Genomic DNA, 72,089 nt, shown 5'->3' with positions numbered 1-72,089 from the left:
TCCTCATTGAACTTTCTTGATACCTGCATCAGAAATCAATTGACAAGAAATGTGAGCTTTTATTTCTGTACTCTCAACTCCATTTCATTGAATTATGTCTGTCTTATGCCAGCATTATACCAGATGAGTTACTGAAGCTGTGTAGTACATTTTGAAATTGTTAAGTGTGAATCCTCCAACTTTGCTGCCTTTTCAAGATGGTTTTTGCTATTCTGGGTGTCTTAAAATTCCATATGTATTTTGAGACCCGCTTGTCAATGTACGTAAAGAAACAAACTTGAATTTTGATAGGGATTTCATACACCTAAGAATCAATTTGGGAAATATAGCCATATTAACCATACTGTCTTAAAATCCCTAAACATAATATATCTTTTCATTTATTTATGATTTTGTTAATTTCTTTGAGCAGTGTTTTTGTGTACAATGTTCTCAGTGTGCAAGTTTTGTACATCCTTGACTAAATTTATTTCCAAGTATTTTAATGTTTTTTGGTGCTATTGTAAATGGAATTTTTTCTTAATTTCAGATTTGGGTTGTCCTTTGCTAATGTATAGAAATACAGTAGATTTTTTATATGTTGGTCTTGTTTTATGCAACTTTGCTGAAGTCATTTATTAGTTTTAATAATTTAAAAAATAGATTTCTTGGCATCTTTTATACAAGAAATCAGATCATATGCAATAACATGGATGGACTTGGAGAGTTATGCTAATTGAAATAAGTCAGACAGAGTAAGACAAATACTAAATGATATTACTTATATGTAGAATTCAAAAAAACAACAAGCTAGTGAATATAATAAAAAAAGAAACAGACTCACAGATACAGAGAACAGACTAGTGGTTCCCAGCGGGGAGAGGGAAGGGGAAAGGGAAATATAGGGTTAGGGGATTAAAAGGTACAAGCTATTATATATGAAATAAGCTGCAAGAATATATTGTACAACATGGGAAATATAGTCAATATTTTATAACAACTATAAATGGAATATAAGCTTTAAAAGTTGTGAATCACTATATTGTACGCCTGTAACTTATATGATTGTACATCAACTATACTTCAATTAAAAGTAAATAAATACAATTTTAAAATTAAAAATGTAAATTTCCACCAAACTGCACCCCCACCAACCCCACCCAACCTACTTTATTTGATTTCGAGTCACAGATAGAAGAGATGATATTGACTAAACACTAGGTCTTACAAGTCATAACTAAGGAGTAGCTTTTATTGCAGAGTTGTTAGACCCCAAATCCCTTGGGAAAGAGGACTTTTTTAACGGCCCTATGGATCTGCTTGGTTTTCACACTATAGATAATGGGATTCATCACTGGCAGAATAAACAAATACACATTGGCCATAAGAGTGTGTACATAAGGAGGTGCCTTTTCCCCCAAACCTATGGACAGAGCACAAGCTAATGAGAGAGATATATAGAAGACGGCAACAGCACCTATGTGGGAGATACAAGTGCTAAAGGCCTTGTGCCACTCCTCTGGGGAAGCGATGCTTAGGATGGTCTTAATAATCAGGGTATAGGAGAGAAGAATAAAGATGGAGGCCACTCCTGCAGTAGCTGTGAGGGCAGTAAGTCCTGAAACACTGTTGATGCTATTGTCAGAACATCAGAGCTGGATTATATCAGGATGGAAACAGTAAGAATGATGGAGCACGTGGCTTTTGCAGAAGGATAGACGTTTAAGAAGTAGGGCCAGAGGTGTTAGGATCACTGTTCCTCGGACAAGGGTGGCAAACCACACTTTGATGATTCTGGAATCAGTCAAAATGGTAGCATATCTCAGTGGGTTACAAATAGCAACGAAGCAGTCAAAGGCCATCGCCAGGAGCACTGAAGACTCCGTGACAGTAAAAAGTTGAATGAGGGATGTCTGGGCAACACAGGCATTGAAACTGATGTGTCTTGCATTGAACCAGAATATGCCCAGTATAGTGACTCGTGTTGAAATACACCATCCCAGGTCAGGGGTTGAGAGCACAGAGAGGAAACAGCACATAGGTTCATGGAGACGTGACTCAGTGCTGATGACAAATGAGATCATACCATTCCCAGAGAGGGCACTTACGTAGAGACAGCAGAAGGGATGGAGATCCAGGCAGGGGCAGCTTCTAGTCCTGGAACTCCCATCAGGAAAAAGATCAGAGAAGAGGAAGTGATGTTAGGAAAAGGTGACATGATTGCTATGGAAGAATAATTGTGTTGAAATAAGATGTCCTAGAATGAGAAACGAAAACACCATTCATTAACTTTACTGTGATTTTTATTAACTGCAGTCAGATAATTCAAATTGGAGATTATTCTTAGGACTTTATCCTCTTTTTTGCTCCCTAGTCTTTATTTTCTTTTTGCTAGGTTGAACTTCTCCATAATTCTTGTTTCCTGATTCATAGTAGAGAATAGGGCATTTAAGAAAAAATCTCAAGGGTACTTTTTGTCATCTTCCACGTTGGCCCTCAGCATTGTCTTTCCCCCTTTCTTTGTACTACCCCCACAGAGGGAGATTTGGATCACAATAATCTGAAAATACCAAGAATTTAATGGGGACCTCAAAGTAATATTAAGTTTTAAAAGTAAGACTTATTCTTTAATAAAAATATATCATGTGCTAGAATATTTGTGTTAATATTAGTGCATTATCATGGAAATTTATCATACATTTAAAAAATATACAGTCTTTTCAGGAAGTAATTTTATTTAAGGAAATAACTTTATACATGTTGAAATATCCGGTTCATTATTTCTTGGTCAATGGATCTTAGCCCTGACTTGCTGGAGTTGTTTCTAAACTAGGGTTACATTTCTGATCTTGATTTTTTTTTTCCTTTCTTATCTGTTGTCACTGTGGTTGTGTTGATACATAACTGTTAAAGAAGATTCTCTGTAACATTGCCTTCAGCAATTAGTCCTTTCAAAGGCAACTGTATTAAATTTCAGGGCTAAGAGTGAATTGGGTATGCAGAGACCTGCTATTAGATGCTTCCCTCCCCAGCCTAGTGCTGTTGTAATCATCGCCACCCTTTACTTGCCTACAACCTCAGAATAATACGCTTACATAACCTGTCTTCCTCAAAGTAAATACCACATTTGAGCTTCCAGTTCCAACAGTAGGTAGCATGTGAAGTGAGATTTATGGTTATGTAGGAGAGGTCCTGGATGTTTTCTTCTCTTTCCTTTCTCCTTTCCCATATTGACTTAGCTCTTTGATCTAGTCCCCTTGTGTACTGCAAAGTCTTGCTAAGATCCTCACTAAGCCAATCTGGTGGTACTCTATGTATTCTTAATTTGCTTCTCTTTGGCTTCTTGAAGACTGGATGAATTTCTCATAATCCCAGTCACTGATTGGAATCCCATTGGTCACTCATGAATATTGGAACCATGATGCTCCAACCACCTGATCTGGAGAATATACTTCCACAGCTGTGTTATACCTACATGATTTCCCTTCCTTAATTAGTGAAACGTTCTGGCTCCAAATGTTAGTCTGGGATACCTAATGTGACCACCTGTTGTGTTGTTGAACACTTTTATTTTTAATCCTCAGCTATTATTGTTGTCCAGTCTCACATTTTATTGCTGTTCTTACAGACTGCCAACATCCCAAAATATCTTCCATCTGAGGCTGCTCAGTTTTGGTTCAGAATAGCCACGTCTTTGCTCTTGTCATTTAATGTTAATATTGAGGTAATTGAATTAGTAATTTCCAATATTGTTTTCTTATTCTATGTGGTTACAATTTAAAAAGACATCACAGAGACATGCTTATGGACATTGCTTAATATCTTAAATACATGAGAGATTATGGAAGAGGCCCCCATGCGGAAAATTTCAAGTGTGTGTTTTAGTAATTATGGAATAGTTATCCTGCTGCTTATAAAGTGATTTGTGTTCTATTGACTTTATAATTATTTGACTAAACAATATATTAAGTGAAATTAAATCATGTTTTTACTCAATTTTCTGGCATCATTCAAAAATTAATATGTAAAAATTTTTGGAATCAGAGGACAGAATACTTTTTATAACATTTTCTCATTGGTAAATTTGAGATGATAATATATATAGTTACTTTGAAAGGAAGTTAAGACCTATCATTTACAGAATCCTACAATGTGTCAGGCATGACTAGACTATGTGCTTTAAGTGAATTGTATCATTTAATTTGAAAATAATATTGCTTATAGGATTCAGATTTTTCATCCAGGAAAGTAAAAATTAAAGAGATAAACTTTTAAACATTTCATACAGTGGAAAAGCTTAGCTTTGTATTCCATTTTTGTAAATTCAAAATTTGTTGAAGTTCCACCTTGGTACATATCAATGCTTCTCAATGCTGGTAAAATTGGTGGGTAACCTTAAAAAAATAAACTCTCATGTTACACACATGTGAGAATTTTAAAATATCAAGTATTCGTGTGATTCTTTTTCTTCAACAGCCATACACTATCATCTTTCCTTGTCTCTAAATACATATATAAATGCATAGGCATTAGCATTTCAAACACTTGGTGTTTTGGTAGATTTGTTTTTTGCATTCTGATTTTTGTCACTCTATTTAAAATTATTTCCTTGCCAACATTCAAGGAATATGGAAAATCATTATTTCCTTACATGCTAAATTATTAAGATGACTGGTAAGATTAATAGCATAGTAAAAGAATGAAATTAGAACACTTCCTAACACCATACACAAAAATGAACTCAAAATGCATTAAAGACCTAAATGTGAAATCAGACACTATAAAACTCTTAGAGGAAAACATAGGCAGAACACTCTATGACATACATCAAAGCAAGATCCTTTTTGACCCATCTCCTAGAATAATGGAAATAAAATAAAAAATAAACAAATGGGACCTAATGAAACCTAAAAGCTTTTGCACAGCGAAAGAAACCATAAACAAGACAAGAAGACAACCCTCAGAATGGGAGAAAATATTTGCCAGCAAAGCAACGGACAAAGGATTAATCTCCAAAATATATGAGCAGCTCATGCAGCTCAATGTCAAAAAAGCAAACAACCCAATCCAAAAATGGGCAAAAGACCTAAATAGACATTTCTCCAAAGAAGACATGCAGATAGCTAACAAACACATAAAAAGATGCTCAACATCATGAATCATTAGAGATATGCAAGTCAAAGCCACAATGAGGTATCACCTGACATCCATCAGAAAGGCCATCATCAAAAAATCTAAAAGCAATAAATGCTGGAGAGGGTGTGGAGAAAAGGGAACTCTCATGCACTGTTGGTGGGAATGTAAATTGGTACAGCCACTATGGAAAACAGTTTGGAGGTTCCTTAAAAAACTAAAAATAGAACTATCATATGACCCAGCAATCCCACCCCTGGGCATATACCCTGAGAAAACCATAATCCAAAAAGAAACATGTACCATAATGTTCATTGCAGCACTATTTACAATAGCCAGGACATGGAAGCAACCTAAATGCCCATCAACAGATGAATGGATAAAGAAGATGTGGCACACATATACAATGGAATATTACTCAGCCATAAAAAGGAATGAAATTGAGTTATTCGTAGAGAGGTGGATGGACCTAGAGTCTGTCATTCAGAGAGAAGTAAGCCAGAAAGAGAAAAACAAATACTGTATGCTAACCCATAAATATGAAATCTAAAAAAATGGTACTGATAAACCTAGTGACAGGGCAAGAATAAAGATGCAGATCTAGAGAATGGACTTGAGGACATGGTGCAGGGGGCTAAGGGGAAACTGAGACGAAGTGAGAGAGTAGCATAGACATATATACACTACTAAATGTAAAATAGTGGGAAGATGCTGCATAGCACAGGGAGATCAACTCAATGATGGGTGATGACTTAGAGGGCTGGAATGGGAGGGTGGGAAGGAGTTGAGGGAGGGAGGGTATATGGGGATATATGTATAAATACAGCTGATTTACTATGTTGTACAGCAGAAACTGGTACAACAGTGTAAAGCAATTATACTCCAATAAAGAGCTTAAAAAATAGTGTATATTGCATAATGAGACCTGATGAAATCATAGATTTGAGCTATGAATACTTCCATTAGCTCTGTTCAGTTTTATAGCCATTGCTGACATATTTAAACTAAATTAATTAACTCCAAATGCATCTCTTTGTTATCAGGCTGGTTTGAGTGTCTTGACCTCTTTAAGAGTATTACATTCTGCTATTGTGAATGGAGCAACATCATCGCCACTATAAGAAAAATAATGAAATTCTCATGCCCGACTATTAGTATTAGTTTTGAACAAATTATTTATATCTTTGAAGCGCAAAACTAGCATATGAGCATATGACCCCAGATATCCCATATATGTGTTTTAACTTAAAGAAATCAGTTCTTGATTTTGTAGCAGAATTATACACTGATGACTAAAATTCAGTTTGGGGGCTATCTGAACTCTTCATATCTAGTGTCATGAGTAATAAATTTTAGATATTACATCTAAGGACTCCTAATCAGATTTCAAATTGATCACTTGACCTGAATTTTTTTAATTTTCAGATTTTCACTGTTGATGAATTTTTTCAGAATGGAGATTCAGGACAATGGAAAGAATATTCATTATTTCTAAGCTGAACTGAAAACAATAAAATGCTAGGACCTTTCCTGTTGTAAATTCTTAAATCAAAGGCAATTCCACAACATCTTGTGTTTGCATGGCTGTTATAATTTCCTCTTAGAAATACCTCCTCTGATGAAGCCAAATCTCTTTCTGCAAAATGAGCCCACATAAACCTTCCAATATTAATACATATTAATTGCTTCTCTGATGCCCTTGTACTTACATCAAGTGAAGAGGGTGAGGAAGAGACAGGGCTATGAGGTCCCCTTCAGCTCCCAGAATGGAAGTTGTCTATAAGAATGCCCTCTTGGGAGAATCATTTACCCATCAGAAAAGCCTATACCTAAGGGATCTTTCTGGCCAGTTGTATTTCCTTGTTTCGCCTTTGTGCTTCACGCTGCATGCCTAAATCTGCTTGCTCTCCCATGTGGTTTAGTGTACTGCAATTGCTGATGCTGTTTTCCTTTCAATTGATGTTGAAATTATCTGCCAGCAAAATATAAACATTGAACAAACATGAAAAGTGTATGAATAAACAGCTGCTTTGGGAAAGAAAAAAATCACCCTCCTATACTAAGATTTTAGACACATTTATTCCATAGAGAGAAAGACTTAATGATGCATTTTCCCCCCATAGACAGAGATCAAAACAAATAAATTTAGATTGGAGATAATGAACAAACAACAGAGATGGTACAACACCTGTTGTACCTTGTTATATCTCAGTGGCTTCCCAAATTGGCTGAGTATTAGATATACCTAAGGATCTTATTATAAATACAGATTCTTAAGCCAGAACTAGTAAAATAAAATATTCTGGAGTGGGATTGAAGGAGGGTGAATTTTATAGATTTTGTTTTTTGAGCAATTTTTAGTTTCATATCAAAATTAAGTGGAAATTACACAGTTCCTCTATACCCCCAACTCCAGCACATGCACAGCCTACTCCCACCACCAACATCCCCCACCAAATTGACATATTTGTTACAATCAGTAAACCAACACTGACATATTATCACTCAGTGTTCACAGTTTTATATTAGGGTTCTCTCTGGGTGTAGTGCATTCTAATTCCAGGGATTTTTAAATTAATTAATTAATTAATTGGCTGCTTTGGGTCTTCGTTGCTGTGCCCGGGCTTTTCTCTAGTTGTGACAAGCAGGGGCTACTCTTCGTTGTGGCGTGCGGGCTTCTCATTGCAGTGGCCTCTCTTGTTGCGGAGCACAGGCTCTAGGCGCGTGGGCTTCAATAGTTGCAGCACGTGGGCTCAGTAGTTGTGGCTCATGGGCTTAGTTGCTCCATGGCATGTGGGATCTTCCCAGGCCAGGGATTGAACCCATGTCCTCAGCATTGGCAGGTGGCTTCTTAACCACCGCGCCACCAGGGGAGTCCAATTCTATGGATTTTGACAAATGTATAATTACATGTATTCACCATTATGGTATCATACAAAATAGTCTGACTGCCCTAAAAATCCCCTGTGCTCCACCTATTCACCCTTCCCTCCTCTCAAACTCTTGTCTCCATGGTTTTACCTTTTCCAAAATGTCAAAGTTAGAATCATACAATATATAGCCATTTCAGATTGACTACTTTCACTTAATAATATTCATTTAAGATTCCTCAATGTCTTTTTGTGGCTTGATAGCTCATTTTAGCATCCACTGTGTGAATGTACCAGGGATCTCTACTTTTAACAAGATGCCCATCGATTATTATGTATTTGGCCTTGTACCATAATTGTATATGATTGGCCTTTGAGGAATACATTACAGACAAGAGATACTGTCTTTAAAATTTGAATGTCAATTAAAATTGTATGTAATAGATACCACTTTCCCATTGACTTGCATTATTAATTCAAATAATATACCACATTATTACTTCTCATTTCTAACTTGCTCATATCATTTTAGTTTTGCTTCTCCCTATCTACCTTTATGTCAGGTGGTTAGTGATTTCATACCATAGTCGTGTGAGGTAGAATTACTATTTAAAGTTATTTGTAATTTGAATTATTCAATGTTTATGTCCTTTAATAAGTTTTCTTAAAAGTGGATACATCTATGATAAACATTTTAATGGAATTACATCTTTGCAAATTATATTTCTTACTAAGCAATAAGCTCGCTTAAATGAAGAAGCTAATCTTGTTCACGTTTGTAGCCTCAATATCAGTCCTAATACCTGTTTCATTGCAGATACTAGATAGGTGTTACTGTTGGGAGATAAGAATATAATTTGAGGTGGTGGTGTCCTTGGTTTTATTTGTTCTACTTTTATGGCCACAAAACTGAGCTGGTGATGCCTCAGATGGTGCAGTGTGCCACTGTCTTTTCATCTTCTGTGAAGAAATGAGTGTGTAAAGTAGGGTGGGGCATATCAGACTACCAAATCCAGGGCATTGGGCTTGGCAATGAGCTACAATGGTAGAGTATTGAATGACTGTGATTGGTGTGAGTTGAGCCTAGGGAAATAAATCTTAGCATTTCAAAGCATTTCTATGTCTATACAAAGTAGCAGTCCAGTGCTAGCTTACAAAATAGATACTACAGAGGTATGGAGAAATAGACAATGAGGTTTGAAACCACAGGGGGCTAAGACCTAGAAAGGTGTTGAACAGGGAGATATGGAGGAAGAGTAAGATAGGTAGGAATTTGGAGCAATGAGCAAGTTTCTCTACTTGGTTTTATGTAGTTCTTGAAATAAGAGGCAAAGCATCCCTAGGTTGCTTTGAAATACAAACTATCTGAACTACAAATTATAAAATTGGCTTTAAATTTTATTTTCTCTATGTCTATGACTATAAATGCATAAAAAAGGAAGGATAAAAATCAAGCTCATACAGTGGTTACCTGTTTTCATCTGTAAGGTAGAAACACTGGACTTCAGGTGCTATATCAAGGAGGACTTTGGCCTTTTCTATAAAACTTTTTATTAGTGAGAACATATTTATTATTTCTTTTATAACTAAAATTTAATTCAAAAGTCTTTTAAAAAGTTGTTTTCTGATTATTTGACAGAAAACAGAAGGAGAGAAAGGGACAACATTGGACACTTAGAAACTTATAAGGAAACCATGATTTAGTTTAAGGATTTTAGTGCTGTAGTTGGAGATGAAGAGATATTTTGGTGTTAGAATACACAAAAAATATAGATTCATTGCATGCAGGAGTAAAATGTGAGTGAGCATTTGAGGATGGTTTATAAGTTTTTGTCTTTGGCATCTAAATGTTTTTTTTTAAAAGCTTACATAATAGCAACAGTTATGGGAAAACTTCTTTCTAGTCAAGAAAAAAAAAATGGCTTAAATTACTCTTAGTCAGATTGGGCCTTATGAAAACTGGGATAAATTCCTGAGACTGCAATCTCAGGTTCCAAAGTAGCCCTTCCTCTATATGATTTGGAAAGTCAGAACTATGATCAATAACATTAAACAGAAACTGGGATCAGTTATAAGACAAATTTATGTTATACATGTCATACATTGAATTGAATAACTTGTCACTGAAGCTGCTCACAAGGACAATTTGATAGTCTTTTATGTTCAGTTCAACTCAACGACTATTATCGAGTGTCTGCTATGTATAGATATTCTGCTAGGTTTTGTAGAAGTTTCAAAGAAAATCAAGGCATTTTTTAATTTAGGGAATTTACAGCCTTGTGGAAGCTATAATAGTTATATATATAAATGTATAGTCAAATACACGTGAAGGCAAAAAAGATACAGACAAGGCACTATAAATGGCAAATTATGGGAAGGAGAGGTCAGATGTTATTGGATTAACCATAAAAAATTTAATGAAGAAGAACCTTGATACATAAGCTGAGTTTCAAGGTGGAGAAGTGGGTGTTGGGGTTGAAGTAAAGTCAACAGTAAAGCAAGCCATTAGGAAAGCTGCGTAAACATGACGGAGCAGTTAGCAGACTGATTTTCTTAGAATTGCAGAATGTGTGAAGAAAGAAAGAGGTGGATTAAACCTTTAAAGGAAAGTTGAACCCGAATTGTGGAGGGCTTCATCACGGACAGGAGTTTTTGATTCATTTAGTTAATATATGAGGAATAACCATGAAAGAGATGCCTATTGGTTTGTTTTAAAATTGTATTTGAGCTGGCTATTTGGAAAATTAATTCAAAATGAATGATTGGTGGTGCCGGGCAGAAAAAGCATAGAGACGGGAATTTGGTTAGTCATCTATAGGAATAGGGTAACTGAGAGGTATTGACACTGTGAATCAGTGTTTCAGTGGTAGAAAAGATAAGACTGACTTAGGTGGGATTAACTATATTGTGGAGATGTTTGAACTGGATAATCTAATTTCACCCAACTGTAAGATTGCAAAAGTTTATAATTCCACTTTGTGATAAATTTTCACTGACTTCGAAATAGATTTTTATGGTAGTGGCATTGTTAAATATGAGTTCCCCTGGAACATACAAGTTTGAACATAGCTTTTTTAATCTGCTTTGTTTTTACGCCATAGATGATGGGATTCATCACAGGGGGAATGATACGTTAGCAATGAGTGTGGGCACATAGGGTAGAGCATGTTTTCCAAACCTGTGAATGAAAGACAGGCTGATCAAAGGGATGTAGAAGATGGCCACAGCAGTGATATGAGAAACGCAGGTGCTGAAGGCCTTTTTCCTCTCCTCTGGGGATACAGTGTTGAGAACTGAGCGGATAATCAAGACATAGGAAAGCAGGATAAAGACAGAGTCCACTCCAGCAGTAGAGATAATTGCAGTTAGTCCAAATGCACTATTGATCTTTGTATCTGAACACGAGAGCTTCACCACGTCAGGGTGGAAGCAGTAAGAGTGATGGAGCACATGACTGAGGCAGAATGACAGTCGCTTAAGAAGCAGGACTAGTGGTGTCAGAATGACTGTCCCTCTGGTAACGACTGCCAAACCAATCTGTGCAATCCTCGCGTGCGTTAGAATGGTAGCGTATCTCAAGGGATTAGAAATGGCCACAAAACGATCAAATGCCATAGCCAGGAGCACCGAAGATTTCATGAAAGTGAAGAGGTGAATGAAGAACATCTGTGATAAGCAAGCATTGAAGCTGATTTCGCGGGCATCGACCCAGAATATTCCCAGTACCGTCACCAGTGTTGAGATGCATAAGCCAATGTCGGTGGTGGACAACATGGAGAGGAAGTGGTACATGGGCTCACGGAGGCTTGGCTCAGTGAGGGCTGTGAACAGGATCAAAGCATTTCCAGAAAGGGCGGTTAAATATAGGCAGCAGAAGGGGATGGAGATCCAGGCATGGGCCCACTCAAGTCCAGGGACCCCAGTCAGGAGGAAGGTAGGGAAAGTGGAGTTGTGGAAAATTGGCATTATGGTCTGCAGGGGCAGAATTCTCTTGTAAGATCTTGATTTCTAAATTTAGAATTTTAAAGTTATTTTTAGTTCACGTTTAATAGATACTTAGTAAAGTGCACAGAACTTGAGAGTACAGCTCAAGTAAGTTTGGCATCTATATATACCAATGTAATCACTTCCAAGATCAACTTACTACCAACCCAGAAGGCTTCCTAACGCCTCGCCCTCATCAGTGTCCTCTCCTGTAGTAACCATTGTTCTGACTTCTATTACCATAATTACTTTCGTCTGTCCTTGATCTTGATACAAATAGAATCACACAGTGTATACTATTTGCAACGTGCTTCTTTCACTCAATATTACGTCTGTGAAATTCACCACTGAAATACGGTATTTAATTGAGTTGAATTTAATTTCAATTTAATTAGCTAAATCTGTTTGGTGTTTATCACTTATTATCTTGTACTCTTACCAATATTTTTTATTACATTTTTTATTCTTCAACTTGATTATAAACTTCTACTTAATATGGACTCATGAGAATAAGGGGTTAATTTTAGCTAATCTTTGCTTCATAGCATTCTTTGCTTATATTACTTATTCAATACATTTTTGCTAATTGATTTATATTTTATTTGCCCTTCCTGAAATATTCTATTTAACCATGAGTAGGACTTGGCCTAAGAAAATAATTGACATTTTTTTTCCTTGGAATTTTAGGATTATTAAATTCAGATTCTAAATTAAAATTCATTTTAAATTAGCCAGGGAACACCTCTTATTCAGGGACTACATATACCTAAGAATCTACCCCAGATAATGTCAGTTTATCTTGTCTCATTACATTTATTTACTAAAGGGAACTAGAGGGAAGATGCTTCAGGTCCTGTGAACCTGAAGCCTGATATTGTTCTTCATATGAAACTGCCTTGTTTACCATTATGGAGCCTACCTCTGTTGTGGTAAAAATCAATGAGGAAAAAAGTCTTTTGTAAACTGTATTCCCTGGTCCTTAATCTGGCCTTTGATCTCTTATAGGTTACTCAGATATATAATATTATGTGAATGATAAGACCACGTTCTATACAATGTTCTAAGTATTTTACCTAGATTATTTCATTTGAACCTATGACAAACCTAAGAGAGAGGTATTTTTATTACAGATAAAAATAAAGAGGAATTTAGAAGTTAGGATAAATTGCCAAAGATCATAAAATATGAAAGAGATGACATTGGGAATCAGAAAATATGATTTTAGAGCCTAAAATCTATTAGGCTCTAAAGGCTGTTAAAAACTACACTATACTTTTTAATGAAAATAATAATTATAATAATAATGATCTACTTTACTTTAACAATAATATAATTGTCTATTAATAAACAAAGCAAATGTGTTAGAGATATCTATGTTTGCAAATCTCATTTAACATTTCTATTGTTCAGAGTTCAAACAATTTTATTTCTGGATTGCATATGTTTTGTATAATATGTAGATAAATTAATGAAACAATTTTAGCACATAGAAAATTTTTAAGCATAATATGGCATGCTATAATTCAAATTAATCTGTAGTGGACATAACATCTATGGTAAAAATAAAGCTATTGCTCAAAATATATTTTTAACTTCTTTAAGATTTCTATTGCTCCTTTAGAAGCCATCCAAGATCATTTCCATTAAGCGTGCCCATTTAATACATTTTTACCATCTAATTAACTTCATAACTTACTTATGGATATAGTTAAAGGTAAGTTTGACTATTTCCTCAAACATGTTATCTATTTCTACATACTTTCAATTTCATAGGCATCCCTGGACAATGTTTTTCATTCATTTATTTTCCAACTTTAAAATATTTATTTCATCCAAGGCTAATGTCCTAAATAGATCCATATATCTAACTCTTGGACTTCCCCACTAAAATATGTCAAAGTCAACTTAAGCACAAAATGACTGCATCTGAATTAGTCTCCACAGGTCTCACAAGTTGTATATTCTATTTTTTTCCCATCATGATTAATAACTCTATAGGTCTATCATAGATTTATAGATCTATGGTAACAATACATCAGGTTGCCTAATTCAGAAATCTGAATGTACGCTCACCTCCCATCTGTTGATCATCAGCATCTGTCTATGTTGCAACTCTTTCTAATTTGAACAGCAAAGGTAATGGTATGAGAGGTGGCGTTAGTAGAGACGCAATGAATTTTGAAATATTTGGTCAAGTATCAATACATCTTTTCAGTGGAAGAGGAAACAGAAGAAAATTTGGCAATAGCACAATTTAGGAATTTAGGTTTTAATTTCCTCTAGTATTTCAAAGTGGCAAAGAACCACAGTGTTGGTAACATGGGTGCTACCCTAGTGGAACTGCAGGCTTCTAGAAACTGGAACTTGGATCAGAAACTGCAGTCCACATAATCATACTTGTTGAGACAGCAACCATGCGCAAGCCACATGAATAGTTTATTGGAAAAAAAGGTGTGAAAAGACCTTGTTTTGCACTAGGGAGTATATAAAGGAAAACAATGCTGGCAGATAATCTTAAAAATATTGCTTAAAAATAAAAAGGGAGCAGCATCTGGAAAATCAAAATATAAGTGTATACGAATATGTAATAATGTCTGTAAACCACATAGCACATTCCCTACTACATCATACTCAGTCAACATCAACAAAGATGTTAAAACCCCTGCAGAATCAAGAAGAAAATATCCTAAGGTAATTCAGGTAAATAGCACCATAAAGCATTATGAAAGAAAAAAAAAATTGGAAAATAAAGGCCAAAATAATGAGGTACTAGAAACATAATGAATTAAAGCAATGATTAAATATAATTAAAAGCAGGATTAAAGTACCGTAATTTAAAGCAGTTCAATTTGGAGAATACACTTAAAAAATCCTCCCATAATGCATCGGAAAAATAATAAAAAGAAAACAATGAGAAAATTATATTTGAGAAGTGCAAAAAGTAAAAAGCCAATATACAGATAAGCAGTGTCCCTGGAAAAACAAACCAAAACAAGTGGAAGAAAAACGACTGTTCCAAAAAAGACTGCAGTGTTTGGAGACTGAAAGAGCTCATTGTATTCCAAGTTAGATGAAAACATATCCAAATATTTGACTTACACAATTAAAAAGAAAAAAAAAAAACTACAAGTTTTCTGAATTTCAGAATAGTGCCTGTGGAACGGTACAAAGTAAACTACCTACATGGAGGTGAGGCAGTGACTATCCTACAAATAAGCTGGTGGGAGGCACTACAGTCTCAGTGTCTGGGACCTGAAATAGGAAGTAGGTGAAAGGTTGGAAGATAGATGAGATGACGGCTTTAATACTCTTAGAATGAAAATTAATATTTGGCCAGATTCATTGCTAGATACCTCTACACGTTGTTACTTTAATGGCACCATGAAAAGACTGTGACTAACATTCCTAGTTTTCAGCTGAGCTGACTTAGGTTCAGAGTAAAGAACCTATTGAAGGTTCCCATCAACAGATATAAAGGAGCCAGTGTGTGAATCCAGGTCTGTCTGCTTCTAAAGGTGTGGTCATTTCACTGTGCCACACTGACTCTGATGTTCAAAATGAAAACAAGATAAACCAGTTTAACTCAGACATAAGAGACCAAATGCAATAAATGTGCTGCAATGTGTAAATAAACCCATTAGAAAGGTAAGTTAAACAATAGTGAGGATATGCCAATAATCATATTTTGAGGTCTGGTTATTATATGTGTCAGGAAATATATACATAAAAGAAACACAGCTTTTGCCATGATTAACTAAACAGATGAAAACAAAACATCTGTATGAGATCTGGGATTTCTGAATCGGCATCAGAGCCATAGATGTCAGCAAAACAGTGGGAAGTAAGGATAACCAGGAGCTCTGAGGGCTTGGAGGTCAGGTTCCAGGCTTAAGTGGGGAAAGTCTTACCTTTCCCAGTGTGGCAAATTAGAAGGCATACAAACAGAGATGTTGAAGGAGCAATGTGAGAGAAGACTGGGTGAGTTGACTTCGCTTCTGACAAGTCTTCCTTTTCTTTAAGCTAAGTTACTCACGATGCAGCTTAAAGTCATCAGACATATTTTATTATAGACACAACCAAGTACTGTTTCTGATCTGAAAACAGCTGCTTGACTTGGCCTTTAGATAACAGCAAAGACTTTTCTTACTTTCAGTAAAGGGTGAGTATATGAAGGTCACCCACTTACCTCTATGAATGGAGAATTTTTATAAGGAAACTTGGTGGTGTAGTCATTTACCGAACTGGAATAAATAGACCCTAGGGGAATTTCTGTGCCATTCTGTTGTGCCTTGCCTCCCTGCCTCTAGGTTAGTTAGCTGGCACCAGGAAATGTGGATGCTAAGATAGGCGCAAAAGAACCAAACAAAGAAAAATAAACGTATTGATACAGTAACTCTGTATTTACATGCTTTAATTAAAAATGAAATTGAATCATTACTTTGAACATGGATATAGCATTTAAGATGAAGCTCCAGTATTTCTTCTTGATTTTATTCAGTGGTTCTTGTACAGAATCTCACATATATTTTTGTGTACAACTAAGTGAAATAACAGATGTTTTGAAAGTATCTCCAGGTAATAGCATAGTACCAGGGACACAGTACATATGCATTAAATGTTTGTTAAAATGAGAAAATATAATATATTCCTGAGATTCGGAAGCAAGCAGTAAAACAGAATTACAAAGTCAAGTGGCTCCATGCGTGTAGCCCTTCCATACAAGCAGAAACATTTGGCAACACAACAAGTGGAAACAACTTTCAGAAAAAAAAAATAGGTTGGCTCTCAAGGATTATACTAATTAACATCTGTATAGTTATTAATGTTTTCCAAGTAGTTTCAGGTATATTATCTTATTTAGTGTTAGTTATTCAGGCTCAAACATACATTTTTTATTTACCTGATGTACTGATAAACACAGTGCTTGACACAAAATCAGTGGTCAATAGTGTTTATCAAATTAATTTATCCCTCACTCTTGAAGTCCTATTGCACAGACTAGAAAAGAGAAACAAGCAAAATTATTATAGGAGTCATTTTATTCAACTCTATTTGGTTGATGGTTAGCATAATTAGCTAATAAAGGTGGTTAAATATAGGAGTGATAAAAATAATTTTAACCTGACTTGAACATTTTCTTTCAACCTAAAAGTTATTTATGTGATGTATTTATCATCATTTGATATAGAGTTAGGGCCTTCTAATGTAGTTCTGAAAATTGGAATTTTATATTATTTTCCTCTCATAAATCATACATTGAATACAGTGTATACAATTTTCATTATAATAATTATGACTTCACTTACTGGGGACAATGAGAACTTGCCACTGGAAAATGAGCTCTGAGTGTTCAACTGGCTGCCAGCATCAGTCAGTATATTCTATAGAAGCAATAAAATTGCTGGTTAATTTAGCAAGTTTATTCAGTAGAACTTGCATAGAATTTTTTTTTGAATCACTTTATAGGAGGTATGATTGACATATAAAAAGCTGTATATATTTAATGTATAGAATTTGATGAATTTGGGGATCAGTATACAAATGTGGAACCATCATCACTATCAAGGCCATAAAAATATCCATCACCTCCCAAAGCTTCCTCCCACCCCCATTATTATTATTTCATTATTATTATCATTATTATTATGTGTAGGGTAAGAAAACAATGTAACATCTACCCTCTTGGCAAATTTTAAGTATATAATACATTGTTGTTAACTATAGGTCAACAAGTACATGAGATTTCTCTAATCATAGGGGAAATGGAAATCAAAGTCACAATAAGACACAACCTCATACTTTGTAGGACGCCTATTATCAGAAAAAAAAAAATGGTGGTAAGGATATAGAGAAAAGGAATTCTTGCACACTGTTGGTAGTAATTTAAATTGGTCTAGCCATTATAAAAAATAGTATGGAGGTTCCTCAAAAAATAAAAAATAAAAAATAGAATTACCATATGATCCAGCAATAGATTGTATTTATCCAAAGGAATTGAAATCAGGATCTCAAAGAGCTATCTACACTCCCATGTTCATTGCATAGAAATAGTTGTACTTATAATTTTGTTATACATTTTTAGAAAAGTGGAAAAACAGGGAATAGAAAGAGGCTCATCAGGATGGCAAGCAAATAATTGGGGCATCTCCATCGCTGAGAGAAGCAGCATAGCTGAGTTCCAAGAATCCTACAGTATACAATCCAAAAACTGCTTTGCTAATAACTAGGTGGCTCAATGAAAAGACACCCTTGCTAAGGGCATTAGTTTCTTCATCTGCAGAATAGAATCGTGAACTAGATAATCTATAAACATTTCAAACAAAAGCACACAGGATTAGAATTTAGTTGTTGGGTTTTTTTGTGTTTTGTTTTTGTTTTTTGGCTGATACAGTTTGATTATGATTTGAAGAGCAAGAGAAACTACTGAAGGTTATTTTAAGCAATGTGGTGATTCTATTATGAGATTAAAATTATATTTTCATAGAGGACAAATTAGAATGATGAGAGATTTAAAACAGAACCACTTGATAGAACCTGCCTATGATAAAGAGAGATTCCGAAGCCACAGACAGTAGAGTGAGAAATGAGAGACTATGTTAAATGCAGCTTCCAAAGAAGTTACATTGATGTCCTGTGGTAACAGTTTCAAGGTTGAAAATAGAGGGAAATGCCAAAGGTGAGGTCAATAAATCAGGCCTGGTTGGCTTAAAGAAGGGTGGTATCACAAAGGGAGATTAAAAAAAGTTTTGGTTTTCTATCAAATAGAAATTTAAACTTATAGACGTGTTGTTGTGGTCACAGGATCAATTGGTCAAGTTTTTTCAAGGAAGGAAAACTTGCATCCTTCATTACAGAAATAATTTTACTCGTCAACAGGAGGATTTGTTTCTGAAAGAAAGCACATACATTTGACTGTCCAACGGCTCCTGAGCAGCTGCTCTGGTTTCTCTTTGTCTCAAGGCTCTGTGGTTTGGCTCCTCCTTGTACTGCCTTACATAGTTCCTTCTTAATTTGATAGATGTGCTGGATATTAAAATGTGACTTTTACATTTGAGATTATAGAGAACAACAGTCCTAGATGCTGGGTTCTTAAACCCATCATCATGGTCCACAGAGGCCACATTTCTCACAGGCTGCTTCTAGCCAATGACTGAGTGTGGTGGGGAAACTAAGGCAGGTCCAGTCCTAGAACGTACAGAACTCCTCTGACAGGTGACTTTGACTTGAGGATACCCCGTGGCCACAGCTAACTCTGTTTAGAACTGCACTATAGTCTAAGATGTCTCTTTCTACCAAATCTTTCTTCCTTCCTTCTCTCCTTAACTCAAGGTCAAGTTTGCATCAAAGTATGACAGTACTTCTAGCCTCCTCCTCACCCATTCTTGTCTTCTTTTTGTTATAAATGTTACCTAGCTAGCCCCGTGTTGCCTGCTTGTCTATTTTGCCCCAGGGATGCCATGCTCAATTAACCATCTCCATAACTGTTGCAAGTTAAGCTCTCTTGTCTGCCTTTTGGACTTTGTTAGTTCTTATAATTGTAGACCCCTGATTTTTGGTGATTAACCACTGCTATGTGGCCTCTATTATGTCAAGGCCTCGGCGTATGCATGGATATTTATGAGCCTGGCCCTGTTACTGCATCCCATATGGTCATCCCGTTTCATCAGAAGAGAACCGCTTCTCAACTTCTTAGTGATGCTGGTATCTTTCATTCCTAATAGCCTTTGAAAGGCATGTCTTCTGGGCTCCCTCCAAGGACACACACTCAAGGGTGAGTCTTCTGGTGTCATATAATCTATCCATCCCAGCTTCCTCACTTTCTTCAGCCACTTTATTATATTGATTAAAGGATGGTTCATAAAAGAGGTAGAACTTGAATACAATGTAGATTAAAAGCCAAAGAGGAATGAATGTGGTATTTTAGAGTGAGAAGTAGCATGATTCAATGTGGAGTTAACCTGTTGCATCAGAGGAATGGTGAGAATACAAGCCTCATTAGAAACCTAGTGAATAAAATAGATAAACAAGCATCTTATTTCACGGCTGAGAGATGTCAACTAGGTCCATCCTTCTGAAGGAAACATTTTGATTAATTTTTTCCATAAATTGATCAGATGGCAGTTCCTGGCTGGATCAATTGAAAAGAAAGAAAGACAGAGAACACAACTGATAAGCATAATGTATAAAAAAACATAGTGAAACAATGTTAAGACATAACACGTTCACAAAGATGTAGGTTTTTTTTCTTTTTTCTTGTCAGTTTCTTTTATTTCTACCTATGACCTATGGGATCAGCTGCTCAGAACTTCAAGACTCTCCTATGAGTATCCATTTAATGGTGCCTCCTTGAGCTACTGAATTTTATTAGAATGTTAACTCAGTAAATTTACCTCAAGCCCACTCTACATACTAAGCAAAGCACTAGCCAATTCCCTTTAATGATTCACACTAAGTAACATGTAGCATTTACACTAAGCAGCATGTATCCTAGACAATTTGTAGACCAACACAACTCAAGCTAAATAAAATATTCAAGTTTTGGCTTGCACCTTATCAAAATCCCCAAAACATTTCTCCTTTCCCATCATCTTTTTTTCGTGCCCAGTTTCAGCCAGAGGTCTTCAAAGAGATCCAGAGTCTTTTCTTTAGCAGGTTGAGTGAGGACTACACTTTTTAATGCTATAGTCTTTTGGGCATCTCAAAGTAAAACTTCCTCAATTTTAATATTCTTATTTGTTCTGTCTTTCTGAAGCTCCAAGCAGGTAACAGGCATGTAGAATTGCCAGAACAAATGTCCCCCACGTATACAATTCAGGAAACACAAACAAATTTCTAAACCAAGTCTATACATCAATTCTTCTTAAAATAGTATTATTCAAACAAAAGATGTTTTTTAAGCAGTTAATGAAAATCTTATAATCTAAATTCACTTGGAAGAACCTGATGGATAGACAAAACAGAAGGAAAGAGAAAGAAATATTTTGTGTTTTCATATTGTTTGATGCTAGGTCCACATAGGACCTATGAATTTAAAATTCAGGAGAGTATTCTTCCATGAAGAGTAAAATGGTGACACAATACTTCTTACAAGCTTCCACAGAATTGCTTCCAAAATACTCTTCTCCATTTACCTTCAGAAACATTTTCGGCTCAGATGGCAACACAAATAAGGGGTATAATTTTGTATTATCAACTATCACAACATTTTACACATTACAACTTTTTGTCTATATCAGTACTTCACACATTTAGACTTTCAGGGTAATGAGAGCAGGGGATTACATTTTATCGAATTTCTAATTTCTATTTCTTCTCACAAAGCCAAACATAAGATAGACCCCAGTCACTCGTGTGCTGGCAACTGAAGCTCTAAAAAAAAAAAGAGAGACCAAACTCATTTGTACTGTTTACCAGTTCCATGATATAAATGCTCATTTCTAGCTGCCAGTGTGACATCATTAACACAGCGGAGAAGACGTGCCTGCTACGGCTTCCTGCAAGTGGGTGGGAGGCGGCTCCAGCACATTGCTGCCCCCACTGTTTGTGGGATTCATGACATCCTTCCTATCTATGACCATTTTTCCAACTGCAATAAAATGGATGTGCCTCTCATCAGATTTCCATCTCCATTTTCCTCTGAAATTTTCAACCATTTTATGCAACTGAGTTTTAACGTTCTCTCTGCTTCTTAAATTGATACAGTCACCATAAGTCTCTTTTTAGGAACCAAACGTTTTAGGTCTAGCTATGTATAACTGTTTATAGGCTGAAAATCATGATTTCTTAACTTTGGTTCTTTGACTAAGAGAGCCATGTAGGCCCTTGATGGTATTTTGTGAAAGCTCTGACATTTTCTGGAAAATAACATGAGTGTTTTTATGTGTGAATTTTCTCTGGAGAAGGGTTGATGGATTTCATTAGATTCCCAAAAGGACCTTTGCACAGAAGAAAGTTAGCAAACTCCACCCAAACTTCCTTGCATTCTGCTTCATGCTCTTTTCTAGTTCTTCAAATTGCTGTAATGAATTAGCCAATGTCTTTAATCCTTGAAGCTTTTCTAGTGATTGTCCCGTACCGGATGATGACCCATGGCTTACGTGCCATGACATAGCTATTTGCACTTGTTGTTCTATTAATTATGAATGAAGACTAAAAGTTATACTATTAGAAACCCATCACAATGTGTTAAAGGCATGTTATACAGATGTGAAGATCCAGTTCCTATTTCTGATCCCACGACATTTTTGCAGTTGCTTTTGGCAGAGTACACAGTACACTTGTGAAGAACACAGTGTCTAAGGTACAGAAAGCCTGAATTCAAATCTCAGTCCTGCTCTGTTAGATATCTTGCTTTTGATGGCCTAAATGTCTCTTAAGCCTCAGTTTCTTCATTTCTAAAATATAATTAATCGTTTCATTGAGCTGTTTTAAAGAATAAATGGTGTGTATTAAAAGTAGTTAGTAGAATACCTAGTGTAAAATAAACAATAAATGTTAGTTACTATGGGTATTATTTTAATTAATTATCATTATTTTTCTGCTTCTATTATTGGACTGTGAAATCCTTAAGGTATATTATATATGTATTTTACTACTGAAAACACAAAAATGCTTATTAAATATTTGTTGAATAAATGGAAAGATGAGAAAAAATGTCTGACAGGCAGTAACCTACCAGAAATGCTTTTCTACAGTGAAAGCCACTTGTATCATGATTTTCTTAAATTTAATTATCTCTGTCTATTTTGTAAGAAGACTGAGAATAGCCTTGCGAATCTGTTTCGTTTTTACACTGTAGATGATGGGGTTGAGCACAGGGGGCAGAAGCAGGTATATATTGGCCATCATCGAATGGACCACTTTGGGGCATGATTGCCCATAGCGATGCACCAAGGACAAGCTCATCATGGGGATGTAGAAAATAGCAACTGCTCCAATGTGGGAGACACAGGTGCTAAAGACCTTGTGTCGCTCTTGAGAGGAGGCAATACTGAGGACAGAGCGAATGACCAAGATATAAGACAGGACAATGCACGGTGTATCTACTCCTGTGGTCAAGATGAGATCAGTTAATCCACAGATGCTATTGGCCCGAGTATCCGAACATGCTAATTTAATCACATCAGGATGATAGCAGTAGGAGTGGGAAAGCACATTCACTCTACAGAAATTGAGGGGCTTAAGAAGCAAAAGTAGTGGTACAATTAATACTACAGAGCGTATAATCATCAAGAGGCCCATCTGAATGATCCTGTAATTCGCGAGAATAGTAGTGTACCTCAGAGGATCACAAATTGCCACGTAGCGGTCAAAGGCCATAGCCACAAGAACCCCAGATTCTATGGAGGTAAACCCATGAAGAAAAAACATCTGGATAATGCAGCTATCTAGACTGATTTCACTTGCATCAAACCAGAGGATACCTAATGTTGTTGACATTGTAGAGACAGTCAAGCCCAAGTCAGCAGCTGACAGCATGGAGATGAAATAGTACATGGGCTCGTGGAGACCCCGCTGGGTAATGATGACACACAGGATCATGCTGTTCCCAGAGAGGGCAGTGGCATAAAGAGCGCAGAAGGGGATGGAGATCCAGGCACGCACGAACTCTAGGCCAGGAATCCCAGTCAATAGGAAAGCTGGAGGTTTAGATGTTGAGTTACCTGAGATTCCCATGTTGTCCTGGACTTGCAGCATTTATCTCCACAATGCTCACATCCTACAGATATAATAAGTTATCCTGTTACACAAAAATATTTAGATACATTTTCTTTTGGTTAGGAGAGCTATGTAAGGTCATGGGTAAGTACCCTATCACCGTGAAAGCTTTAAATCAAACTCTAGTATATATATATATATATATATATATATATATATATATATATATATATATATATAAAATACACACACACATATATATAGAACATTTTTACTCTTAAATTCAAGGAAAATACATCTATATAATTTCATACATTTTGATGATAATTATTTTCTATATTGACAGAATTTTAAGCTCAATAATATAAAATTAAATGAGTAGAGAATTAGTTAAGAAAAATCAGTACATTCAATTTTGAATATGTTGTGTAAGAAATGACTAAGAGAAATTAACCTAAAGATTTCCATGAGTCTGCAGTACCCATGTAGGTGTAAATCTCCAGGCAAACACTTCCAGGTTTTTGCTGGTAATATACATTTGGAAGTTACCACTATATAAATGCCATTTTAATCCAGTAGTGTCGGTAAATACCTTCAGAGAGTAGATTTTTATAAAAGAAAACCAGTAAAGATGGAATTCTATAGATGTTATTGGAAAGGTGTATACAGACTAAAGCACGATGAGACTAGACAGCGTTCCAGGAACCGTTAAAACCAAGAGAGCCTAGTGTCATGACTGGGTGTTACAGGAACAACAGTGTTGAATTGCTTAAGTGATCAGGTCTTCCAAGGATAGGAAATTTCAAATGCTGCTGAAAGCACACGAGTGACCCTATGGAACAGAAAAAGCAGTACAGCAATACAAGCTGAGAACCTGCCACAGTGACTTGAGCAATGAATGGAAAAGTAAGTCGTGGAGGCACAGTGTACATTACTTTTGGAAACCCGTCAGTGAAGGCAAGGAGAAAAATAAGCCACAACTAAAGACGACCATAAGGTGGATGGGGGAGTTTTGTAAGACTGGAAAGACGTAGAGAACTGTACATATTTATAAACTGATGTTAAAGATACAGTACTTAGTGAGAGATTAAAAATATAGAATGATAGGAGTTAATTGGTATAGAAAATTCCGTAAGAAAATAGTAGGTGATTGAATATAGAGCATGATAGTAATTAGCCCTCCCAAATATGAAGACCAACATTTCCACCGACACCAGAGGGTGAGTGCAAGTGGGTAGCGTGGTGGAAGTTTCTGTAGGGGAACTATCACCCAGTGCTGCTCGTTTTTGTTTTTGTTTTGTTTTATAATTTTTAAAATTGTGGTCAAATACACCTAACATAAAATTTACCATCCTAGCCATTTTAAGGTGTACAGTTCAGTGGATTTAAATACATGCATAATGTTGTGCAACCATCACCATCATCCATCTCTATAACTCTCTTCATCTTGTAAAACTGAAACTCTATATACCCATGAAACAATAACTCCCCATTCTCCCCATTTCCCAGCCCCTGGCAACCACCATGTTACTTTCTATGTCTATGATTTTGACCGCTTTAAGTTTCTCATATAATTGGAATCATACAGTATTTGTTCTTTTGTGACTGGCTGATCTCACTTAAAATGTCCCCAGGAGTCATCCATGTTGCACCATATGTTATAACTTCCTTCCTTTTTAACCAGTGCCTAATTTTTTCCTCCCTGAATGATTAGGAGGAAATTGACTGCTGTTCAAGGAGTATGAGGTAATGAATGTTGTTTGGAGTATAAGATAGAGGTTTTCAGTAGACATTGCAGGGAATAGAAAAGGCACTTGACTCAATACACACAGAAATGTTATAAATGTTATAAGCTTTGTTCAATGAGCATTTAAAAATTCTCTTTAAAGTGATAAATGTACATTGTTAAAATAAATTCTAGGAAGCCTTAAAATCAAATAATAGTTTTGTAACAATATTTTTCCATCAAGCTTTTAAAAATACTAGGTAAATTTTACTTCTTGAAAGTCAATTCCCTATAATAGGTATACATGTTACCATTCCCTTTAGGCTAGTTTTCTACAGTTCCCTTTGAATTGCCAGTTCCCAGGCTCAGATATGTGTGTTATATGAGTCCCTGAGGACAGGGTTAAAATGTAATGTTATCTGACTTTTGTGTAAGATCATACGAATATTTACGAATAGATAAGAAAGCACAAAATCAATACAATAAACACGTTTCTCTAGCTTCTTACCAGCTTCATGTGGGAAAAGGAGCCTTCTCTGTCTTTACCAGCAGAGAGAGAACAAGTTACAGCTCTGGAGCCATGGACTTTATTGTAACGTGGAATTGAACTGTGGGGTCATTGGTAAAAATGTGAATCTCCCTGGGGCTGCATACAGGGAAACTTATTAATATAGTAGAGTGTGTGTAACCTCAGAAGGGTTTTAGCTGCTGACTCAAGTGATCAGTGGTCCCCAGAGACAATAATACAAGGCAAAATAAACCAAATCCACATAAGTGGAAAGCGTAGACTTTGTTCTAGGCACCAGAGAATAGAGAGATGCATGCATGTCATTGTGTCTAGGTTATCAGTGTGCTAGAAAGATAAGAAAACAAATCACTGTTCACTGGAATAATTACAGAGACAATGAAGACAGAAGAAAACATGTACTTCAGTCTCCAAGCCCCTGTTTTTCACTACCACACTAACCCATAGGGAGGATGATACCTCCATTCCCAAATCCATCTCTCTCCAGCTACTCACTTGCTTTTTCCCAATAAATGGGTCAGCTCCTGGTATAGTAATTGGGCCCAATTTTGCTAGTGGCTGGGGTCACTGTGGGTAAATGGTGAGTTCTCATGTCTATGTGTTCTTGCTCTCTTACTTGCTGTTTTCCTGTGTTGCTAAGTGCAAGGATCTAGACTCTTGGGGGAATTTGGCCATCCTTGTCATTGTGGCCAGTTGAGTAATGGATGCAGACTACTGTACAGACCTGGTAATTGTAGACCCATAGGAAAAGTGAAAATCTACACCCAAACACTATATATCTCCTTTATAGAGAAGCCCCACATCGTCGGAGGGAGTCCTGTGTTTGCCTAGATATCAATAAATCCAGTAACGTGTTCCCCATTTAGCTATTTTTCTTTAATGTCTACTTGGCTATTATTCCTACGTATCCTTGTGTGAGAACTCTCAATGGCAAAAAGTGTTTGGGGTTCAATTCAAGCATATAATTCTACCTGGAAACACTGTCCCCAGCCCCTTCCCCAAATGTCTGGATTGATACTTCAACAGCGAGCAAATTATTGTTTAAAATTTAATGTCAGTGTTAAAGAATGAAAGTTTCATCACTATTGCATTCAAAGACCTTAGACTCTAACTAGGGTTTCCAACCACATCCTGCTGTTATGGACAGATTATAGACTAATAAAATAGTCCCTGATTACTCCTGCTTTCTTGAGCCCTTGTGTAATTCTCAGATCTTGAGTGTGGGTAGGACCTATTCTCACTTTTATCCAGTAGAATATGGCAAAGGTGACAGGACATTACTTCTCTGCTTATATTACTTAAGATCTGGCTTTCATGAAGCAGGCTGCCATGTTGTACAGGCCCACATGGCAAAGAACTGAGGGCTGTCTCCAGCCAACAACCAGCTAGAAACTCAATATGCTTCCTCTAGCCAACAGCCAGCAAGAAACTGAGCTTCTTAATCCAGTAGGCTGTGAGGAACTGAGTCCTGCCAGCAACCACGTAATCTTGACAGCATATTCTTCTACAGTTGACCCTGGCCCTGACGACATCATGATTACAGCGTTGCAGAGGACTTGGCGCACCTGTGCCCAGCCACTGCATTTATGGTTATCTGTTTTGCAGCAATAGATAACTTCTACTTAAAAGCTGCAAAAAATCTGTTGTGGTTGTCCTTTGTTGCTTACTATCTCTGGTTGCTAGTGAATGTAGAAACACTAAAATACAGAATGACATTTACTTCTGCCCTGAGTGATAGGCCACAAGTCTTTATGGAGACTTTGATCTTAATGAGAACAAAGATTGTGCACTTTACCCTTTGGCATCATCTAAAACACCCTGAACACAACTGCGTACCTCATAGGAAGAAAATCATGATTTGTTGAATTGTAAATAATATTTTAATAGAAAGATAATAACATCCACTTAGGAAATTATGCATTTCATGAGCATACTGCTAAATGATTTATCACATGACTGCTACCCAGCCAATGATACAGAATAAAGGCCAGTGAGGTTTTTTCCTTTGCTTTACAGGACTTTTCCTTTGCCTTATGGACTAGATAGGAAATATTTTAGGCTTTTTCTGCCCATAGAGTTTTCTGTCATAACTACTTAATTCTGATGTTGTAGCATGATACAGCCATAGACTGTTCTGAATTGGCATGGCTGAGTCCAGATTAAACTTGCTTTATAAAAGAAATGGCAAGCAGATTTGGCCCGCAGGTCATACTTTTACCCATCATGATACACAGCCTTACCAGATATTATCTAGTGCCCCAGCCTCAGCCCCATCCTATTAACTATCCCCTCCTTCTACACCAAAAGTAACTACTATCCTGACTTCTGACATCCTAGAGTAGTTTTGCTCATGACTTTCATTGACAATATAATGAAATATAAATGCATAAATTGAATATTATGATATGTATGCTTTTGTTTCTGGCTCATTTCACATTATGAGATTTATCAGTGTTGTATGTCGGAATTGTTCACTCTTTTTAATTCTTGTAGTTGTATGAACACACCAAAAATTGTCCATTTTTATTTCTCTGGACACTTCCATTGTGTCCAGGCTTTGGTTATAAATAATGATGATGCTATGATGAGTATTATGTCTCTCAAGCACACATCTATACACTTCCGTCAGTTACATCCTATGAGTAAAATTTCTGGGTCAGTTTTGAGATACTGCCGGTTTTTGAAAGTTTGTACCAGTTAACATTCACACCAGCAGCATGTGAGAGTTTCTGTTGATTCATATCTTTACCAATATTTGGTATTATCAGTATTTTTAGTGATAGCAATTCCTGTAGGTTTGTAGTCTATCTGATTTTGGTATTAGTTTGCATTTTCCTAACTAATGATGTCAGATGCATTTAAAAGCACTTTACATCTGGTTTCTTATGAAGTGTCCATTCCAAACTTTTCTCCATTTTTCTATTGGCTCATTTGATTTTTCTTATTTATTTTATAGAATTCTTTATATATGCAGGGCACATATCCTCTATTTAATATTCACTTTCTTAAAAGTGTCTTTTGATGGATAAAATTTCCCGTTTTAATTTAGAGAAAGCTGCTTTTTTTTTTTTTTTTTTTGGATTAGTGTCTCATATGTTAAAGAAATAGTTGTTTACTCCAACAACTTAAATATATTGTCCAATGTCAACTATAGAAACTTTACTTTTTTATCGTTTGCATTTACATCTATAATCCATTTGGAACAGATTTTTGTTTATGGTATGAGGTGGAGGTCAAGTTTATTTTCTGTGTAGTAATATAAAATTAACTCAGCAACTTTCATTGAAGAGACCCTCTTTTCTCCACTGCTGTATGGTTCCACATTTATTATAAATAGAGTGTGAACATATGTAGTGTGTAAGTTTTGGACTCTTTTCTGCTTTAATACTCCATTTGTCTAATTCTGGGCAAAAATCACATTGTCATAATTACTGTAGGTTTGTAATAGTTCTGATACTGAATAGAGTAAGAGAGAACTTTATTTTAGAAAGTTCATTATGAACTTTAGAATAACTAGTTAATACACACACACACCCCCCAATCTACACAGAAATTCTGAGATATTGGTGGGATTACATTGAACCAGTCTGGGGAGAATATTCCACAACACTTTAAAGTACTGAATCATTTAATTCATGAATATGGTTTATACCTCCATGTACTTAGGATTTCATTAGTTTCAATGCTGTTTTATAGTTTTCAGAGTAGACGTGTTTTATACCGTTGTGAAATTTAGTCTTAGGTGTGTGGTTTTTCATGTATTTTAAATGGTAACCCTTTAAATCTACTCTTCTAAGTGTTTGTTAGTGGAAAGTATGAAAAATACTCTTCGTGTGGTGACGTACCACAAATCTTATTTGCTGATTCTTTTTGGTCTTCTATATAATCTATCCAGTTTTCTATAAATAATAGTATTTACATTTCTTATTTCCTTTCCATTTATTCTGTGTGTGTGTGTGTGTGTGTGTGTGTGTGTGTGTGTGTGTATGTTATTTCCCTTTGTGTGATTGGGTCCTTCTTTGCAACATTGAATAAGATTTTTTTTTCTTCTTTTTATTTTATTTTATTTTATTTATTTATTTTTTGAGGTACACCAAGTTTAATCATCTGTATTTATACACATATCCCCATATTCCCTCCCTCCCTTGACTCCCCCCCCACCCTCTCCGTCCCAGTCCTCTAAGGCATCATCCATCCTCAAGTTGAACTCCCTTTGTTATACAACAACTTCCCACTGACTATCTATTTTACAATTGGTAGTATATATATGTCTATGCTACTCTCTCACTTTGTCTCAGCTTCCGCTTCACCCCCTGCCCCCGGCAAACCTCAAGTTCTCCAGTCCATTCTCTGCATCTGTGTCCTTGTTCTTGTCTTGTCACTGAGTGAGACTGGTTTTTATAAAACTCATTAGGGAGTGTTCCTTATTTTCCCATTCTCTCAAAGTGTTTGTGTAGTTGGAACCTATAGGTTGGAAATTCAAGCAAATTGTTCTGTTAGTTTTCTTTCTGTCTGTCTTTCTTCCTTCCGTCCTTCCTTTCCTTCCTTTTCTCTCTCTCTCCCTCCTTCATTTCTTTCTTTGTTTGTTCCTTTTTTCTTTCTTCTTTCCTACTTTTATGTCTTTGTATCGGTTTGTAAATATGAATGTAATGTATTTAATATATATGGGACTATTGAGCCTTTTTTTTATTTGATTAGTATTCTAAGTTGTGCTTTTGAGATATTTTTACATATCTAAATTTTTGAAAAATTGGCATCCAGGTTTTAAAAATTGTTTTATTTTACATCTTCAAAAGTGTCTGTAGGATGAGTAGTGATGTCACTTCATTCCTAACATTGATTGTTTTTATGCTTTTCCTCAATTATAACTGATCACTCTTGCCAGTCAAGTTTATTAGTCTTTCTGATGAATTAACTTTTGTCTTTTTAATCTTATTTATTGTTTAATAGTTTTTAAGCAATTTTTTTGCACTAGCATTTATTATTTGACTTATTTTATTTTTCTGGGTGTTTTTTGGGGGGGTATTCTTTACTTTTTTTTCTAAATTCTGGAGAAAAATACTTAAATAACTTGTTTTCAGTCTTTCTTTTATTTCCTAATATACTTATTTTCTACTGAAATCTTTTCTCTAAGCCCAGTTTTAGCTTTACCTCCAAATTTTTTACTTGTTGAAGAAGAAATGGCAAGGAGAGGAAATGTTTAAAAACTTTATAATAGAAAAGAAACACATAAAATGGTGAGACTTCATTTGTGAAGGGTGGAAGGAGGTAAGGCATAACAGAAGCTGCTGGGTGGTAATCAGAGGCACACTTGTAAGCACATAATTAATATTACAGTTCTACTAATTTATCATTTCTCTATCTACCATTGTTCAATTTTACTAACTTTTGGGAAAATTTAACGAAGGAAAAAGTTAATACTGTTTACAGTAAGCTCAGAAATGCTATTATGCTATTAAATCCAATGAGTTACAAATCACCTTAAGGTGTAAATGTTTCTACAAGGTATAAAATAACACACAAAAATATCTTTCCTTCAGTGCATTATTTCATACTCATCACCCAATTTTGCCCCTCCCTTCATATATCTTGTATCTTATGTCAGGATTTTCATGAGGGGAGAAAAGGAAGCCTATTTGAAAACTGGATATTGTCAGGATAGACAGGAAGTCAATAATTTTATTACCAATTCTGTCTTCTCCTTTGAGCTCTTGGAATTTTGCAATCTTCATTACCTGCCCTTGAGGACTTAAGGATTAGAGCTTGTAATAGAAATCTTAGAATATATTTCAAGTCCAGCAATAGATCATAATACCAGAACTACAGAATCCCTACATATAAACCAGAACAAAAGGGAAATTTATATGGCATTAAGGGAGTGAAGATAAACATTTCTTAAAAATGGCCTCAAATCGGAAGAATAAAGGGAGAATATTTTTCTCCAGGGCACAATGGATATTCCTTAAAAGGTAATCTAATGAAACTTCCAATTCCAGTTCATCATTCTTTAAGCTTCCATACTTTAACTTTACTTAGCACAAAGGTTATTTTATAAGCTCACATATAACTTCTCTTACTCCTTCCACTGTCACATACACCCCTTACTCCAGCTATACTCACCACATACAACTCCTTGGTGCATCAGGCTATGTCATATTTCACTGACTTCACAGTCCTGTGCCCCGGGCCTGGAAGATCCTTACATTTTTATATGTTACACATTCTTCTTAGTCCAAAAATTTACTTCCTCTAAGAATTCTTTGAGTTTCCAGTATGATCTCGATATTTTCTTCAGTGTCCATATAACCTCTTGGATATAACTATATGATAACACTTCTCATTCATTGTTATTATATATTTAATGTTATGTCCCTGCCACTGGACTATATAAACTATTTGAGAGGAGAGGATTTTTGTTATAAAACTTTGTATTATCATACTAAGAAAAAGCCTAATGTTACTCAATAAAATGTCAAAGGAAGAGAGGAAGGAAGCAAGACTATCTTTATCTAGGTCATTGCATGGTCAGACTGACCACTCTGGAAATAACTTGTGGAAAGATTTACGGATTTGTTTGGTCTTCACGCTATATATAATGGGGTTCAGCACTGGGGGAAACAGGAAATGGAGATTTGACAAGAGTGTATGGACATATGGAGGAGCATTATGCCCAAAGCGATGTACCAAAGCCAAGATGACCCAGGGGATGTAGAAGATGGCAACAGCACCAATGTGAGAGATGCAGATGCTGAACGCCTTTTGCCTCTCCTTTGGGGAGGCGATGCTGAGGATGGACTTGATGATCAGCACATAGGAGAGGAAAATGCAGGGAATATCTATACCTGATGTCAGAAAGAGAGCAACTAAGCCACAGATGCTGTTGACCTTGATACTTGAGCAAGAACACTTAATCATATCAGGGTGGTAACAATAGGAGTGGGAAAGCACATTAGGACCACAGAAAGACAACTTCTTAAGGAGCAGGAGCAAGGGCATCAGGTTGACCAACATTCGTACAAAAATCACCATACCAGATTTAATGATTCTAGAGTTGGTTAGAATCATAGCATATCTTAGGGGGTTACAGATGGCAACAAAGCGGTCAAAAGCCATGGCCAAAAGCACAGAGGATTCCATGAGGGTGAATCCATGTAGAAAGAACATCTGTACAATGCAGGCATCTAGGCTGATGACCCTGGCATTGAACCAGAGGACACCCAGTGTTGTGGGAAGAGAAGAAATAGTGATGCCAATGTCAGTGGTGGAGAGCATGGAGAGGAAATAGTACATGGGCTCATGGAGGCTAGAGTCTGTGATCACTACATACAGGATGGTGCTGTTCCCCAAGAGGGCAATCACACAAAGACAGCAAAAAGGGATGGAAAACCAGATGTGAAAAGCTTCTAGCCCTGGCACTCCAGTCAAGAGGAAAGTTGGAGGAGTGGAATTACCAATGGACAGCATGGTGGTCTGAGTGAAATGGCACTCCCCTTCAGTCAGTTCCTGCAATGACACATTTCATTGAGTCAAAACTACTCTCAGTCAGACATTTTGATAATTGTTTTAATTATTATGCATCATGTCGTCCCTACAGAGTTAGAGGTAGCTTTTATCTATCGTCTTTATGCTACGGATAAGTTTCAGCTAGGTTAAATTATCCATTAAACAAGTAAAAGACAAATCTGACTCAAATCTCTTGCTCTTCCTGCTCTATCATGCTTAGCACATGTTATGAACAGCAGGACTGAAACTAGGGTGAGGCAAGTAAGACATTTGCCTTGGGTATGGAATATAAGGACAGTGCTGAAAAAACTCAGCAACTGGATAAATAACATTTTTATGCAAAAGTTTAAAAAGTCAAAACCAATGCAAAAAATCTGACAAACAGAGCATCAAAGTTCTGAATAAAGACCAGAGCTGTGCCAAGCTACGTTGACATCTAAGGCAAAATGAAATATATACACCCCTATGTACATGTTTTCATGTATTTTTAATACTTAGTGTTTTCCAGAACATTAACATAACTTGAAAATGTTGAGAAATTGAAAAGCAATTGTATTAAATCTCACACCATTATTATTATTTTTTTAAACTCTTTATTGGAATATATTTGCTTTACAGTCTTGTACCAGTTTTTGAGGTACACCAAAGTGAATCAGCTGTACTTTTACATATATCCCCATATCCCCTCCCTCCCGAGACTCCCTCCCCCCCACGACTTCCTCCCCCCCTCCCTGTCCTAACCCTCTAAGGCATCTCCCATCCTCAAGTTGATCTCCTTTTGTTATACAGCAACTTCCCACTAGGTATCTATTTTACAGCTGGTAGTGTAAATATGTCTATGCTACTCTCTCACTTTGTCCCAGCTTCCCCTTCGCCCCTCACCCCAGCCCCGTGTCCTCAAGTCCATTCTCTACTTCTGTATCTCCACTCTTGCCTGTCCCTGGGTTCATCAGTACCATTTCTTCAGATTCCATATATATGGGTTAGCATACAGTATTTGTTTTTCTCTTTCTGGCTTACTTCATTCTGTGTGACAGACTCTAGGTCTATCCACCACATGACAATTTCATTCCTTTTTATGGCTGAGTAATATTCCATTGTATATATGTGCCACATCTTCTTTATCCATTCATTTGTTGATGGGCATTTAGGTTGCTTCCATATCCTGGCTATTGTAAATAGTGCTGCAATGGACATTATGCTACATGTTTCTTTTTGGATTATGGTTTTCTCTGGGTATATGCCCAGTAGTGGGATTACTGGGTCATATGATAGTCCTATTTTTAGTTTTTTAAGGAACCTCCAAACTGTTTTCCATAGTGGCTGTACCAGCTTACATTCCCACCAACAGTGAAGCAGAGTTCCCTTTTCTCCACAGCCTCTCCAACATTTACTGTTTCTAGATTTTTTGATGATGGCCATTCTGACCAGTCACATCATTATTTTAAATTTAAATATTTTATTTATACCATAGTAGACACAATTTTACTTCAGCTGATTAAAATTTATTTAGAATTTTCACATATGTCCTATATGGCAATTTTCTCAATTGAAAATGCAGTAAACAAAAAAAAACTTAATAGGTTTAAAAATGTAGTATTAAGTTTGCTTCCTTTAAAACTAAGGGTTCACATTATTTCTTTTCCTTTAGGTTATAATATGGCTTGGCATGGTACTGGACTTTACTTAAAATTGTGATGTTTTATTGATCATAGACCAAAAAAGTTAGATTAAAAATATTGCATTTAAATATTATTTATCATGATTACTAAATTTTTTGATGTCCCCCTAAATTTTCACTCCCCTCCCTGTCATCTTGGTCCTTAGCAGTTGCTATCCTTGGTATGTTACCCCATCCCAGCATAAATGAAGCCAAGAAGGATTTTCATAATTGTGAGTTTCAGGGGAAAGTTTGAATACTCATTTGTATTTTAAACTTCTAGAGAGTTGCTGGAGGATTTCTTTTCCCAAACACTCACTCCCATTTCCATCCCCTTCCTCACTAGTTCCCCAAGCCTAGAAAGGCAGGAAAGATATTTCTTTCTCTTTCAAATTTCTACTCCAACTTTCCCCACCTCTCTACAACCTTGGTGCGTCTCCCCCACATCTTTTTTCTTCATCTCCTTACCTGCTATTCGCTGGAACAAGAAGTTCCTTTGCCCTCACAGGACCCCATCAAAGAGACAAGTGAAAACTCCTGAGCTGATGGAACTGCTTTCTGAGACACTTGGTTGGGGAGAATCTATAATTTCAGCCTTTTCCTGCAGGAGCAAAGAGTCTTTAAATGGCTTTTTCCAGGTGGTTGACTTACCAAGAGTAGAATCCCTGGCCCCAAAGGGGCCTCCTAACCTACCCCAGAGAAAATGCATGGTTTCCTTCAGGCACTTGATACACTTGAGGAAAACCTCCTTAAGGTAACATTTTGTGCAGCCATTAACCAAATCTTTTCTACTGTGGATTACACCCTCGGAAGGGGAGATGAAGGAAGGGACATAGAGTATCAACACAGGACTGCACAGAGAGGAACTTATATATAATCTGATGTTCTTACTTTAGCATCTTACTCCTTTCATTCTGCATTGAGAGAGAGAATCATTAACAGAAGGCAGTAAGCACTAGTGAAGATTTTTTCAGTGATTTAGGAGGGATAAAAAGGAACAAAAAAAGACCAAAAGAAACCGTGAAAACAAGTCTTCAGTAAATAGAATTTTTTGGCATTATATGAAATAATGAAAACTATCATTTTTGAGCAGCTACTATGTGCTATATTTTATGGCTTAATTCATCCATTTGTGTCTGTTTTCACTGACAAATTCATTTTAATTTAATAATTATGGTGGATATTTAGCTTGTGCTGCCCTGTTCTGACAGGGAGGCCTAAAAATGAAGAAAACAGATACATTAATTACATTTACTTAAAACTATTTTTGATTAAGTATTTTGAGCTGGAGAGATTATCCTGGATTATCCAGGTGGACCCAATGTAATCACAAGAGTTCTTATAAGAGAGAGGCAGGAAGCTCAGAGCTGGAGTAGGACGTGTAACTCTGGAAGGAGAGCCTGGAGACTGTAAGAAAGGGGACCCGAGCTAAGGAACACAGACAACCTCTAGAAACTGAGAAGGTATGGATGTAAATTTTCCCCTAGAGAAGGAATACACCACTGCTGAAACCTTGATGTTTTAACCTCATAAGATTTATTTTAGACTTTGACCTCCAAAACTGTAAGATTTTGTGTTGTTTGAAGCCACTGAATTTATACTAATTTACGGTAGTTTGTTAAGCAGTAAGAGAATACTGATTCAGAAGCCACCCACAGCCAGAGTAAGGTGTCGGCATGCATCCAGGCCATTGTGGGCCTTTGAACCCGGTTCAGATGCCAGCAGAGTATTGGAGCATAAATTATCCCAGCTGATGCCGGAGTTAGCCCCGCTGAGCATTGCCTGACTTCTTGGCCCAAAGAACCATAAGCAATAATGTAAATTTTTTTTAGCTCTTCGGTTTTGAAGAGATTTGTTTTCCAGCAGTAGATAGCCAAGAAACATATTTTGCCCTCACTCTTGTGTGTTATCTCTGTTACTCCAAAGGTGCCCAAATGCCCTTTCTGCTGTTGGCAAATAGCTACACTGCTTCAAGCATCTAAAACTCAGATGTCTCCTCTTTTAATCATCTGTTCCTGACATTTGGAGGATGCTAATTGGAGATCAGGCTAAAAATGCCGAGAGTGGATTATATGTTATTTAAAATGTAACATTTGCTAAGAATTATATAGTTTAGAAAATATATTTCATATTAATTATATCATTTAATCCACAAAATAATCCTATACAATTTATTTATAATTATCATTCTGATTTAACAGAGAAAATGAAGTCCTAGTGTACCAAAGCAATTTGCTCAAGTTTATGCAGCTGGTAAATTGTGGAGCGTGAACGTAACCTGAAATGTTTTCCACTCAGTCATTGCTCCTCATCACGTGAGATGAAGTGCATACTTCAAAGGAATTGCAACAAATATAAACAATACAGTTTCCCTTTTTGCTATCACTTTCTTCATGACTTCATACTGAAAGTGTAACCATTTTGGAATCTGACAGGTTGAAATTTAAATCTTAACTCTGTCATCACTAGTTTTGTGACATTGCGCACGTACTGTCTCATTGGTAAAATGTGGATGATAATATACTCTCGTGAAGATGACCTGAGACAAAGTCTGTACAACACTTAACAGTGCTTGTTACATGGATGATGCTCAATGAATGGGGCACTTATTTGGATAGAACTTGGTAAAAACTGATATTTTTGTTATTACACTTGGAGTATTTAAAATATTCTAGCTGTGGATTAAATAAAATTATATATATATTATATGTATATTATATATTATATGTATACGACGTGTTTAGCACGGTCTGAAACACAGTAAAACTACAAAAAAATGTTAATTGTTCTGATTACTAATTTTAAAATGACAACAACTGATTTTTCTGGTTCCTTCACCCCATTCATCTCCTTCTCCTAGTACATAGGAACTTTAAAAGAATAAAATATGCATACATTTCTGGTATGAGGAACTGTCAGAATGAGTAAGAAAGGGTTTGTTCATCTTGTAGATTTTTGCCGAAGTTCACTGTTACGAAGGACTTATTCATTTTAAGGATCTATTCATCCTCTCTAATTATTGAGCCAGGTAGAATAAAGCTGAGAACTTGGGCTGGTGGATTGGTTGAAATATACATGAGGAAAAGAAATTAGAGGAAAAAGATACTCTTCAAAGTTCACTTGGCCTGGTGAGCCAAAAGGTGACTCAGTAAGGAAATTAGCAATTTTGTACCATTGTTTTGACTTAGTGTGTTTCTGATTAACAAAAATTTTTTTTCTTTCTGATAATACTTTACCTACATGACTTTTCAAATTTCCAGCAGTATGTCATATCAACCAGATTACACTATTTTACTATCATTTTGATAATTATAAATCAGTAATGGCTATGCATAAAGGCTTTGGTCCCTGCAATCCCCTTATCAAATATTTTCCTTCCCCATTCTGCAAATAGAATATAACTTTAAACAGAGACCCTTATGAGGTAGCAAACGGAGCAGGAGATAACCATAGTTAGCATAGGATAGAGTTCTCTGAACTTCATTAAAAATTGCAAAACCATTCCCCTGCTCCCCTGGGGTTTGTTTTCTCAATGGTTTAGTATTCTTTAATGTCTAAAAAATGTGTTCAGGGACATGTCTCTGGATCAGGGGCTGCAGCTAATTAGGGAGGTGCTAGGGACTCACCTGTGAGAACCTTACTAAGAACGACAGTCTCCTGTTACCTGGCAATAAATTGTGTGAATTACTTTTCTTAAAACTTCTCCCCAATCCTCAAGGAGAATGGCACAAGGCTCCTTGGGATTCGACATAGAGCCCGAGCCTGAGAATCACTTGTATTTCCTCTCCCTGTCTGGGCGTGTATGAAGTGAAAGTCTATATTAATCTCTAGAGCAGGAAAGGCCCAGTCAGAGCTGCAGATCCAAGCTTCAGAAAAGATGAAAGAAGATGGCATTCTGCCTGCATTCTGGATCTGATTCCAAGAGGAGGGATGGTTGTTTGGGCAATTCAGAATTAAATGCCGGGACTTCCCTGGTGGTGCAGTGGTTAAGAATCCATCTGCCAATGCAGGGGACACGGGTTCCATCCTTGGTCCAGGAAGATCCCATATGCCGCAGAGCAGCTAACCCTGCACGCCACAAACACTGAGACTGCGTGCTAAAGCCCATGAGTCACAACTACTAAAGCCCTCGTGCCCCAGCTACTGAAACCTGCAAGCCTAGAGCCTGTGCTCCTCAACAAGAGAAGCCACTGCAATAAGAGAAGCCACCGCAATGAGAAGCCTGAGCACTGCAACAAAGAGAAGAGTAGCCCCCACTAGCGGCAACTAGAGGAAGCCCACGTGCAGCAACAAAGATCCAACACAGCCAAAAAAGTAAATAAAAGAATCAAATGCCAGTCTTCCTTCCAAAGTTTCAGGGATCCTGCCTGGTCCCTGCTCTGACTCTCATAATCGATGGAAGCTCAGTGAGCTGGCCTTGAGAGTAGCCCAAGGCTATCCTTCAGCAGGATAACATTATCTCAATTTCTGTTCCCCTTTAGAAGCCAAATCAATGAGGGCTCTTGTGTTTCATACCCCTCAATCTGGCTCTACAGATGTAGAGGAGAACCTGCTTAGTAACCCGTCAGGCACAGATAGATTGGAGTTTGGTTTCCTCTGAGCAGTATGGGTGCTCAGGGAGAGTGGGTGCTGCCTCCCCAGCTCACCATGTCTTCTTTCATCAATATTACACCAGAGATCGAGATCTTCCTCCTAATAGGTTTTCCTGGGTGACAGGCCTTCCACATCTGGATCTCAGTTCCCTTCTTCCTTCCACACACAGTATAATCCTGTTGGTAGTGATTCTGGAGCCAAGCCTCTATGAGCACATGTACTATTCCCTCTCCATGGGGTCCACCACTGAACTGGGGCTGACTCTTTACAATGCCTCGGTGTCCTCTGGTTCAACGCCCATAAAATCCCCCTGACTGCATCATCCAGCTCTTCTTCCTCTACAGCTCTGGTTTTACAGAATCCTCAGTACCCAGGGTCATGGCTTTGAACTGCTTTGCTGTTATCTGCAGACCCCTCTGATAAGACACCATTCTGACAAACTTTATGACTTTAAAGATTGATGTAGTGATGGTCCTTAGAATGTGGATCAGCCTTTGTCTATCCATTTTTCTCATTAAGAGGCTGCCATTGGGCGGGGGGTGAAGGGGAAACTGAGAAGAAGCGGGAGAGTAGTACAGACATATATATACTACCACCTGTAAAATAGTCAGTGAGAAGTTGTTGTATAACAAAGGGAGTCCAACTCGAGGATGGAAGATGCCTTAGAGGACTGGGGCAGGGAGGGTGGGGGGGAATCGAGGGGGGGGCGTCAAGGAAGGGAGGGAATATGGGGATATGTGTAAAAAAAACAATTGATTGAACCTGGTGTACCCCCAAAAAAAATAAAATAAAAAAAAAAAAAAAATAAAAAAAAAAAAAAAAAAAAAAAAAAAAAAAAAAAAAAAAAAAAAAAAAAAAGAGGCTGCCATTTTGCAAAGTCAATATCCTTTTCCATCCTTATTGCTTCTACTCTGATGTGCTTAAGGTAGCATGTTCTGATTCAAGGATGAACAGTTATGGGAGGCTTAGCTGTTCTCACTCTAATCACAAGGGTTCATCTACCATACATTGTCCTCTCTTACGTCCTGATCATCTGCTCTGTATTCCTCACTGCTTCCTCATAGGGACTGAATAAAGCCTGCAGCACACGTCTCCCACACTGGGGGCAGTTGCAATCTTCTGCATTCCCTGGGTGTTCTTTCAATTGTCCACGGCTTTTCCACAAGGCGTCACCATATGTCTATCCACTATCATCCAACTTCATTTCCTTGGCCGCCTGTGCCAAACCCTATTGTATAAACAAATCTGCAGCACTATCCTCAAGCTCTTCCAAACAAAACTGGGAGAGGTCTCATGGAGGCTGCTCTTCCCAAATTTAATCACCTCGTTTTGCAGGGTGAGCTTTCCTTTCCTCTCCCCAAAGGTTGATTTCTCTGCTAGGATCAGCCTGATAGTTTTTCTTTCTGCTGCATGTTTCTTCTCTACCGCTGAAAACAACAGCAATAGCGATGCTGACTAAATAGCCACTGTGTTCAAGTTCTGCATTAAGCTCTTTTAAGTTCATGCTTTTATTTAGTTTAAACCACAGCTCCTTAAAATGGATACCCAGTTTCTTAATTTAGCAATTAAGTGACTAGAATTTTTAAATGTCTTAAGAAAAATACCCATGGGATTTGGATACAGGTCTATTAACTCTAATTCTGTGCTATTCCTGGATATCATGTTGCCTTTTAAGTGCAGAAGACACAGTTCAGGTCACAGCTCATGTCTCTAAGGAGAGCTGGACATTGTATTCTGCTCTTAGGACACTTCACAGGTGCATTGTAGACTAGGCAGTTCCTGAGGAAAAGATACTGTGATCCTATCCTTTCTCAATCTTCTTTATTCTCTCTGCTTTCTCAGAACAATTGTGCTAACACATACTTATTTCTGAGTAGAACTGGCTATAATGAGATGGGCTGTAACAGGACTTGAGCTCCCTCTGTGGGGTAATCTTGCACTGGTGTCTGAAGAAATTGTGTTCTAGTTGCTGGAGTTTTGAGATGCTGTTATGTGCTCAATTTAAATTTAAGTAGGGGGAGTGGCTTCTAGGAGGCAGAGGCTTAGCCACACTGAATTTATCAGTAGTGACATCTTTCCAATTCATCTGCCTCATTTTCTCTGTGTGACTTGATGGATAACTGGTGAAGAAGAGAATGGTGTTTGTATATGTGTCCAAATGGGCACCAGTCATTACTACTGCTTTCAACAGTTGGCAGAGTCAGATACAGAACCAGCATTCACAACACTGCTGGAATTACCAAACAGAAGAGCAGTGTAAATTCAGCATGACCGTTGGACAAGGGGCCAGTTTGGGTTTAAGAATTTTGAAGGGTTAGGAAGATAAGAGTTGGGCTTCATACCAGGATCAGAGTAGATACCTTCTCAGGGTGCTCAGTGTGACTTAATTCAAGAAAATGATGAAGCATTTTGTTGGTCCCTGCCCCCATCAAGCAGACAAGGAATTCAATATTGTGAGCAATCGCTGAATAAGTGGGTGAGTGACTACAGATGGGGGACCAGACCACCGCTGTGTGCTTTTAACTGTGCCTCTGTTTTTGCCTGGTCTTACCTAATGCATGACTTGCTGTCAAGCTGCGTGGTAGAGAATAAAATTGAGTTTCTCTCTGTGATTTTAAAAATACTTGTCTATTAGTGGGTCTGTGAAAGTAAAGGGCTTTTTTGGTTTCCTGTGAAACAGCTATTGGGTAAGAAGTCTGATGAAGAACAATGCCTTCAATTGTGAGTGAGGGAAATGTGGTGATGTTGAACATGTATAACTTAGGAGAAAGATTATGTGTCTGTGTGGCCTTTCTGGAAAGTTTCTGATGAAGATGGATTTCATATTTATGAATGTACGTACGTATGTATGTATGTGACTGAAGCCTCTTCTCTTGCTTTATATTTCATTAGGATGAATTTGCAAAAACACTGATTCTCTAATTTTCATATCTGGAAAATAAAATCGTTCTGGGGTGTCTGCTAGCATATTCTTAAAATAAGTATCTCCAAAAGATGCTAATAGCAAATTTTAAGTATTTTGAAATCCTTGGATCCAGAATAGAGTTATATACGCTAGATTACCAGAGATTTTTTTCAGTATACAGATTTACTTCTTAAATGGAAGCAACTTTTCCTGAAGGTAAAATGTATCTTTTAAAGAAGGCAGATTCACACTGGATATGTTCACTGGATTCAATATAATATTTACTGAGCATCTTTTATGGACCAGACAGGTTTGTAGCTACATTCAACGTAGAGAAATATTTAAGAAGGTTGTATGTATAGAATAACAATGAACGTATCATATTACATATGTAAAGAAACGAATTGGATATTAAAATAAATGTATACATAAGTATAGAAAATTAAAATGCACTTCTATACTAAAGAGGGAATCGATTGTAAAATAGTGATTGGAACTACTCTGACCATGTGGCAGGTAAAACAAAGGAAGAAGAAGTAGAGTCCCTGAGATGTACAGGGGCAGAATGACACAAATGTGAGGGGCACAGGCCTCATACTTGGGCAGGGCTTCTTCCTTTGTTTTACCAGGAAGAGACACATGGCTCATAGACGTAGTCAGCGCAGGCCACATAAAAGAGGGGGGGCTGTTTCTCACAACAGCCTTAGTGTAGCTGATATAGAACAGGAAACACATCCAGAATCGGGAAGCCTCCCACCATGAAAATACACAAGGAGCTGGTGGAGGGCTAGTCTACAATGGTGGCATCAAAGGATGACTCCTAATGGAGGAGGAGCCCACACTCAGAAGAGACTCAGCAAGTAATAAACCCTTTATGTCTGAGAACTCTGGGGATTATGAGAGCTGAGTGATTAGAAAATTATCTGAATAGAAAACCACTTATCATATGTCAATAAATACATATATTTTTCCTATGTTAATCCTGAATATGATCTATACTTTCTCCTGATGACGGTGTTTATAAATCACAGGCCCAAATTCATGGAATGAAGACTAAACATTGCAAACATCTCGTCTCCAAATGGAAATGAGTCACTGTAAATGCTACATTAACCCTTGTCCTTTTTTTCCACATAAAAGTCAATTTTGTCGGAAGAAACAAATTACTTTTTCATTACGCCTGTGGCTGTATCTAACCACACCTTTATACACATTGAATTAAAATAAATCAGAAAAATCATGAAAATGGGAAAGAGAGAGAGAAAGAGAGAAATGCCTAACTCCAACAGAATCTTGCTCATCCTTATCCTTGAGCTCTGTTGAATTCTTTACAGCCTGCTGAGGATGTGTTCGTGATTTTGCCTTGATCTGGGGCCTGCATTACCTGTCAGAGTTTCCTTTTTACCCTCAGATCCCAGTTTCTCTCTAAGCCTGACAGGACAAGGCCCCATCCTGCATTTGCCTAGGATCTTTGGTGAAAACACATGGTAGAGGATGTCTGTCCTGCAAGCTAAAACCTAAGCTCCTAGGTAAGATGGAGCCTGTATTTGGCTCTGCGGCCTCCTTTCTCTCCATAGCCACTTGGCTGTTCCTCCTGCATCTTTCATGGTTCATCGCCTTTGCAAATGCTGATTCCTCACCTTTGACTTTCCTTCCCATTTTTATCCCTCTTATGAACTGAAACTACCCACTTTAAGACACAGCTCAATCATCATGTCTTTGGTGATCTCTTCTGATGCCTTTCCTGCCCACAAATTTCCCCACCAATGGGAGAATTCATAAAGACACAAACTCCCTTGTGTATTTCTGTTTGCATAAATACAAACATAAATGTTTCTTTCTCTGTTTCTTGGGAAGTAGGCAGGTCTAATCAGTGACTGTTGTTTTATTTTGAGAACTGAGGAAAAGATGACAGAAGAGCTGGTCCAGGGGAGAGTAGAGAAGTCCCCAGTTGTACCCTGAGGCAAGATCTGAGCTGGAACTGGTTTCCAGGTCACTGACTTTGTAGTGCTTCTCTCATTCTTTTGCTGCTTTTAGGGAAATCTTGGGCTAGTTTCTGGGAACCTTGGGAAAGGGGATGCTGCCTCAGAGCTAGTGTCTTCAGTAGCTGCCGCTTGAAGCATCACTATTGCAGTGAATCAATAAGCCAATAATGCAGTTTAGGTTCATGTACTCATGTGCCTTGTGAAAGTGAGACATCACAGAAAACCCATAAAATGGGCTACTTGGTTTCTTTAAAATCCCAGCTGAGACCTTTTTAGCATATACTATTCATCATTCACTTGTCTGCTCTTTAAGCTCTTGCTCTATTCCAGGCTGCTAAGTGTTGGAGAGGCAGCAATAGGAATGATCTGGTGGCTGCCCTCAAAAACCTCAATCAGTTGAAAGACCATAAAAAGCATGGCTGCTGAGCATTATTAGAAAGACAGAAGACACACAGAAGAGTAATTACTGAAAAATTAATGAATAATGACTTCCTCTTCCACGTGGATTCAAGAAAACTAGCTTCAAAAATAAGTTCAGTTGCAAATTCAAACCACCACTCCAGTTGGTCCAGAGACAGGATCACCACACACTAGACTTCTCTATTCCTCTTCCTGAGCCACATTTACTCTTCTCTCAACACATCTTCCCCTCCTGACTTCTTGCCCACATCTTCCTGTAGCGATCCTCCAGGTCCTACTGCTCTGTTTCTGGGAATAAGCAAAGTGCTGCAGCAGATCTGGTTTACAACATCCACTGAGCCCTTTCTACTCCATTCTGGAAGCCAATTAAAATGGGGGACCTCCTGGGGAGGTATCCTGTCCCTATACCCTCCCCACTGGACTTGATCCTCTTTTAAAACATGAGGTTTAAAATGGAGTTGGCACATTCCAGAAACAGAAACTGGCACACGTTTCTTTTTAAATTTTTTTCCTAGGAAGCCATGTTGCACATCTCTAGGGCACCATTAATATGAATTACCATGTGAATTTCTCTTCAGAGTTATAAAACCTTTAGCTGATTTCTTAGAAAGGGTCAATTTCTACCTAGTAGACCTGCTTTTTGTGTGTTTGTTAGTTTATTTTCACCCCCCCTCCCCTCTTCTGGCTCTGCTATACATTCTGGCTCAGAAATATACCTAAGGATATTACTTAGATTATTTGGTTTCTATTTCCTCCTTTACAAAATGTAACTGGATAATTATAGCTACTTGTACATATGCACATGCAGCGATACAAAGCCTGTAAGAAATATCAGAGCTGGTATCTGGAGGGCTTCCAGAAACAATAGAAGCCAAATCTTTTCCATGAGGCTCCACACCTAAGACAGACCCATTGAGAATCGAAACCCAAAACAGACTCCACGTTTATCTGGGATGGGGATGGGGTGGAGGCTGTACTCTGTATATTCAGGCATCAGGCCTTTCTTTGCTTCGCCCTCTGGCCTGAGAGTCCTAGACTAAGAAGATAGAGTAGGATTGGTCAGTGACTTCAGGATTAGCCACCTGAGAATCAAAATTAAAACACACAATCAAATCATTGGGGTGTTTAGGAGTGAGTGTGATGACAGCAGGATTTGTGCCAGTTGCTGTGAGAGCACAGAGGAGGGGTTTTTGGAAGAGTTATGAACTTTAAATCTCTATAACCCCAGCACCAAGTGCAGTAGAGACACTTAAGTGGTAAAGAAATGCTTGTTGAATCTGAGTATGAAATGCCATCATACCGATAACCCTGTGCTTGGCTCTGTGCAGAGTAGACAATACTGATGAAAGCCACCCTTTTGAAATTACTCTAGAACAGAGCCCTGAAAGCCTGGCGTGGCTCTTAGCAACCTTTGAGAACCAGGAGAAAGTGACTGCCAAGGACTGCATTTGTTAAGTGCTTTCTGGTCTCTCTCAGTCACTTATGTCACATTAGAGATAACTCTGCCCATCTTACAGGTAGGAAATTGAGTTCCTCACTCAAAGTGCTCATTTGATAGTTTTTACAAATGGCTACAGAGAAGCTTGAGTTTAGTTACAAATTTGATGTCCTGCACCCACTGGTTCTTAAGTTGTGATGAAGGCAACCATCTATTTTCATTGATTCAGAGCATTAAGGATGCTTCTAATCAGGATAGAGCAGCATAGCTCAAGTACTCAGTTTTTATACTGGAGCTAGCATTGTAGGTATTCGATGTGCTTATTTTGGTTGTCTCGTACTATTTAGATGCTCGAACTGACAGTTTCTCTTGTTCTCCATTCTTTTCCCATCCTCTTACAGAATGTTTTGTGCAGATAATTGTTCAATAATTATTTCTTGAACAGAAATTTGAAATGTTCCAAATATTTTCTATTTGTTCATGAAAAGAATAGAATGAGAAAAATTGTTATTTATATAAGCTTATCTCATTTGACAAGCAAAGTCCTTCAAAACTTCCACAGGGATAAAGAAAGGGGCCCTTAGGACTGGTAGCCAGTTTTGGAGGAATGAGGGGAAAATGGACCTGCAAATACCATCTTGTAGTCCATAGTGGAATTAATGCAACAGCGGTATCAGACACAGGTAAAAAAAATTCAGTCATTCATTCACATAGCTCGTTTTTTGGTTGTGAGCTAGGTTTGGGGATAGAATTATAAATAATTATTCTATGCTTTCATGGAATATATATTCAAATCAGAGGAACAGATAACAAATAAGTAATTTTAATATTTACATATTTGGCTAAGATAGGGAGGAAATGAAATATTTGTGTTGAAAGAAAATTATAAGGAACAGGATCGAGTTGAGATACACTAGTTTAAAAACACCTCACTAATAAGGTGGTACAAGTTGAGACCTAAAGTATGATGTGAGGCAGAGACAATGTCCAGAAAAGAACAACGTGGGGAAGTGGGATGATTAAGAGCAAACCCCTAAGACCTGTGAGAGGTTGATATGATATGAAAGACTAAAAGGGCTGAAGCAAGGCAGAAAGGTAACAATATACCAACTGAGGTATGTAGAAAAATAAAATATACTACTGAGCAATAACACAAAATGAATCACTCATACATGCAGCAGCATGGATGAATCTGAAAAGCTTTATACTGAGCGAGACACAAGACTCAATTTCTAGTGAGAGAACAAAATAATATAGAGAGAAAGAAATCAGATCAGGATTTGCCTGCCTGGGATGGAGCAGGGTGTGTGACTACAAAAAGGCAGCAAAAATCTTTATGAAGTGATGCAAATGTTCTATATCTTAATGGGTGAATAGCCACAGAGATATTTACCTGTGTCAGAACTCATTTAACTATGTATTAAAATATTTGCATTTTATTCTCTCAAGTTATACAGCCATAAAGGTAATTTTAAAAAGAAAAAAGAGAGCGACTCACAATCATTAACTGATTTGCAGATAAGAGGATCATGGTTCCTTACAACTCTAAAATTTGGGAATTTTGACAATGGTCCTTCAGAATACCATTCATTTCCAGGGGCACTTTTAGGCTCCAATGACTGTTTTCTCTGGGAAAAGCAAACACACTCCTGGTTTTTCTAAAAGGACCTTCATCTGACATTAGTTTTAACAACGTAAAAGCCTGAATTTTAGAACCTTCTTCACTATTGGCTTTGACAAGAGAGTGGTGAGTGAGGATAAACATACAAATGCAGCGACTGGGACAGACTTGTTTATTACACTGATTGTGGTGATGTATCACAGCTGTACACATATGTCCCAATTCATCCAAATGTATGCATTAAACATGTGCAACTATTTGTATGTTAAACGTAGCTCAATAAAGGCGAAAAAATAAGAAAACAATAAAGGATGGGTAGTTTTCTAAGAAAGCTTAAATTTTTAATTTAAAAGGAAATTGAATAATAACAGATAATAAAATTTTGAGTAATTTTCCAACTACCTTTAACCCTACAACATAGTTACCTTCAGAAGAGACTCTTCTTCCTCATTCTTTTCCAAAACTTCTTCATTTGAAATCCATTGTCATCAGGGAATCAGCACATTTTGGTAAGGGAGCTCAACAGTTAGCCTACCTAATTCTCATGGCTGGCAGTCTCAAGAAGTTGTGATTCTGGCAGCAATTTTAAATCTAGATTTTCAGACTTTTCAGGAACTTATTCCACAGTCCCTCATGCTCTCAGATCGCCCACTCCACTCCTGTAGGCTTTGGCACTGAATTAACCTCTTCTGTACACATTTGTTGTTATTTTAGTTACTTTCTTCTCATACTGAAATTAAACTTCCTCAATCATGGATAATTTTCAAGAATACATAAAGGTGCAAAAAGAACATTAAAATACCACAAATCTCACTGCTATTATTATCTGTTATTAGAATTTGGATGTATTTCCTGAATCTTTTCCTACACATATGTTTTCCTTCAGAATTGGCATCGGCCATGTGGGTAATCCTTTCTAAGTTTCGCATTATATCTTTATCATTTTCACATCCTTAGATACCCTTTGCGAATATAGTAGTTAACTGATACATGACATTCACTTGCTCATTACTTCATCTGGTTTCTTACAAATCAATAGCTGACTGATCCTGTTTTTGTTTTAATAAATAATGAATCTTTGTGTACACATTTTTTTCTAAAATTCTATTTGCATAAAGAGATTCCAAAGATGGGGAAAATATATGACTTTTAAACAGTTTTAATGGAAATATCTAAACTCCTTTATAACAAGGTATACCAACTTATAATTCGACCAACAATGTAAAAATAATTTTCCCCTTCGTGGTCTATAGAAGATGAAATTTGTTTCAGATCTTCACGAATTTGATAGGTGAACATGTTTTTTATTGTTTTCTTCTCTTGATGAACATAGGTAAACCTTGTGTCTGTTATCAGTCACGTCTCTCTGAGAGTTCTTATTCTAGGTATCCTGAAAATTGTTCCCTTTGCTTCTGGAGGGTGGCTGATTTCTGAGCCAGTTGTTCAGAGATGACTTTGTGACAATATGTGACATCCTGGCAAACTTTCTGCATTTATGTCCCCAGATCAGTGGGGAAATTGGGATGGTTGAAACCCTATGCTTTGACTTGTGACTCTTTTCCACAACATCCTTGAATAACCCTGTCCCTGATCTGTTTGGTTCTAACTCCATAGATGATGGGGTTCAGCATGGGAGGTACCAGTAGGTAGAGATTGGCCAACATGATGTGTGCCACTCGGGGCACCTGATGTCCAAAGCGGTGGGTGAGGAAAGTAAAGAGGGCTGGGATATAAAGAGCCAAGATGACACAGATATGGGAGGCACATGTGCCAAAAGCTTTGAGCTGGGCTTCACTGGAGGGTAATCCCAGCACAGTTCTCAAAATCATCACATAGGACACACTGATGACAATAATATCAAAGCCAACCACAGAGAAGGCCACAAAGAGCCCATATGCACGATTTACCCTAGTATCAGCACATACCAACTTCAGCACAGCCATGTGCTCACAGTATGAGTGTGGAATGATCTGGTTGGGGCAGAAGGGCATCCTGGACACCATGAAGCAGAAAGGACTCACCCACAGCAGCCCTCTCATCATCACCACTGCCCCCAGTTTACCCACCACAGAGGGGGTCAGGATCCTAGAGTGATGGAGTGGGAAGCAGATAGCCACATAACGGTCCAAGGCCATCGCCATGAGCACCCCAGACTCCACGGAAGAAAAGGCATGGATGAAGAACATCTGCATGAGGCAGGCATGGTATTCAATCTCGTGAGCATGAAACCAGAGTATGGCCAGCATTTTAGGTTGGGTGGAAGTGGAGAGGACCAGGTCAGTAACAGCCAGCATGGCCACAAAGAGGTACATGGGCTCATGCATGGTGTGATCAGTTCGGATTATGTGAAGGACAGTGATATTGCCAACTATAGCCACAACATACATGGCACAGAATGGAAAGGCAACCCAAAACTGAGACTTCTCGAGTCCTGGGAGCCCAAGCAAGATAAAGGACACAGGATGAGAAGAGCTGTTCCCTGAGGTCAACATCACAGGATGGTTAACTTCTCTCCATTGGGAAGGTAATGTACTTTCTGCAGGTGATAACAATAGAATACATCATTACTATTATTTATAATCTTTTGGATTAAACAATTGAATTGGGTTTAATGGTAAACCAGAATAATTTCAATAAATAAAATTTTATTTTAATAAATAAAATTTTGCAATATAAAATGATGCTAATGTTCATTTTTGTTCATATTTATGTCCTTGAAAATGGGGTCAGAACATACTACTTGCAGGTACCTTATTATAAGAATCAGTATTTTTTTGAAAATAGAATCTGCTAAAGGAAAACTGTTGAAAAAATAGTGTCATAGTAATTCTTTCCCTTCTATTCTATTTAGAACTGACAACTGATTTGCCTAAGCTTTCCCATAGCTCCTTCCATTCCTCTTGGGAATCCCTGACTCAGGGAAGCTGTTGGTCCACTACACCACACTGAGGAACCCATTCTTGGTGGACCCAGACTCTGTGGATGTGGGGAGCAGTGACCTTCCCATGCTCTTCTAGCTGGGAGAGGGCTCCTATCTCTCCAAGGTGGGTGACTACGTAGATGACTCCACTATCTCCCTGCTGATGGGCTCTGAGACTCCCAAAGACAAGGACCCCTGGTCTCCTAGAGGCCCAAGGAGGAGGGCTAGCCATGACTTCCCTCTGACCCCTCCCAGGGCAGGGCTGATCTCTGGGAGGTGGAGCAAGCCCAACAGCCAATCGCTGGTTAGGGGCTGAGCCAGGCCTCCACCCCATGTGCCGTCTTTTTTGGGACTTCATACACACTTAGACTGATCAGAATTGTGGATGTTCATAGTCAGAGTATTTTTGGATCTTTACATGAGAATCCCTGTTGCCCCTTCTGTAGAAATATTTAGATATATACACAGATGAGACAGGCAGAGATCTATAATCAACAGGCTCTACTCTGTGGCCTCCTGCTTCTGAATTAAAACAAGAAGAACAACAATACAACACTTGGGCCACTTTTCAGGGTAAGAAGTCACTTTGGAAAACACTGGCTTAAAGGCCCATAGTAGTGTATTTAGTGATACTGAGTTAGTTTTTTTTTTTTTTTTAATTTGATTTATGTATTATTTTTTGGGGGGTACACCAAGTTCAATCACCTGTTTTTATACACATATCCCCATATTCTCTCCCTTCCTCAACTCCCCCCCACCCTCACTCAACTTCCCCCCACCCTCCCCTCCCAGTCCCCTAAGGCGTCTTCCATCCTGGAGTTGAACTCCCTTTGTTATACAACAACTTCCCACTGGCTATCTATTTTACAGTTGGTAGTATATATATGTCTGTGCTACTTTCTTGCTTCGTCTCAGCTTCCCTTCACCCCCGCCCACCTAAACCTCGAGTTCTCCAGTCCATTCTCTGCATCTGCGTCCTTGTTCTTGTCACTGAATTCATCAGTACCATTTTTAGATTCCATATATGTGAGTTAGCATACAATATTTGTCTTTCTCTTTCTGACTTACTTCACTCTGTATGACAGACTCTAGGTCTATCCACCTCATTACATATAGCTCCATCTCATCCCTTTTTATAGCTGAGTAATATTCCATTGCATATATATGCCACATCTTCTTTATCCATTCATCTGTTGATGGGCATTTAGGTTGCTTCCATGTCCTGGCTATTGTAAATAGTGCTGCAATAAACACTGAGTTAGTTTTGACTCCAAGACAATTACCATGAGGATCTGGGCTGGAAGGTAACTGACTGACCAACTGTGTACCTGCAATGAATTTAGGGTGTGGCTCCTCCCAGTTGGAACATCAGCAAACTTTTTGCAGTAAAGGTAAGATCATAAATATTTTAGGCTTTTTGGGCCGTGCATTCTCTGTCGCAACTAGTGAGCTTAGCCATTGTAGCATGAAAGCAGCCACAGTCACTATATAACTCCTGATTGTGACTGTGTTCCAAAAAAGCTTTATTTACATAAACAGGCTGCAAACTGGATTTGGTCTGCAGACTTTAGATTTCCAATCCCTGTCCTAAATGTTAAATTTTCATGGCTCTGAGCCATACTCTCTTCCTAGCACCTGTGCATGGCACAGAATAGGAGTTTAACAAACGTTTGCTGAAGAAAATAAAAAATAAAGGTCATTAGTCAGTTGCAATGGACTTATTAACCAATTCACCGTATCTTAAAATGTCCTGACAGAACCCTCCACTTTGATACCAGGTCAACAAGGTAGTTGCGTTCTTTTCTCACGCTAGCTGTTGCCCTGCAGGCCAGAGAATGACTTTGTGAACATCATCCTCTGCCGGTATTTGCTGGTGTTACACGGGTTGATCCTACTGTATGAGTCCACTGTTGACCTCTACCTATCTCAGAGTTAATGGCAAAAAAACACACCTGGTTCTTACCCAACATCTTTACACTATTTAATTTCAGTTGACCTGAGCCTTTGTTTGAAAGCATTAGCTCTTACCTCCTTCATAACAGAAACACATAGGAAAGAAGTGTATCTTTTCAAACTCCCTTTAACAACTCACCTCTGGGTGTGGACAAATGTTTCATTCACCAGACCCAATGGTTCCTAAAAAGGGTTTCTGCAAGATCTGAAATAAACCTAGCCTCTTTCTGATTTTCCCTAGATTTGTAACATTGTGAGAGAAGTGGGGCTCAGACCTTACAAGTCTTGCTCAAAACTGAAAACTTTACCATCCTACCTAGATAATAGCTATAGGTTTGCTCAAAACAAATACTCCTATCTAGGATATAGTGAAACTTTAGAGGCTTAGAGAGAGATCATTCCACTTGTGAGCGGGAACCTCTCAGTCAGGCAGGGAGAAAGAATGATTTAAAAATATTGAGAAAGACAAGAAGATTTGTGTTCAGAAGTGTGCCCAGTGCCATACCGTGGAAAAGGGAGGACAGCTCAACACTGGGCTAAATCTCCATGGTCTATTTGAGCAAAACACAGTTCAGGCTGTTGGATTCTCTTACACAGATGCCAACAAGAACAAAGGCATCACCTGGGGACAGTAGATGCTGATGGAGTACTTGGAGAATTCCAAGGAGTACATCCCTGGGACAAAAATGATCTTTGCTGTCATACAGAGAAAGAAAAATAGATATCGCTTACATGCAGAGTCTAAAAAGAAATGATACATATGAATGTATTTACAAAAGAGAAAGGGGCTCACAGACTTAGAGAATGAACTTATACTTACCAGGGGGTAAGGGTGGAGGGAAGGGATAGTTAGGGAGTTTGGGATGGACATGTACACACTGCTATATTTTAAAAAGATACCCAACAAGGACCTACTGTACAGCACAGGGAACTCAGCTCAATATTATCTCAGCTCAATGTTATGTGGCAGCCTGGATGGAAGGGGAGATGAGGGGGGGAGAGAATGGATACATGTATATGTACAGCTGAGTCACTTTGCTGTGCACCTGAAATTATCACAACATTGTTAATCGGTATACTCCAATATAAAAGAAAAAGTTAAAAAAAATGATCTTTGCTGGCATTAAGAAGAAGGGAGAAAGGGCAAACTTGATAGCTTATCTCAAAAAAGCTACTGCCTTATTTATTACAAAACAGAAATGTCTCATGACTTTTTATGTGTACCATATTTAAATTGATCTCATACACTAGAATTCAGATCGTGAATGGCTTATGTAATATTTCTGTCCTGATTTAAATAAGATTCACTTGTGGCTAAATGAATATGGTCAGATTTTTAAATTTTGATAGCAATTCCAGTTCAACAAGTACTCTCACTGTCTTCCCCTTCTAAAGAGATTGATTGAACTTGAGTAAAGGATGTTAAACTTTTCACAGAGATGGGGAATCCCTCCTCAAACCCTGTGGAAGATTGGTTTTATATTTAGATTTCTATACCTGGTTATATTAATATAATTAAACACTGAGAAGATCCCTTCACTGCCTCATAGAACAGAGCAAGATTCACTTGTGTTTCAAGTTGTGTTCATTAGCCTGCTAAGGCAAGGGCTGAAGACACACTGACAATGTCCAATTAATCTTTTTGGTCTTAACTATGCCAATTTAATTAAAATTCTCTATCTAAAATATTGGCTTTTACTTAATAAAAGGCATTTTAGCGTGGTTTACGTATAGTATCAAATAAAGAATAGAACTACTCACATTTTATAGATGATCTTTAAGATCAGTTGCTTTTAAAATTCACTGAAACAAGATATGTTACAAACTATGCTTGTGAATTCTTTATAAAGTTAGACTAAGTTATAATTTAGGATTGTCTTCAAACAGGTACACTGTATCAGAAATGCAACTGTAGAACTACTGTATATATGTTATTGGTAATGGGGCTTTTGCCAGCTCATTAGAAGGGTTAAAGTAGAGGAACTATATCATTAGCACAGATTTGTAAATTATCTGATCATAAGCCTCAAGAATTGAAAACAAATTCACAGTTGATAAAAACAAAACAAAAAGAAAGAAAGAAAGAGAAAGAAAATTCAGAAACACACACACACATTACCTGAGATGTAGGACTTTGTTTTATCCCCTCTGCCTGGCCTTCCCAAACAGCTGTATATTCTGTTTGAGCTAGAGGCTCCGTCTCTCCCTTCTTTTTACCTCCAGAGTGTCCCCCTCCACTTGTAAGGACATAGTCACTGACACTCAGGGCCACCTGGAAAAGCATATTTGGACCATCCTCACTTCTGCACTGGGTACTGGTGAAGATGCTGGCTTGATATACAGTTTATCAAAGTGCATAATAATCTCTTTGATTAATTGTGGAAAGCATTTGCTAATTTTTTAGATATCACACTATATGCTTTTACATTTTATTGTTTCTCTCACGAACCTTCTGCATCTTTAATTATAATGAGAAAAACAGATCTCAAAGTAGTTACATGATTTGCCCAAGACCACATAGTAAATGAGTGCCAGTTCACAACTCCACACCCAAAACCCTTGGTGGTGCAAACCGCTGCCTCTGCTAGAGAGTGACTGATTGGAACACCCATTATCTGCTGTAGGGTACAGCAGAGGTTGTTGCCCTGTCATGAAAAAGGCAGATGCAAAGGGGACCTGTGAAATTGTATACTGAGTTACAAGTAGATCTGCATTTGAACCTGAACCCCTGCTACATCTTTGGACTGGCTGCCTCTAGAATAGGTTCTAGGTTGGTCTTCTGACATCTCTGGGTATAGACTGCTTTCTCTAGGATGGCATCTTTATTGGCTTCTGCCCTTGAGCCTTAATAGAGAACTCACCTGTGCTACAAAATCCTTTTGGTGACTCTCTTCTCAACCAGGCTTCAACTACTCTGACCTGTAGCCCCTTTCAAAAGCCAGTTTCTCTCCACTGATTCATCATTTCCCAGACTCTCCAATGGCCTTTTCACAGCAAAAGTTCCCCCTAAGAGATGCCTCTCAGATTTCTCAATCCATTCTGCTGGCTCTGATTTTCTGCTTTCAGATTTTCTTTCTTGGATGGACAATGAAGGAGCAGAGCTGACCTGGGACCCAAGTCTGAAGCGACAGATGGGAGCCCTTGAGAGGCACCTCTTTTCTCTCTGCACTTTCTGCTGTGTTCCTGTAGAATCTGGTTCCTTCACTATCACTCACTATGTGAAATATCAGCTCAATCCATGGTGCTCAGGCCTGAAGGGATGAAGACTAACATGGGCTGAGATCTTGCTAAGGAATAGCTTCAGGGAATTTTAGACTCCTTTTTCTTACTTTGGGGTATCTAATTGCAGGGCATAGAACCACAATGCTGGAGCAGGGTGGGGTTCAGCTCCACCCTCCTTCCTGGAGGGATTGTGTATGGAGGCAGTCTCCCTACTTTTCTCGAGTTTCCCTGGAGGACACAGCACAAGCAGCAGACCTACATCCCATCTCAGGATGAAGCTCAGCAGCCATGGATCTCTGGGCCTGGAGCCCCCAGTGAGTCAGGCCTTCTGCACAGTGCACACCTTGTCTTCCAGCTCCTTGAAGCCTCTGTGAGTCCTACTGCTCCTGGGAAGGGCAGAGATGACTGGGGCCAGGGAACCACTCACTGTGACCTCTGCTCTCTCTTTCACCAACTGCAACGTGCCCATAGGTAGCACTAAATGGGTCCTGTAGTCCAGCATTTAGCAGAGACCACCCACTAGAGCCTTTTTAAGGACCTACCAAAGTCTAGCCTTTCCTTCCCCAAGCACTAATTCTCTCCTCCCTCCTAGGTCCCACTGCTTCACACTCACATGGACTTCCTCTGAGACTGGAGACTAAAGCTGGAAGCATTAACCCCTAATTCTCCTTTCTCCTCTGTACACACAAAGCCAAAGGCATGGGATTTGAATGCCTGTATAAGAATATGTGTTGTTGAGATTATAGGAGGGTTAATTTATCTCTATGCATGTATTTTATTGTTAGAGTATGTATATTTACGATTGAAAATATATTTTATACAATGTGAAGTATGTTCATTTGTCATGTATGTTGATGTATATATCTGAAAGATATTAATAAATATATGTGTAAATAATTGGCTTTGCTAGAGCATGTGCATATAATCTAGTATGTATGTGCAAGTATGAATAATCATTTGCATGAAGTTTACATATTTAGTGTGACAGCAGGGCTCTGCAAGGGCCAGGTCACCGATAAGCATGATCAGGAGGATGTCACCTACCAAATTTGAATTGGGATTACAAATATTACTTTGCAAAACATGGCTAAAAAGTTTCCCTGAGAGTGTTTATGTAAAACTTTATGTCCTTCTTTCAAAGGTTCCTTACAAGTAGTTCTACAAAAATTCTTAAATTTCCATTTATAGATTGTCCTTATTTTAATGTTTTCCTTTCTGGTGTAGGCCTATTACAAATGGAATTAACTCCATTACTAATGCTTTTAATCCGATTTTACTGGTGCCTAGGGCTGATGACTAGGAATCATCATGTGTATTGTTAAAAGAAAAATACAGTTATACAGAAACTAAGTTACATGTCCAAATAAACACATTTATCCATGTGCCTTATTTATTATCCCAACTAGCCAAAGCACAAGGCCCTGACTGCACTTCTTCAAAAATAAAGTAGCTAGATGGCAAAGAAAAAAAAAATGTGGCCTACCATTTCAGTCAGCAAAGAATATCACCTGCCCTTGAAGCCATCAAGCCATCAACCAATGCAGCCCCCTTTCCCCCTGTACCCTGAGGGCAATCCAGGGGTGAGAAAAACAAGATACTGTCCATAGATAGTTAAGATGCACATCAAAGGGATAATTTCAAGAAAGGCACTAAAATCATTAACTTGAGATGTCTGTTTTTTTGTGATTAGCAGTAATCTTTTTTTTTTTTTTTCAGATCTTTATCGGAGTATAATTGCTTTACACTGTTGTTCGAGTTTCTACTGTACAACAAAGTGAATCAGCTGTATTTACACATATATCCCCATATACCCTCTGTCTTGAGCCTCCCTCTCACCCTCCCAATCCCACCCCTCTAGGTCGTCAGCAAGCATCAAGTTGATCTCCCTGTGTTATGCAGCAGCTTCCCAATAGCCATCCATTTTACCTTTGATAGTGTATATATGTCAATGCTACTCTCTCACTTTGTCCCAACTTCACCCCCACCCCCCGCCACATGTCCTCAAGTCCTTTCGCTACGCCTACGTCTTTATTCTCACCCTACCACTAGGTTCATTAGTACCATTTTTTTTTTTTTTTGGATTCCATATATATGCATCAGCATACAGTATTTGTTTTTCTGTTTCTGACTTACTTCACTCTGTATGACAGAATCTAGGTCCATCCACCTCACTACCAACAACTCAATTTCATTTCTCTTTATGGCCGAGTAATATTCCATTGTATATACGTGCCATATATATACACATTCTTCTTTATCTATTCATCTTTTGGTGGACATTTAGGTTTCTTCCATGTCCAACCTATTGTAAATAGTCTGCAATGAACATTGTGGTGCATGTATCTTTTTGAATTACAGTTTTCTCAGGGTATATGTCCAGTAATAGGATTGCTGGGTCATACAGTAGTTCTATTTTTAGTTTTTTAAGGAACCTCCATACCGTTCTCCACATTGGCTGTACCAATTTACATTCCCACCAACAGTGCATTAGGGTTCCCTTTTCTCCGCAGCATCTTCAGCATTTATTGCTTGTAGATTTTTTGATGATGGCCATTCTGACCAGTGTGAGGTATTACCTTATTGTGGTTTTGATTTACATTTCTCTTAGTGATGTTGAGCCCCTTTTCATGTGTTTGTTGGCCATCTGTAGTAGCAGTAATCTTTTGATGTTCAACTACATGTTTGTTTTCTCTTTGGCGAAAACTCCTATATATCCTGGCTCCTCCTTTACCTCTTTGGAACACTTCATCAGAGCTGAGAGGCCTTATCCAGGCTATCGTCCTCAGTGATAAAAAGCAGGACCCTGTGAGGTTTCTGAGCACAAAAGCCTTTCTGTGTCCCCCATTGTTAGGGGAACCACTGAACAAAACTGCCCACCCTGGCCAGGGCTGATAGTAACCACTTGCATGAGTTATCTAACAACAGGAGGTCCTGGTAAGGAAAATGGAACTAACAAGTTACCACCAACCAGAAGAATTTGGGAAAGGTCAAAAGGAGAGAGGAGATGCCAGAGCATAGGTCCTACTGTTACTAAGCCCAAGCTAGATCTGCTCACCACACAACAGGCCAATAAATTGGGAGACAAGGTATTGAGGCAAGGAATACAACTTTATTCTGAAAGCTAGCAGACCAAGAAGATGGCAGACTAGTGTCTCCAAAAAAACATCTTGTCAGGGTCTGGATGCCAGTTTCTTTTATAGAACAGAGAGGGGGAGGAGGTGAGAAAGTAAAGTAAAAAAGCCATTTATCTTGCAAAGCATCTCCTTGCCTGGCCTGCATCAGGGAGGGGATGTGTTAATTTCTTCTTTTCTGCAGCCATTCACAGGTGGGCAGAGTCAGATCGTCTCCCTGGGCACTGAACAAAGGCACTTCAGTTTAACATTCAGGCAGAGGGACCAGGTTCCCTAAAGCAGGCCATTAGGTATGATTATAATAACAAAAGCAATGAAAAGCAAAGGTTAAAGTCAAAGAAACAGATCCAACATGGAGTCAAAATTGGCTCTTCCCTGTTACACTGCCAACCTCCCAGAATCCTTCTTGCTGGAATCCATCTTGGCTGAGTGATGTGCGTGCCACCAGGAAGGACCCTGGTGGGAGTCAGAGTGATTGGCCAGAGACAACCCAGAAACTAACCCATCACCACAGAACCGAGACTGCGAGCCACTTGGCAGAGCAGTTCTGCTGGGTTCCCTTACCCTGCTGCTTTCTGCCCAGGTGTCCCTTCCCAATAAAGTCTCTTGCTTTGTCAGCACATTTGTATCCTCAGAGAATTGATTTGTGAATGTTAGATAAGAGCGCACCCTCAGGTCTTGGAAGGGGTTCCCCTTGCTGCAATACTATTTCTTGGTTACAGGAAATAGGCTGCATTCAGCCTCCTTGACGTTCCCTGAGTTCCAATGAGCAAGTTCAAACAGTTGCTAATTAGGGAAGGGAGTGGATATAGAGACAAGGGTGGAACAGTCAAAAAAAAAAAAAAATGAAAGAAGAAAAAAAGAAAAAAGAAAAGAAAACAAACAAAAAAACCCACAAAAACAAAATAAAAACAATCATGCAGCCTTGGGGCAAGGTCCTGGTTCCCTCTCAAGGGATACACATAATGATATCTTTGAGCTGTTTTACAGATGCTGAAACTCACACCAGGTGGGAGAAATTAATGGTATGCTCCCCACAGACACACAGACCCCAGACCAGTTGGAACCAGAAGATTGATGATGTTGACTCCCATTTACCTCACCACCAACCAATCAGAAGAACGTCCATGAGCTGATCGTGTCCTCTTTGAACCATTACTATGAAACGCCTCACTATACCTTCCAGATTGGGACACACAGTTTTGAGGGCATTAGCCTGCTATGGCCCCGTTTGCCTGGCATAGCAAAAAAGCTGTTCTTTTCTACTTCACCTAAAACTCTGTCTAATTTGAATTAATTAAATTAAAGCTCTGGATTAATTTGATGTTGGGGCACAGAGGCCAGATTAGGCTTCATTAGTAAGGACTTGAATTCATATATGGATGTCTAAACTCCAGTACCTCAGAATGTGACCTCCTTTGGAAATACGCTCATTGCAGATGACGAGTCATACTGAAGTAGAGTGGGTTCCTAATCCAATATCATTGGTGTCCTTATAAAAAGGGAAAATTTGGACACTGAGACATGCACACAAATAGAATGCCATGTGGACATGAAGACAGAGATCAGTGTTTACATGCCAAGAGAGAGGGAAGGGACAGATTCTCCTTCACAGCCAACAGAAGGAATGAGCCCTGCTGATACCTTAATCTTGGACTTCTAAACTCAAAACTATGAAACAATAAATTTCTGTTGTTTAAGCCACTCAGTGTGTGGTACACTGTTATGGTAATGGTAACCCAAGCAAACTAATACAACAATAAATGCATTTTTATCCATTATTCTAAATCATCATCTATAACCAATTCACTTAACAAGAGCCCGTGGATTTTTAAATATAGTTCTAAGGAAATTGTTTATCTAATATGACTGTACAAAACATATTTGCTTAGTGTTCCACACACCCTAGGGGTGATCTTGTATTTATGTAAGGATAGATCAATACACTGTGGGAAAAAATTCATAAGGAAATCGGAAATAGCCCCAAACATAATTAATTGATTCTCAACAGCAAAATAAATGCACTTCAGTGACAGAAAAATATCTTTATGGGACTGGAACACCTGGATATCTGTATGAAAAACAAAATGAACCTCAACTCCTACCTTGATGTAAAACATCTTTATTTGAAATGTGATATAAACTTAAATTTGAAAGCTAAAACTATAAAGATTCTGAGAGAAAAATAAATAGCATAATATTGTCATCAACTTGAGGAAAGCAAAGATTTCTCAGACAGGACACAAAAGGGATTTCAGAGAAAAAAATCAACATTTGAATGTCATCGAAATAAAAACCAATCTACTACAGATGATATAAAAGTGAAAAGGAAAGCCACAGATAAAGAAAATATTCATTGTATTCTATTCAACGTATATATCTGAAAAACAAAATCCCACAATCAACAGAGACGAACAACTCATTAAAATTTTAAGCTTATGATTTAAAGAGGCCCTTCACAAAAGGAAGTAAATGAATGCCTAACGCACGTATGAAACGTTCTCAAATTATTATTCGCTAGGGAAAGGAAAATTCAAACCATAATGAGATACCAATACAAAGTCATTAGAATAACTAAATGAAATACATTGACAGCACTAAGCATTGGCAAAAACTGTGGGGTAGTTGGGGCCCTCAGGCACTGGGTACAGCCCCATCAGGAATCTTTTTGGCTATTTCTAACAAAGTTAGGCATCTTTTTGACCAAGCAGTTCCACTTCAAGTTGTATACCCCAAATAATTGGTTTATATTTACATCCAAAAATGTCACAGTATCATAGCATTATAAATAAACCATACTTCAATTAAAAAAAAGTCAGAAAATGTTTATAGTAGCTGTATACATAACAGCTAAAATGTGGAAACCCAAATATCTGTCAACTGAAGATTAAACAAATATTGCAACCATTATCCAATAAAATGCTACTCAGTAAAGAAGAAAAAAATAAAAAACTGGAAAAAAAAAGTATTTGTGGAAATAATATTGTGGAATTTCAAAGTGCCAAGATAAAGAATGGAACCTAAGACTTTAAAGTAAAGATTCTAAAAGAAAAATAAATAGGATAATATTGTCATAAACTTGAGGAAGGCAAAGATGTCTCAGACAGGACACAAAAGGGATTTCAAAGAAAAAAATCAACATTTGAACTTCACCAAAATAAAACCCAGTAAGTTTAGCTTCAGTCTATTCAGACATAGTAGGTGAAATTCGTTTAATAGTCTCTATATGCCAGGTTGTACTCTAACGGTTTAAAAATTATGTAGCTATGTATTCTCTAAAACAACCCAATGAAATAGGTATCAACATTCTCCTTTTACAGACAGAGAAACTAAGGCGCAGAGAGGATAAGGTTTTACAGGGTAGACATACAGAACCAGAATTTTATCTCTAGTCTTAGTTAGTCTATTAAGCTAAACCTTAAAATTTTCAGTGAAAATTATTTAAAGCCTAGCAATTCTATATACAGCCAATCTATCAATGAAGTACAAAAGGAAAAAAAGAGAGTGAGACAGAGATTGTAGACTGGCAGGAATACACAGAATTTATCATTTATGCATCAGAGCTATATTTTTCTGAATAAAACTGGAGTATGTGCACCAGTAAAACAAAATGTTATATCCAATAAAGTTCAACAGCTGATAACAATTGATAACTAAGTAGAAATTACTAAAGGATGCCATGTACAGTAATCTCAAGAAAGCAGCAATCCAACATGTCTTCGAAAATGCAGACTGTATTAAAGCCTTGCACAAAATATGGCCTCAGAGTAGAAGTGTTGTCAGAAGTTCAGGACTCAGGTCCCATCCCAGACTTAATGAATCAGAATTTTGATTTTAACAAGGTATTGAGGATGTTTGTATGATCATTAAATTTTGCAAGCATTTAATACCATTATGAATACTCAGCAGACATTAAGTAGTGAGATGATGTTGAAAGCTTTTCTTCATCCTGCTAGTGGGCAAAATGGAAGATAATCTGAATACCAGAGAAAACAGAAAGTTGTCCCAGAACTCCATAGTCCAATGTAAATTAAACAGAAATTTGACAGAAATACGGGCAATAGAATCAGAGTAAAAAAAGGGATTGACTTTATTTTGTTTCTTGGATACCTCTTCTTATGTTGATATGTGTTTAGTTATATAGAGTAATATGTCATTCTTTTTTCTAGTCACACCATGTATTCTAGATTCTGTGTTGAATAACATTTATTTAATCATATTTCAATCAAAATTTATTTCCTTTAAATTTCAAACAACTGAAACATGAATAATATTATATTTAATACAGCTATAAGACCATATGTAAATTTGGTCTGAAGCAAGGCAGAAAGGTAACAATATACCAACTGAGGTATGCAGAAAAATAAAATATACTACTGAGCAATAATACAAAATGAATCACTCATACATGCAGCAGTATGGATGAATCAGAAAAGCTTTATACTGAGTAAGGAACCAGACTAAAATTCTAGTGAGAAAAGAAAAGTAATATAGAGAGAAAGAAATCAGATCAGGATTTGCCTGCTTGGGATGGAGTGGGGTGTGTGACTACAAAAAGGCAGTAAAAATCTTTATGAAGTGATGCAAATGTTCTATATCTTAATTGGGTGGGTAGTCACACAGACATTTCCATGTGTCAGAACATATTGAAATATGCATTAAAATATCTGCATTTTATTGTCTCAAGTTATACAGCCATAAAACTAACTTTAAAAAGCAAAAGAGAGAGACTCACAATGATTAACTAATTTGCTGATAAGAGGATCATGGCTCCTTACAACTCTAAAATTTGGGAATTTTGACAACGGTCCTTCAGAATACCATTCATTTCTGGGGGCACTTTTAGGCTCCAATAACTGTTTTTTCTGGGAAAAGCAAACACACTTCTGGTTTTTCTAAAAGGACCTTCATCTGACATTAGTTTTAATAACGTAAAAGCCTGAATTTTAGAATCTTCTTCACTATTGGCTTTGACAAGAGAGTTGTGAGTGAGGATAAACATACAAATGCAGCGACTGGGATGGACTTGTTTATTACCTTGTTTGTGGTGATGTATCACAGGTGTACGCATATGTCCCAATTCATCCAAATGTGTGCATTAAACATGGGCAACTATTTGTATGTTAAATAAACCTCAATAAAGTAGAAACAATTAGAAAACAATAAAAGGACCTGTAGTTTTCTAAAATAGTTAAAATTTTTAGTTTAAAAGGAAGTTGAATATTGGCAAATATTAAAATTTCTAGTGACTTTTTTACTACCTTTAACCCTACAGCATAGTTACCTTCAGAAGAGACTCTTCTTCCTCCATTGTCATCAGGGAATCAGCACATTTTGGTAAGGGAGCTCAACAGTTAGCCTACCTAATTCTCATGGCTGGCAGTCTCAAGAAGTTGTGATTCTGGCAGCAATTTTACATCTAGATTTTCAGGCTCTTCAGGAACTTATTCCACAGTCCCTCTTGCTCTCAGATCGCCCACTCCACCCCAGTAGACTTTGGCACTGAATTAACCTCTTCTGTACACCTTTGTTGTTATTTCAATTACTTTCTTCTCATACTGAAATTAAACTTCCTCAATCATGGATAATTTTCAAAAATACATAAACGTGCAAAAAGAACATTAAAATACCACAAATCTCACTATTATTATTATCTATTTTCAGTATTTCCTAAATCTTTTTCTATGCATATGGACTCCTTTTTAGAATTGGCATCAGCCATATGGGCAATCTTTTTTAAGATTCACGTTATATCTTGATTATTTTCACATCCTTAGATAGTCTTTGCAAATGTAAGTAGTTAAATGACACATGACATTCACTTGCTCATTACTTCATCTGGCTACTTATACATCTATGACTGTTTTCCTATTTCTGTTTTTATAATTAATGAATCTATACTTGTCTTTGTACATTATTTTCTAAAATTCTATTTCTATAAAGATATTCCAAAGTTGGGGAAAATATATGACTTTTAAACTGTGTTCATGGAAATTTCTTAACTCCTTTATAACAACGTACACCAACTTATACTTTGACCAATAATATAATTGTTGTCAGTAATTTTTATCTTAGAGGTCTGTGGAAGATGATATCCATTTCAGATCTTCAATAATTTGATAGGTGAAAATGTTTTTTACTGTTTTCTTCTCTTGATGGACATAGTTCAACTTTTTGTCCATTATCAATCACTTCTTTCCGAGAGTTCTTATTCTGGGTATTCTGAAAATTGTTCCCTTTACTCCAGGAGGGTTGCTGCCCTCTGAGCCAGTTGCTCACAAAATGAATGTTGTCACTTTCTGAAAATATATGTGACATCCTGCCAAACTTTCTCCATTTATATCCTCAGATCAGTGTGGCAGTTGGGGTGGTTGAAACCCTATGCTTTGACTCAAGGGTCTTTTCCACAACATCCTTGAATAACCTTGTCCCTGATCTGTTTGGTTCTAACTCCATAGATGATGGGGTTCAGCATGGGAGGTACCAGTAGGTAGAGATTGGCCAACATGATGTGTGCCACTCGGGGCACCTGATGTCCAAAGCGGTGGGTGAGGAAAGTAAAGAGGGCTGGGATATAAAGAGCCAAGATGACACAGATATGGGAGGCACATGTGCCAAAAGCTTTGAGCTGGGCTTCACTGGAGGGTAATCCCAGCACAGTTCTCAAAATCATCACATAGGACACACTGATGACAATAATATCAAAGCCAACCACAGAGAAGGCCACAAAGAGCCCATATGCACGATTTACCCTAGTATCAGCACATACCAACTTCAGCACAGCCATGTGCTCACAGTATGAGTGTGGAATGATCTGGTTGGGGCAGAAGGGCATCCTGGACACCATGAAGCAGAAAGGACTCACCCACAGCAGCCCTCTCATCATCACCACTGCCCCCAGTTTACCCACCACAGAGGGGGTCAGGATCCTAGAGTGATGGAGTGGGAAGCAGATAGCCACATAACGGTCCAAGGCCATCGCCATGAGCACCCCAGACTCCACGGAAGAAAAGGCATGGATGAAGAACATCTGCATGAGGCAGGCATGGTATTCAATCTCGTGAGCATGAAACCAGAGTATGGCCAGCATTTTAGGTTGGGTGGAAGTGGAGAGGACCAGGTCAGTAACAGCCAGCATGGCCACAAAGAGGTACATGGGCTCATGCAAGGTGTGATCAGTTCGGATTATGTGAAGGACAGTGATATTGCCAACTATAGCCACAACATACATGGCACAGAATGGAAAGGCAACCCAAAACTGAGACTTCTCGAGCCCTGGGATCCCAAGCAAGATAAAGGACACAGGATGAGAAGAGCTGTTCCCTGAGGTCAACATCACAGGATGGTTAACTTCTCTCCATTGGGAAGGTAATGTACTCTCTGCAGGTGATAACAGTCATATAAATCATTATTATTATTTATAATCTTTTGGATGGAACAATTGAATAATATGGCAACTGTGTTTAAGAGTAAACCAGAATAACTTCAATGATTTTAATAAATAAAGTTTTGCAAAAAAAATGATGCAACTCTTTATTCTTTCTTCATATTTATGTCCTTGAACATGGGGCCAGAACACACTAGCTGTAAGTATAATATAAGAAACAATATTTTTTTGAAAATAGAATATGCTAAAGGAAAACTATCTTGAAAAATGTCATAGTAATTCTTTCCCATTCTATTCTGAACTAGTCACTGATTTGTTTACCCTTTTGCAAGGTCCTTTCATTACTCGTGGGAAGCCCTGACTCAGGGAAGCAGTTGGTCCACTATACCACACCAAGGAACCTGTTCCTGGTAGTCCCAGACTCTGTGGATGTGGGGAGCAGTGACCTTCCCATGCTCTTCTAGCTGGGAGACAGCTCCTACTTCTCAAAGGGGCTGACTATGCAGACGACACCACCATTTCCCTGCTGATAGGTTTTGAGACTCCCAAAGACCCCACTGTCTCCTAGAGGCCCCAGAAGGAGAGCTGGCCTGTACCTTCCCTCTGACACCTCTCAGGGCAGGGCTGATCTCTGGGAGGTGGAGCAAGCACAATAGCCAAGGGCTGGCTAGGGGCTAAGCCAGGCCTCCACCCCATGTGCCCTTTCTCAGGACTTCATACACACTTGGCCTGTTCAGAATTGCAGGTGTTCATAGTCCGAACGTATTTTGGATTTTTACATGAGAATACCCTTTGCCCTTTCTATAGAAATATTCAGATATATACACAGACAGACAACCAGATGAAACAGGCAGAGATCTATAAATAATAGGCTCTGTGTGTGGCCTCCTGCATCTGAATTAGAACAACAAGAACAATAAAACACTTGGGCCACTTTTCAGGGGAGGAAGTCAGTTTGGAAAACACTTTGGCTTAAAGGCCCATAGTAGTGTATTTAGTAATACTCAGTTAGTTTTGACTCCAAGACAATTAGCATGAGCATCTGGGCTGGAAGGTAACTGACTGACCAATTGTGTACCTGCAATCGATTTAGGGTGTAGCTCTTCCTAGTTGGAACATCAGCAAACTTTTTTTCTGAAAAGGTCAGATCATAAATATTTTAGGCTTTGTGGGCCATACAATCTCTGTTGCAACTAGTCAGCTTAGCCATTGCAGTGTGAAAGCAGCCATAGTCAATATATAAATATGTGAGTATGGCTGTGTTCCAATAAAATTGTATTTATAAAAACAGGCTGCAAGGCGGATTTGGTCTGCAGGCTATAGTTTTCCAATCCCTGTCCTAAAGGATAAATTTTCATGAAGTCAGTTCTGAGCCATGCTCTCTTCCTAGCACCTGTGCATGGCACAGAATAAGGGTTTAATAAAAGTTTGTTGAAGAAAATAACCAATAAAGGTCATTATTCAGTAGCCAAGGAGTCATTAACCAATTAACCATATGTTAAACTATCCTGACAGAGCCCACCACTTTGACACCAGGATCACAGATCTTTATGTCCTTTTCTCATACTAGCGGTTGCTCTCTGACCAGGGGATGACTTTGTGAACACCATCCTCTGCCGGTATTCGCTGGTATTACATGGGTTGATCCTACTGTCTGATCCCACTGGTGACCAATACCTAGCTCAGAGTCCATGACACAAAAACTCATCTGGTTCTTACTCAACATCTTTTCACTATTTAACCTCAGTTGACCTGTGCCTTTGTTTGAAAACAGTAATTCTTACCTCCATCATAACAGAAACATGTAGACAAGAAGAATATCCTTTCAAATTCCCTTTAACAAGTCACCTCTGGGTGTGGACGAATGTTTCATTCAACCAGACCCAAAGGTTCCTAAAAAGGGTTTCTACAAGATCCAAAGTAAACCTAGACTCTTTCTGATTTTCCCAAGATTTGTAACATTGTGAGAGAAGTGGGGCTCAGACATTATGTCTTGTCCTAAATTGGAAGTAGATAATCTTAACTGGGTAATAGTTATGGGTATGCTCAAAACAAATATTCATATGCAGGGTATGGTGAAAGTTCAGAAATACACACCCATTACCTGGGCACTAGGACTTTGTCTTATTCCCTTCTTCCTGACCTGGTTTTCCCAACAGTCATGTATTCTATTTGATCATAGGCTTCCACCCTCCCTACTTTTTGCCACCTGTATGTCAATCTCCACTTGTGAGGATATAGTTACTGAAGCTCAGGGGCACCAGGAAAAGCATACTTGTACCATCTTCATCCCTGCACTGGGCACTGGCTAAAGATGCAATTTATCAAAGTGAATAATAATTTCTTTAATTATGAAAGGTATTGCTATTTTGGTAGATATCACACTATATGCTTTACATTTTATCATCTATCACAAAACTTCTGCATCTTTATTTTACTGACAAAAGTAGATCTCAGAGTAGTTACATGATTGTTCAAGACCACATAGTAAATTAGTGCCAAATGCACAATTCCACACCCAGGGATCTTGGTGGTACACACTACTGCCTGTGCTAGATAGTAACTGATTGGAACACCCACTATCTGCTGTAGGGTACAGCAGAGGTGGTTGTCCTGTCATGAAAAAGGCAGACACAAGGGGACCTGTGAAATTGTACACTGAATGACAGCTATAGTAATTGCATTTGAACCTGGACCCCTGCTACGTCATTGGACTGACTGCCTCTAGAATAGGTTCCAGGTTGGTCTTCTGACATTTCTGGGTATATGTTGCTTTCTCTAGCATAGCATCTTCACTGCCTTTTGCCCATAAGCCTTAATAAAGAACTCACCTGTTCTACAAACTGTTTTTGGGGTGGTCACTCTTTTCTCAACCAGAGTTCAGCTACTCTGAACTGTACACCCTTTCAAAAGCCAGTTTCTCTCCACTAATTCATCATTTCCCAGACTCTCCAATGGCCTTTTCATTGACCAAAATTCCCCCATAAGAGATGTCTCTCAGATTCCTCATTCTACTCCTCTGGCTTTGATTTTCCACTCTCAGATTTTCTTTCTTGGATGGACAATGAAGGAGCAGAGCTGACCTGGGACCCAAGTGTGAAGTGACAGATGGGAGCCCTTGAGAGGCACCTCCTTCCTCTCTGCACTTTCTGCTGTGTTCCTGTAGAATCTGGTTCCTTCACTATCACTCACTATGTGAAATATCAGTTCAATCCATGTTGCTAAAAGCCTGAAGGATTAAAGACTAACAGGCTGAGATCTTGCTAAGGAATAGCTTCAGGGAAATTTAGACTCAGTTTTCTTACTTTGGGGTATCTAATTGCAGGGCATAGAACCACAATGCTGGAGCAGGGTGGGGTTCAGCTCCACCCTCCTTCCTGGAGGGATTGTATATGGAGGCAGTCTCCCTAATTTTCTCAAGTTTCCCGGGGGGACACAATAAAGCAGCAGATCCACTTCCCATCTCAGGATGAAGCTCAGCCATCATGGATCTCTGGGCCTGCAGCTCCCAGTGAGTCAGGCCTTCTGCACAGTGCACACCTTGTCTTCCAGCTCCTTGAAGCCTCTGTGAGTCCTACTGCTCCTGGGAAGGGCAGAGATGACTGGGGCCAGGGAACCACTCACTGTGAGCTCTGCTCTCTCTTTCACCAACTGCAACATGACCATAGGTAGCATTAAATGGGTCCTGTAGTCCAGCATTTAGCAGAGAGCACCCACTAGAGCCTTTTTAAAGACCTACCAAAGTCTAGCCTTTCCCTTCCCCCAAGCACTAATTCTCTCCTCCCTCCTAGGTCCCACTGCTTCACACTCACATTGACTTCCTTGGAGACTGGAGACGAAAGCTGGAAGCATTAACCCCTAATTCTCCTTTCTCCTCTGTACACACAAAGCCAAAGGCATGGGATTTGAATGCATATATAAGAATGTTTGTTGTTCATAGGAGCACCTCAATACGTAAGGAATTGCTGACAGCCATAAAAGGGGAAATCGACAGTAACACGATAATAGTAGGAGACTTTAACACCCCACATTCACCAATGGACAGATCACCCAAACAGAAAATAAATAAGGAAACACAAGCTTTAAATGACAGATTAGATGATCTCGACTTAATAGATACTTATAGGACATTCCATCCAAAAACTACAGAATACACTTTCTTCTCAAGTGCACACGGAACATTCTCCAGGATAGATCACATCTTGGGTCACAAATCAAGCCTTGGTAAATTCAAGAAAATGGAAATCATATCAAGCATCTTCTCTGACCAAAATGCCATGAGACTAAATATCAATTACAGGAAAAAAACCTGTAAAAAATACAAACACATGGAGGCTAAACAATACGCTATTAAACAATGAAGAAATCACTGAAGAAATCAAAGAAGAAATCAAAAAATATCTAGAAACACATAACAATGAAAACACAATGACCCAAAACTTATGAGACACAGCAAAAGTAGTTCTAAGAGGGAAGTTTATAGCAATCCTACCTCAAGAAAAAGAAAAATCTCAAATAAACAACCTAACTTTACACCTAGAACAATTAGAGAAAGAAGAACCAAAAAAAAACCCCAAAGTGAGCAGAAGGAAAGAAATCATAAAGATCAGATCAGAAATAAGTGAAAAAGAAATGAAGGAAACAATAGCAAAGATCAATAAAACTAAAAGCTACTTCTTTGAGAAATTAAACAAAACTGGTAAACCATTAGCCAGACTCATTAGAAAAAAAAAGGGAGAAGACGCAAATTAATAGAATTAGAAATGAAAAAGAAGCAACAACCCACACCACAGAAATACAAAAGATCATGAGAGACTACTACAAGCAACTAGATGCCAATAAATTGGATAACCTGGATGAAATGGATAAATTCTTAGAAAAGTACAATCTTCCAAGACTGAACCAGGAAGAAACAGAAATTATGAACAGACAAATCACAAGTACAGAAATTGAGGCAGTGATTAAAAATCTCCCAACACACAAAAGCCCAGGACCAGATGGCTTCACAGGTGAATTCTATCAAACATTTAGAGAAGAGCTAACACCTATCCTTCTCAAACTCTTCCAAAATATAGCAGAAAGAGGAACACTCCAAACATCATTCTGTGAGGCCACCATCACCCTGATACTAAAACCAGGCAAAGGTGTCACCAAAAAAGAAAATTACAGGCCAATATCACTGATGAATATAGATGCAAAAATTCTCAAGAAAATTCTAGCAAACAGAATCCAACAGCACATTAAAAAGATCATACATCATGATCAAGTGGGATTTATCCCTGGAATGCAAGGATTCTTCAATATATGCAAATCAATCAATGCGATACATCATATCAACAAATTGAAGGATAAAAACCATATGATAATGTCAATAGATGCAGAAAAAGCTTTTGACAAAGTTCAACATCCATTTATGATAAAAACTCTCTAGAAAATGGGCATAGAAGGAAATTACCTCAACATAATAAAAGCCAT

At 37.9% G+C, this 72,089-nt stretch overlaps 4 protein-coding genes and 3 pseudogenes across 4 annotated transcripts; 1 reads left to right on the top strand and 6 right to left on the bottom strand.

Moving 5' to 3' along the window:
- Nucleotides 1-1,244: 1,244 nt before the first annotated feature.
- On the bottom strand, nucleotides 1,245-2,197 carry LOC130828971 (olfactory receptor 51F2-like; annotated as a pseudogene).
- An 8,819-nt stretch (nucleotides 2,198-11,016) lies between these two features.
- On the bottom strand, nucleotides 11,017-11,948 carry LOC130861489 (olfactory receptor 51F2-like). The gene has a single exon (XM_057750428.1). It carries the CDS (start codon nucleotides 11,946-11,948, stop codon nucleotides 11,097-11,099), a length of 852 nt encoding a protein of 283 aa, XP_057606411.1. The 3' UTR covers nucleotides 11,017-11,096.
- Nucleotides 11,949-22,706: 10,758 nt separating this feature from the next.
- LOC130861514 (olfactory receptor 51F1-like) lies at nucleotides 22,707-23,663 on the bottom strand. The gene has a single exon (XM_057750450.1). The coding sequence runs from the start codon at nucleotides 23,661-23,663 to the stop codon at nucleotides 22,707-22,709; it is 957 nt and encodes a 318-aa protein (XP_057606433.1).
- An 8,799-nt stretch (nucleotides 23,664-32,462) lies between these two features.
- On the bottom strand, nucleotides 32,463-33,340 carry LOC130861494 (olfactory receptor 51F1-like; annotated as a pseudogene).
- A 16,196-nt stretch (nucleotides 33,341-49,536) lies between these two features.
- LOC130860852 (olfactory receptor 52R1-like) lies at nucleotides 49,537-50,502 on the bottom strand. Its single transcript, XM_057749399.1, has one exon. The coding sequence runs from the start codon at nucleotides 50,491-50,493 to the stop codon at nucleotides 49,537-49,539; it is 957 nt and encodes a 318-aa protein (XP_057605382.1). The 5' UTR covers nucleotides 50,494-50,502.
- A 2,827-nt stretch (nucleotides 50,503-53,329) lies between these two features.
- LOC130860851 (cytochrome c-like) lies at nucleotides 53,330-54,107 on the top strand (annotated as a pseudogene).
- Nucleotides 54,108-65,618: 11,511 nt separating this feature from the next.
- Nucleotides 65,619-66,572, bottom strand: LOC130829218 (olfactory receptor 52R1-like). Its single transcript, XM_057695499.1, has one exon. It carries the CDS (start codon nucleotides 66,561-66,563, stop codon nucleotides 65,619-65,621), a length of 945 nt encoding a protein of 314 aa, XP_057551482.1. The 5' UTR covers nucleotides 66,564-66,572.
- Nucleotides 66,573-72,089: the final 5,517 nt, after the last annotated feature.

The sequence above is a fragment of the Hippopotamus amphibius genome, chromosome 9, assembly GCF_030028045.1.
Source record: "Hippopotamus amphibius kiboko isolate mHipAmp2 chromosome 9, mHipAmp2.hap2, whole genome shotgun sequence".
NCBI lineage: Eukaryota > Metazoa > Chordata > Mammalia > Artiodactyla > Hippopotamidae > Hippopotamus > Hippopotamus amphibius.
Note: the sequence above shows the minus strand (reverse complement) of the source record. Positions and strands in the feature narration are given on the sequence as shown.

What these genes read in the sequence shown, in the direction of transcription:
- LOC130860852 (XM_057749399.1), bottom strand. Translation starts at nt 50,493, where the DNA reads ATGTTGACCTCAGGGAACAGCTCTTCTCATCCTGTGTCCTTTATCTTG.
- LOC130861489 (XM_057750428.1), bottom strand. Translation starts at nt 11,948, where the DNA reads ATGCCAATTTTCCACAACTCCACTTTCCCTACCTTCCTCCTGACTGGG.
- LOC130861514 (XM_057750450.1), bottom strand. Translation starts at nt 23,663, where the DNA reads ATGCTGCAAGTCCAGGACAACATGGGAATCTCAGGTAACTCAACATCT.
- LOC130829218 (XM_057695499.1), bottom strand. Translation starts at nt 66,563, where the DNA reads ATGTTGACCTCAGGGAACAGCTCTTCTCATCCTGTGTCCTTTATCTTG.